The sequence below is a fragment of the Bubalus kerabau genome, chromosome 3 (assembly GCF_029407905.1).
Source record: "Bubalus kerabau isolate K-KA32 ecotype Philippines breed swamp buffalo chromosome 3, PCC_UOA_SB_1v2, whole genome shotgun sequence".
Classification (NCBI taxonomy): domain Eukaryota; kingdom Metazoa; phylum Chordata; class Mammalia; order Artiodactyla; family Bovidae; genus Bubalus; species Bubalus kerabau.
In genome coordinates, this window is record NC_073626.1 from 56,262,620 (window position 1) to 56,334,708 (window position 72,089).

The window sequence follows — 72,089 nt, forward strand, 5'->3', positions numbered from 1 at the left end:
GATTGGGTCAAAAGTTGTGTTTTCAGCAGCTCTCATAAATTAATGAAAAAGGCACACGTACAAACAACAAGGTCAGGGCATAAAGGGTATCAAATACAGAGGGAAGGTCAGTTCCTCAGAATACAGGAAAAGAAGACTCCTTGGAGAAGAAATGATTTCATCTGCTCCTGGAAAGAAGAGAACCTGGAGAATGATGGGAAAGTGTTGGGTTAGAGGACATTTCAGACAAAGGGAAGGCTATAAGTGATATCAGTTCAGTCGCTCAGTCATATCCAACTCTTTGTGACCCCACGAATTGCAGCACGCCAGGCCTCCCTGTCCATCACCAACCCCCAAGTTCACTCAAACTCATGTCCATCGAGTTGGTTATGCCATCCAGCCATCTCATCCTCTGTCATCCCCTTCTCCTCCTGCCCCCAATCCCTCCCAGCTTCAAAGTCTTTTCCAATGAGTTAACTCTTCACATGAGGTGGCCAAAATATTGGAGTTTCAGCTTTAGCATCATTCCTTCCAAAGAACACCCAGGACCGATCTCCTTTAGAATGGACTGGTTGGATCTCCTTGCAGTCCAAGGGACCCTCAAGAGTCTTTTCCAACACCACAGTTCAAAAACATCAATTCTTTGCACTCAGCTTTCTTCAAATCCAACTCTCACATCCATACATGACTACTGGAAAAACCACAGCCTTGACTAGATGGACCTTTGTTGGCAAAGTAATGTCTCTGCTTTTGAATAAGCGATATAGCCCATGTGAAAGCAAGTGGTGAATATTAAATATGAAACCCAAAGTTTCCAGGACAAGGGGGATGCTTCATAGTGCAACACAGGAATCCTTTCCATCAGGAAGGGGTGTCTCAGGTTAGATTCACTCAGGGTGTTCCTTTAACTATAACAAAATTACCAGAGTAAATAACTGCTTACCACTGTTAGAGACAAAATTGTATGCAGAAGTGAGAAAATTCAGGACAGGAAACACCCTGATAAGTCAGGGCTGAGACCTTTTTAAGAGTGGCAAACAGCCAGTTGGGTGGCTTGTCTCTCCAGTTGTGACAAATAGTGGACACAAGGCAGTCTTAATTCTGCAAGACCCTAGGAAGGGCTTGGTCCTTGGCAACACAGGTTATACTCTTGAAAATTACTCCAAACTTAGATCAACTTTATGGCAGGAGACTGTGACTGTATATTTTTAATTTAAACATTACTAGAACTATGTAAAATGTAAATGAAAATTCAGTGCTGAGCTGTGGGAAATTGCAGAACCTGATGATACAAAAGAAAAAGATGCAGAGCAGACTAGACAGTCTTCTCTTAGATACACTTAGATAAGGATTTGCATCAGCTTTTCCATTAGAAGCAGTGGAAAGTATCTGTTCAAACACACTTGATGTCTTTGTCCTTCAAAGTTCTGTTCGAGAAAATCTCACTCAAATTGGATTGACTTTGTTTTCTGGAATAACTGGAAAAGTCCATAGTCAAGGGTTGCATCGTTGTGTCTGGATCAGGCTCCATGATGGGTCAGGATGTCTTTCATCTGCTACCTGCTAGTCTCAGTCTCCTGAGTCTCCTCTGGGGCTCTGTGCTGACATCCCTCACTTGTTATGTCCAGAAGAAAGAGAGTCTCTGTTTCCAAAAGTGCCAGCTGAGGCCCACACATCACTCTTCTTGGCCCTGACTGGGACATGTGCACACCCCAGGAACAAACACTGTGTTAAATGAGGTAGATTAATGGCATCAAGGGGCTTGCTGAAGAAAAATCAGAGTGCTGGGAGGGAAGATGGGTACTGGATGGTCATAGACTCACTCAGGCAATGCACAGCAATCAGGTGACATTTTAAGACCCAACTGTAATCTCACCTCTTTTTGGGAAACCTTGTCTTACTCATTCTGCAGCATTTACCTCTTAATCTGTTACAATTCTCTTTCCACAACCGAATTGGGTGCTCCTTCAGAGTTTGCACCCACTTTTGCAAGGTGCCAGACCAAGAACAGGGTGTGCTGAGGTGAAGGGCATAGATATGGGGTACACACTAGCATACTATATATATGCTAGGGACATGCACTTATTGGTAGTATTTCTGCATTGATTCTTTTTTATCTTTTTTATTTTTTAGAGGTATAATTGATTATAAAATTACATTAGTTTTAGGTATAGATATTAATGGTTCTATATCTGTAGGCATTGATTATTTCGAGGTAAAGATCTAAACACATTACTAATTTTACCAATACTTGTAATATACATATAATTTATTGCAGATCATTGTTTTTCTTGTTCAGTCACTAAGTCATGCTTGACTCCTTATGACCTCATGGACTGCAGCATGCCAGTCTTCACCATCTCCCAGAGTTTGTTCAAACTCATGTCCATTGAGTTGGTGATGCCATCCAACCGTCTCATCTTCTGTTGTCCACTTCTCCTCAATCTTTCCCAGCATCAGAGTCTTTTCCAATGAATTGGCTATTCGAATCATGTGGCCAAAGTATTGTAGCTTCAGCTTCAGCATCAGTCCTTCCAATGAATATTCAGGGTTGAATTCCTTTAGGATTGATTGATTTGATCTTGCAGCCCAAGGGACTTTCAGGAGTCTTCTCCAGCACCACAATTTGAAAGTATCAATTCTTCAATGCTTAGTCTTCTTTATGGTTCAACCCTTTTGTGCCCAGGAGCACCACAGGGGATTGCTTAGTTTCACTAGAAGGACTCACTGATGAGACCCTAAACCAGGTACCTAGGTTAACTTGGACCTTGATGTTCTTGATCTGGTTATCTTGTAATAAGAAACACATAATTAATATGTTAATAATAAACTGAAAAATAAAAGATGAGTCGCACATGTTTAGGGGACTGTGGCCACCCTTGATATTCCTCCTGGGTCTGGAGTTGAGGGCACATTGTTAAAACACTTGTCAATGAAGCCCACTGAGTGCATTCAGATCAGATCAGATAAGTCGCTCAGTCATGTCCGACTCTTTGCAACCTCATGAATTGCAGCATGCCAGGCCTCTCTGTCCATCACCAACTCCCGGAATTCACTCAGACTCATGTCCATCGAGTCAGTGATGCCATCTAGCCATCTCATCCTCTGTCGTCCCCTTCTCCTCTTGCCCCCAATCCCTCCCAGCATCAGAGTCTTTTCCAATGAGTCAACTCTTCGCATGAGGTGGCCAAAGTACTGGAGTTTCAGCTTTAGCATCATTCCTTCCAAAGAAATCCCAGGGCTGATCTCCTTTAGAGTGGACTGGTTGGATCTCCTTGCAGTCCAAGGAACTCTCAAGAGTCTTCTCCAACACCACAGTTCAAAAGCATCTATTCTTCGGCGCTCAGCTTTCTTCACAGTCCAACACGCACATCCATACACGACCACAGGGAAAACCATAGCCTTGACTAGATGAAACTTTGTTGGCAAAGTAGTGTCTCTGCTTTTCAATATGCTATCTAGGTTGGTCATAACTTTTCTTCCGAGGAGTAGGCATCTTTTAATTTCATGTCTGCAGTCACCATCTGCAGTGATTTTGGAGCCCCCAAAAATAAAGTCTGACACTGTTTCTACTGTTCCCCCATCTATTTCCCATGAAGTGATGGGATCAGATGCCTTGATCTTCATTTTCTGAATGTTGAGCTTTAAGCCAACTTTCTCATTCTCCACTTTCACCTTCATCAAGAGGCTTTTTAGTTCCTCTTTACTTTCTGCCATAAGGGTGGTGTCATCTGCAGATCTGAGATTGTTGATATTTCTCCCAGCAATCTTGATTCCAGCTTGTGTTTCTTCCAGTCCAGCGTTTCTCATGATGTACTCTGCATAGAAGTTAAATAAGCAGGGTGACAATATACAGCCTTGATGTACTCCTTTTCCTATTTAGAACCAGTCTGTTGTTCCATGTCCAGTTCTAACTGTTGCCTTCTGACTTGTATACAAATTTCACAAGAGGCAGATCAGGTGGTCTGGTATTCCCATCTCTTTCAGAATTTTCCACAGTTTATTGTGATCCACACAGTCAAAGGCTTTGGCATAGTCAATAAAGCAGAAATAGATGTTTTTCTGGAACTCTCTTGCTTTTTCCATGATCCAGTAGATGTTGGCAATTTGATCTCTGGTTTCTCTGCCTTTTCTAAAACCAGCTTGAACATCAGGAAGTTCACGGTTCACATATTGCTGAAGCCTGGCTTGGAGAATTTTGAGCACTGCTTTACTAGCGTGTGAGATGAGTGCAATTGTGCGGTAGTTTGAGCATTCTTTGGCATTGCCTTTTTTTGGGATTGGAATGAAAATGACATTTTCCAGTCCTATGACCACTGCTGAGTTTTCCAAATTTGCTGGCTTATTGAGTGGAGCACTTTCACAGCATCATCTTTCAGGATTTGGAACAGCTCAACTGGAATTCTATCACCTCCACTAGCTTTGTTAGTAGTGATGCTTTCTAAGGCCCACTTGACTTCACATTCCAGGATGTCTGGCTGTAGGTCAGTGATCACACCATCATGATTATCTGGGTCATGAAGATCTTTTTTGTACAGTTCTTCTGTGTATTCTTGCCATCTCTTCTTAGAATCTTCTGCTTCTGTTAGGTCCATACCATTTCTGTCCTTTATCGAGCCCATCTTTGCATGAAATGTTCCTTTGGTATCTCTGATTTTCTTGAAGAGAGCTCTAGTCTTTCCCATTCTGTTGTTTTCCTCCTTTTGTTTGCCTTGATCGCTGAAGAAGGCTTTTTTATCTCTTCTTGCTATTCTTTGGAACTCTGCATTCAGATGTTTATATCTTTCCTTTTCAATGCACTGAGTGCATTGCTCATGTGAATTATAATCCTTACCCTCTTCAGAACATATGCCCTCCATGTCAGGGCAAGAAGCAAGAAAACATTCTTCATAAAAGTGGAGGAACAGTCACAAAGAGTTCATATCATTTTTTTTTTTTCACGTAAGAGAAACATGATATTAGGAAAATATATTTTCTGATGGAAAATTATATTTCATTCTTTTTTTTTTTCTGTTCAGAGTAAGGGGTCTGGAATAAATTCATGACTCATAAGTATATTTCTTTTCTAGATTTCTAATGAATCATTGAAGTCTGAGGCCCTGGAGGGACTCCACTCTTCCAGTACATGGCTTGGGCTTAGAAATACAAATCTTTGGGCTCAGCTATATGTTCTTTTTCTTAAATAAGCCCAGTTTTGAATGCACACCCCAAGTCAGAATTGAACACAAGTGGGAGTGTGGCTGTTGAAAGTCCTGTGCTCAGACCTTAGTGTGAAAGAAGGAGAGCATTCACTCAGAACAGCACTGCAAGAGAGAACACAGGAGACAGTGTGGGCAGGCAGGTATGGGTAGGGAAGCGCAACATCTGGGTCCTGTGTGAGGACACATTGGCTGCCTGAACTTCTTGGGGCTCCACATGGAAGGCAGAGGGGAGGCCACAAGAATTCCAGAATCAACTCAATGCCTGTCTCCTAGCCTTTCTGGCTGTCTTTGAGCCTCTTAGGTCAAGGTGAGAGTGGAGGAAGACAGCAAACATTAATTGACCAGTCTTGCTCCTGGCTGAGGAGGCTAGAGGCAAGTCTCCAAAAGAAACCAAAAGATCTAAATCAAAACAACATTCTCTGACATCTTGTGTTTATTTATGTATTTAGCTGCACCCCGAGTCTTGTGGGATCTTATTTCCCCAATTAGAGATTAAACCCCGGGCCCGTGGCTTATCCTCTGCAGAGAGGCAGCCAGCCCCCAGCTGTCTTTCCTAGATATTTGGTCATCTTCTCACCAAGTCTTAAGGTGCCCATGATAACGTTCTGCTGTTTGTGAATCTGGCCCCATATAAGGTATTTGGAAATATTCAAAATTCATTAGAAGGACTGCAGACACAACATAATCAGATTCTCTACTTTTATTATTTAATCTCTTATTCTTTTTTCTCTTGTAGTGTTATCTCTTTTTACTTTTTAATTTAACTTTTCTTTGATATTGGAGTATAGATTTCCAATGTTGTGTTAGTTTCAGGAGTACAGCAAAGTGATTCATTTATACATATACATATATCCATTCTTTTTCAGATCTTTTCCCCATTTAGGTTATTATAGAATATTGAATTCCCTATGCTATACAGTAGGTCCTTCTTGATTATTTTATATACATTAGTATGTACATGTTACTAAAGGGGACAAAGGGGAGGAGGGGTAAATTAGGAGGTTGGGATTAACATATATGACTCCCTGCTTTTATATAGAGGATACCCAGAAGCAGAGTAACCACACCTGAGCTCTGGCAGAGCCTGGGTGCAGCTGGTCGGTCTCCAGCTTGGCTTCCCCATTCAACTGAACCCTGCAGTCTCAGGATAGAGTGAGGGCAGGCACAAGGAGGCAGGGAGGGCTAGGATTACAGGTGAGTGTGCCTGCCTCCAGCCAGTGCAGACAGAGAAGGGTGAGGCCCTCAGAGCAGAAGCCCCACCCAGCATTTCACCTGTTACATTCCTGCTCACAGCCGGAGTCTTCTGATCTTTCTGAAACTCAGTACTCTCAGGGAAATATGGTTGCTGGGTAAACATTCTTGACTTTATTTGCTCAAAATTATTTGGGCTTCCCAGATGGCACTTTTTGTCATTTCATGCTTTTCATAGGGTTCTCAAGAAAAGAATACTGAAGTGGTTTGCCATTCCCTTCTCCAGCAAACCAAGTTTTGTCAGAACTCTCCATCATGACCTATCCATCTTGGGTGGCCCTATATGGCATGGCTTATAGTTTAATTGAGTTAGACAAGACTGTGGTCTATGTGGTCAATTTGGTTAGTTTTCTGTGATTGTGGTTTTCATTCTGTCTGCCCTCTGATGGATAAAGATAAGAGGCTTATGGAAGCTTCCTGATGGGAGAGACTGACTGAGGGGGAAACGGTCTTGTTCTGATGGGCGGGGCCATGCTCAGTAAATCTTTAACCCAATTTTCTGTTGATGGCTGAGGCTGTGTTCCCTTCCTGTTGTTTAACCTGAGGCCACACTATGGTGGAGGTAATGAAGATAATAGTGACCTCCTTCAAAAAGTCCCATGCACACTGCCACACTCAGTGCCCCCAACTCTGCAGCATACCACCGTCAACCCACCCCTGTGCCAGAGACTCCTGGACACTCACAAGCAAGTCTGGGTTGGTTTCTTGTGGGGTCACTGCTCCTTTCTCCTATAAAGGAGAGAGTTGGACTACAAAGAAAGCTGAGCACCACAGAACTGATGCTTTTGAACCATGGTATCGGAGAAGACTCTTGAGAGTCTCTTGGACAGCAAGGAGATCCAACCAGTCAATCATAGAGGAAATCAGTCCTGAATATTCACTGAAGCTGAAACTCCAATACTTTGGCCACCTGATGTGAAGAACTGACTCATTTGAAAAGATCTTGATTCTGGGAAAGATTGAAGCCGGGAGGAGAAGGAGATAACAGAGGATGAGATTGTTGGATGGCATCACTGACTTGATGGACATGAGTTTGATTAAGCTCCAGGAGTTGGTGATGGACAGGGAAGCCCGGCATGCTGCAGTCCATGGGGTAGTAAAGAGTTGGACACAACTGAGCAATTGAACTGAACTGAGGTAGTGTTTAGTGGTAAAGAATCTGCCTACCAATGCAAGAAACAAAATGAGATATGAGTTCTTTCCCTGGAGGATGGTAAGATCCCCTGGAGAAGAAAATGGCAACCCACTACAGTATCCTTGCCTGGAAAATCCCATGGAAGGAGGAACCTGGTGGGCTACAGTCCTTAGGTTCACAAAGAGTCAGACATGACTGAGTGACTTAGCATGCATGCTCACCAAGTGCTCTTGAGAAAACAGTGTCACTTCTGGTGCATTTTTAGTGGGAACATGTGCAAATGGAAGAAAGCTGTATCTTCCCTCCAGCACCTATTCTGCCTCTATCCCACAGGTCTGCTTCTTCCCCCAGGCACAAGGACTCAAATTTCCTTTGACTCTTCTTCATTCAGCTTCACCCTCTTCTAGTCACAGTCAATGGTTGGCCTCTTACAAGACCCTACCTTCCCCTCCCCACCCCCCAACTACCTCTTCTCTTCTCTCTTCCATGGTCCAAACTGTATTCTACCTGGATAGAGGATCATCTCCCAAATTTCCCATCTTATTCTGCCTCTCTGTACCCCCTAATGCTCTGGCCAATCTTTATAAGATGTTATTTTGATCATGTCATTTAATCTTCCTTATCAAATATATTTATCAGTTTCTCATTGTCTGAATAATCAAGCCAATCTTCACAGTCTCTCATCTCACACAGAATGTGGTTCTCAGGGTCTGCTGCCTGGAGGCCATATCCTGTGAGGGCAGGAGGTGAGGACCATAGGCCTGCTTCCAGTCTGTTCTGAGACTTCCATGATGTGTGACTGGTGCAGGTCCCTGACCTCTCTAGACTCAGTGCCCTCATCCATAATACCCACTTTACAGACAGCCTGCTATCCTCACAGGGACACTGGAGCTGGAAATGCCTCCTCACATGCAGGTGACCCTTCCACAGCCCTGAGCCTTTTCTCCTCCTGACACAAGTCTCTACTCTGTTCCTGGGTCTTCCCTGCCCTCTAGTCTCACTTGCAAGAACTTCTTAGCATTTGTGCTTTGAAATGTGTCAGGCTGCCTGCCTTTGTCTCATCTTCTCATCTTAAACCTCCTCATTTTCCAAGATCTGATTTCATACTTATGTCTACCTTGGTGACTGCAGGCCAGGCCCCACCCATTGAGGTCATCCTGCAAGCCAGCTCCCTGCCCCACCTTGGGTATTGAGATGTGCTCCCAGCCTCCTGGCTTAGCACTCATGTGGACAACAGCTTTGTCTTGCCTTGCAGAAGCAGGGGCGGTGCCTCATTGTTGAGTAGGGGCCAAGTTATCCCCATGGTGTGAGTGCTCTGAAGGAAAGACTGTTTTGTCTCACTTCATCCTGATGTCTGACATGTTGCCTGGGGCTCAGCCAACCCTCACACAATGCCGAAACTGAGTAGCATGTGGGCCAGGAGGAGTCTGGGGCTTTGCAGACAGCTGATTCCAAACTCCCTCTGCTTCTTCCCGGCTGTAAAGATAATGACAAGCTACTAAGTAGCTCCCTGGGCCCCATTTTTGGCTGGTTTTAAACAATAGGGGACTTTGTTACATTTTTGAGCTGCTGGGAGGAATAGTGACATAACCTTGGAGGTTAGTGACATAACCTTAGTCCCAGACACAATCCTTAACCCTGTGGGACCTGCCTCTACGTAGTCACAGCTGCCTGGGGGTGTGTGGGAAGGATTCTGGGTCCAGATCTGGAATATGGAGAAAGTTGGAATGGTCACTCATGTGCCTGGTACCTGCATGTATCATTTCCTTCTAGAACAACATGCTTTTAACAGAAAAAATGATGTTTGTTGTTCTTCTCCTGAAAGAGTGAAGAGAAGCCTGACAAAGTCTCTGTTAGGCTTTCACTCTTGCTTTGAATCTGGGTCTCCCTGTTCTGTGGCCCTGTTATCCCCAGTGTCAGAACAAATTGTCCAGTTAATCAGATATGGGAAGAAGAGCTAGCGAGGGAACTAGGTCCTGGAGATTGACAAGGAGAGAGAAATTTTTCACTTTGCAACTAGTTGCTTTGGCATTTTGTAGACACAGCCTCGGGCTTTCCCAGTTTTGTAACACACACCAGTCCATTAGAAACGGAATTTTTTGTGTAGTTTATAAAATATTGATTGTCCATCTTCCTTAACATTTTAATTGCATTTCAGAGAGCACTGAGCTGCCGTAAATGTGGGGCAGCCTGGTTTCCATTTGCTCCCAGGGGAACAGGCAATCTGGAGAAGTAAGAATGCAGAAAGCTATCTTATAAATAAACCAGAGGAATTATAGGGAGGACAGCCACACATGGCCTGGTTGGAAAGGAAGCAAGCTAGTTTTGGGGGTACAGGAGAAAAACTGAATCAACTGTCTGGTGTGAAGAGATTCAAGGCATATCTGAGCACATGTGCTCATTCTCCTATACCCCAAACATATCTGGGCTGCCGAATGCTGTTCAGCCACTTTCTGCTGAGCCCCCTGAGTACAGGGTAGGTGGTGAACCTGGGTCGCCAACTCAGTGGTCATCAGGACAGACCAAGCAGAGGGCAGCAGTCACCCCTGGGAATCAGCCATGTGGGCCCCACATGAAGTAGTTGTGGGAAAGAAGCCAGAAGGGCTGACAAGCCTGGGGCTAATGGGGAAGCATAGACACAGCTCCTATTGTGTTGGAAGAATATGTGCTGGTGTCTGGGGAGACATGGGTTTCTTATAGTCTACAGGAGACACCACAATGATGGAGAGCCAAAAGCCTCCTGCATCCTTGGAACTGGCTGTGCTTGCCTGCCCATGGGAGTGCATTCTGTCTTCCCGCTATGTCAGCACCATCTCTGGGTTCTAAAGTCGCCTCCCCTCACCCCCCAATCCTCACCTCTAAAGCAGACTGCGTCAATCCAGTTTTAAACCATAGCAAAATGAGCCTAGGGTTGTAAATTAAAGACAACTAAGCAGAAGTGCTTCCAGGAGCTGCCCGAAGTGTTCAGAAAGCTTCCTCAGCCCCCTCTGGGCCATGTGGTCTCTCCAGGCTTTGAGGGCAGGAATTGTGGGCTCCATTTACTCCACACTTACCATTTTCTGATTATTTATTTTGTGCTGGCATCTTTTATAGCTGTTTAACTTTTTGTGAGTTGCATGTCTCATCTTTCTATCTGTGTTACAAGTGCCTCAAAGTAGTGATTGAACCAGGAGTTTTAGAATCAATATTAGATCTCAATTCCTGAAAGGGGCTTTTATCACTAGGTTTTACTTTGTTGTTGAGGGAACTGGCTTGAGAGATTAAAGGAGTTCCCCGAGGCTACCCAGGATGTAGGGCACGTCTTCTGTACAGATGAACAATTGTCAACATTGGGTTGCACTGCAAACACAGGTGGTGCCTTGCTTCCATCCTCTGCTTAACAAAATTATTGTCATCTTGTAACTGGGAAAAGTTAATTTTGAACTAATGCTGGATCTGCTTCTGTGACTAATTCTCATCCTGCCCATTTCTTGTTACTGTACGCATACATAATGGCCTGCTTCAGGGAGATAACCTGAGCAGCCCACCAGTGAATGACTGTAAGGAAGTGAAACTAACTCATTCCCTTGCCAGTCTAGGGGACATTTGCAAAGATTGAATAGCCTTTTTACTTTATCCTCACCCGTCCCCATCTTTGATCCTATAAAAAACCTGACAACCAGGTGCCTGGTTATTTTGGCTATTTTGAGGTGTTAGCTGACTGTTCTTCTCAGTCAGCTGGCTCCTGAATGAAGTCCCTTCCTGATCCCAACACCTCATCTTGAATTCATTGACTTATCTTGTGGTGGGTAGAGCAAGTTTGGACTCAGTAACAGTAATCCTATTGTACCCAGTAACACTATATTCTTGCATTCAATTTTATATATATTATTACATTCAATAAAGTATTACATATTAAATAAATCTTGCACTTACTAAATAAAGATATTATACCTTGTCTTCTATACTCTTTCACTGTTTTAAATTTTCCACACATATGTAAACTCCATGTTGAACAATATTGAAATAGCTTTAGTTTTGTGTATTGAACTTTGTGCTTTCATTGATTATTTTAAATGTGTTGTCAAAATACAAAGGTATGAAGTACCATATAGGTTAGAGCTGCAAGCTGCCCCTTAGAAGAGTCTGGAGGTCTCTCATCTTATGACAGACACACACAGGGGTTGCTGAGTTGGTGTGTGTTGGGACATACTCTGAATCAACTTCCATGTAGAATACAATGTTTATTTAAGGATAAGTCATAAAAATATGCTTATTTGAGGCTGACATTTATATTATTAAAACTTAGCAGTAACCACAGCAGTTATTTAGGACTTAGACCAACATAAGATATTTAGAGGTGAAGAAATATTAATGACATTCTTCAGAATGGTGATAACAAAAAGCATATCAACTTTTAGTAAGTTTTTTTTATTATTATTGTTGTATAGTCCTCTATTGCTACTCCATTATTCTTACTGGAAATCCCATGGACAGAGTAACCTGGTGGGTTATAGTCCATGGGGTTGCAAAAGAATCTGACACAATTTAGTGACTAAGCAAAAACAACAGCTGACAATGCTAAACCTTTACCTATACTGGAGAAGTCTACCACCACCCCACAATAGTTTGGTGCTGTTGCTATGGGTTTGTGAAAACAACTGTATTTTGCCAGAGACATGGGTATACAAACACTCATGTTTCTCCTGGTTTAGCTGTATCTTCCTATTAGGTTCCTTACAGATGGAAAAAGTGGTTATCAAATGAACAATTGTTACGAGGTTTTGAGCCTAACACCCTAAATGGAATCACAGAGAGTGTGGCTGGGCCTCTGGAGGCTTCCTGTCTAGATCAGAGGGGCTCTAGATCTTAGAGTAAAACCCTCTGAATGAACGCTCTTTCAACTACATAGACATGTGTGACTTTTAACTCTGCTGGCCAGGAGCCTGCTGACCTTTGCAAAGCAGGTCAGCTATTGAGAAGAGTGGAGATCAAAGAGAGGGAGGTGGAGCAGATGCCATGTCTGGAGCTCCATCCTTGGGTCCTCAGGTCCCTGCAGCAGTCCTGCACCCTGACCCCAACCACTAACACTGAAGAGGGAGTCAGGCAGAGAGGGGTAAATCTTTCCAAATGAGAGTTTGGGAAATTTGCATGAAAAATATTTGTACTTAAAGGTGGCAAATGTTGTCACTTCTGTTGTGAAAGTAATCATTTCTTTTAAAACATATTGCTGTTTTCTAAAGAAAAGGAAAACTGGGCACTCTTCTTTCTTCTTCTGGCAGTGCTCAGAGGTTCTCAACAGCAACTGCAGGTTGGATTCACTTTTTGTGGACTCTGAGATAAATTAGATGTCTGAACCAACTCCAGACTAATTACTGTACCAAATGTGTGGACTAAGATATCACCATCTGTATCTTTATTTTTTTTTTATTTTTTATTTTTCCTATCTCATTCTTTTTTTTTAATTATATTTTCTTTTTAAACTTTACATAATTGTATTAGTTTTGCCAAATATCAAAATGAATCCGCCACAGGTATACATGTGTTCCCCATCCTGAACCCTCCTCCCTCCTCCCTCCCCATTCCATCCCTCTGGGTCGTCCCAGTGCACCAGCCCCAAGCATCCAGTATTGTGCATAGAACCTGGACTGGCAACCCGTTTCATACATGATATTTTACATGTTTCAATGCCATTCTCCCAAATCTTCCCACCCTCTCCCTCTCTCAGAGAGTCCATAAGACTGTTCTATACATCAGTGTCTCTTTTGCTGTCTCGTACACAGGGTTATTGTTACCATCTTTCTAAATTCCATATATATGCGTTAGTATACTGTATTGGTGTTTTTCTTTCTGGCTTACTTCACTCTGTATAATAGGCTCCAGTTTCATTCACCTCATTAGAACTGATTCAGAGGGAGGAGCCAAGATGGCGGAGGAGTAGGACGGGGAGAACACTTTCTCCCCCACAAATTCATCAAAAGAGCATTTAAACGTCGAGTAAATTCCACAAAACAACTTCTGAATGCCGGCAGAGGACATCAGGCACCCAGAAAAGCAGCCCAACTCTTCGAAAGGAGGTAGGAAAAAATATAAAGGACAAAAAAAGAGACAAAAGAGGGAGGGACGGAGTTCCGTCCCGGGAAGGGAGTCTTAAAAAGAGAGAAGTTTCCAAACACCAGGAAACCCTCTCACTGCCGAATCTGTGCCGAGCTTTGGAAGCACAGAGGGCAACATAAAAGGGAGGGGGAAAAAAAATAAACAATTAAAAATCGCGGATTGTGAGCCCTACGGTAACTCCCCCAGCGGAGAAGCAGCGCAGACGCCTGCCCACGGCATTAGCAAGCGGGGGCTGGGCAGGGAAGTGCGGCGCGGGCTGTGTCCCTTAGAGTAAGAATCGGGCCGAATGTCCTGAGCGCTATCTGAGCGAAATAATTTGGGCTAGCAAACCAGACTGTGGGATATCTACCACGCGAAAAGCCAGCCCTAACCTAAGACACCGCCAGGCCCGCGCACAGAACAAAGGACTGAACAGAGATAGCCGGCTGCAGACCTTCCCCCTCCGGTGACAGGCAGCCAGAGCCGGAAGGGGGACATCGCAGCCCCAGAGAGACACTATCTATAAAACTGTAAGCAGGCTTCTTTGCTAACTAAAACTTCTTGGGGGTCTGGACGGTCAACATCTGCCTGAGAAGGTGCACCGGTTTTACACCCAGATAACCGAGTGGCGGGGAGGCGATAAGTCGCAGCATTGGCACCCGCCAAACACATCACCTGAGCTGCTCGGATCTGGGAAGAACACAAAACGCAGGCCCAACCGAGTCTGCGCCTCTGAGGACTACCCGAGTGCCTGAACCTGAGCGGCTTGGACCTGGGAGCTCAGCCCAGGGCCGGCCTCTGATTGTTCCCGGCGGAACAACCTAGAGCCCAAGCAGTGTGGGCAGGGAGGCTACACGCGCCGTGAGCGGGGGCAGACCCAGTGTGGCTGAGGCACTGCGAGCGCACGCCAGTGTTATCTGTTTGCAGCATCCCTCCCTCCCTCCCCACAGCGCGGCTGAACAAGTGAGCCTAAATTAAAAAAAAAAAAAAAAAAAATAGTGTCCTCAACCGTCCCCTTTGTGTCAGGGCGGGAACCAGACACTGAAGAGACCAGCAAACAGAAGAAGCTATAACAGAGGGAAACGCCTTGGAAGCTACAGGCCATAGATTAAAACCCTGTGGTTACTACGGATTACATAGGAAGGGGCCTATAGATCTTGAGAAATATAAGTCGGACTAAGGAATTGCCAAAAATGAACTGAACCCACAATACTCACAACAAAACCAGAGAAAGACCTAGATATATTTTTACTATTTTTACGATCAATCTTTCTTTTTTTTTTTTAATTAAAAAAAATTTTTTTAAGTCCTCTATTGTCCTTTAATTTTCACTTTTATAACTATTACTTTGCAAAAAAAAAAAAAAAGACCCTATTTTTTTTTTTTTTCTTCTTCAGCAAACTTCATATATATATTTTATAATTTTTTGACCGTGGTTTTTTTTTTTTTCTTTTTTCTTTTTCTTCTTTTCTTTAACATTGTATTTTTGAAATTCCAAACTCTACTCTAGATTTTTAATTTTAGCCTTTTGATATATGTTATCAATTTTGTACCTATAGTATTTTTCATAATTTCTGTGACTTTTTTTTCCCTCTGTTTCTTTCTCTTCTTTTATATAACATCGTATATCTGCAATTCCAAACTCTACTCAAGATTTTTAATTTATGCTTTTTGGTATTTGATATCAATTTTGTACCTGCATTTTCTTTATAATTTTTGCGACATTGTTTTTGTTGGTTTGTTTGTTTTCTCTCTTTATTTTTCTTCTTCTTCTTCTTTTTTTTTTTTTTTAACGTTGTATTTTTGAAATTCCAAACTCTACTCTAGATTTTTAATTTTTGCTTTTTGGTATTAGTTATCAATTTTGTACCTGTAGTTTCTTTATTACTTTCACGACCTTGTTTGTTTTTCTTTGTTCGTTTTTTCTCTCTTTCTTTTCCTTCTTCTTTTCATTAACATCGCATATTTGAAATTCCAAACTCTACTCTAGATTTCTAATTTTTGTTTTTATGTATTTGTTACCAATTCTATACCTTTAAGAACCCAATCTTCAGGACCCATTTTTCACTAGTGTACGAGATTACTGGCTTGACTGCTCTCTCTCCCTTTGGACTCTCCATTTTCTCCACCAGGTCACCTCTATCTCCTCCCTAACCCCTCTCTACTCTACCCAACTCTGTGAATTTCTGTGTGTTCCAGACGGTGGAGAACACTTAAGGAACTGATTACTGGCTGGATCTGTCTCCCTCCTTTTCATTTCCCCCTTTTATACTTCTGGCCACCTCTGTCTCCTGCCTCCTTCTTCTCTTCCCTGTATAACTCCGTGAACATCTCTGAGCGGTCCAGTTGTGGAGTGCACATAAGGAAGTGACTACTGGCTAGCCCACTCTCTCCACTATTGATTCCACCTCATCTCATTTGGGTCACCTCTAACTCCCTCCTCCCTCTTCTCTTCATGTAACGCTGTGAACCTCTCTGAGTGACCCTCACAGTAGAGAAACTTTTCATCTTTAATGTAGATGTTTTATCAGTGGTGCTGTATAGAAGGAGAAGTTTTGAAACTACTGTAAAATTAAGACCGATAACTGGAAGTAGGAGGCTTAAGTCCAAACCCTGACTCCAGGGAACTCCTGACTCCAAGGAACATTAATTGACAGGAGCTCATCAAACGCCTCCATACCGACACTGAAACCAAGCACCACACAAGGGCCAACAAGTTCCAGGGAAAGACATAACAAACAAATTCTCCAGCAACAAAGGAACACAGCCCTGAACTTCAAGATACAGGCTGCCCAAAGTCACCCCAAAACCATAGACATCTCATAACTCATTACTGGACATTTCATTACACTCCAGAGAGAAGAAATACAGCTCCATCCACCAGAACATCGACACAAGCTTCCCTAACCAGGAAACCTTGACAAGCCACCTGTACAAACCCACACACAGTGAGGAAACGCCACAATAAAGAGAACTCCACAAACTGCCAGAATACAGAAAGGATACCCCAAACTCAGCAATTTAAACAAGATGAAGAGACAGAGGAATACCCAGCAGATAAAGGAACAGGATAAATGCCCACCAAACCAAACAAAAGAGGAAGAGATAGGGAATCTACCTGATAAAGAATTCCGAATAATTATAGTGAAATTGATCCAAAATCTTGAAATTAAAATGGAATCACAGATAAATAGCCTGGAGGCAAGGATTGAGAAGATGCAAGAAAGGTTTAACAAGGACTTAGAAGAAATAAAAAAGAGTCAATATATAATGAATAATGCAATAAGTGAAATTAAAAACACTCTGGAGGCAACAAATAGTAGAATAACAGAGGCAGAAGATAGGATTAGTGAATTAGAAGATAGAATGGTAGAAATAAATGAATCAGAGAGGATAAAAGAAAAACGAATTAAAAGAAATGAGGACAATCTCAGAGACCTCCAGGACAATATTAAACGCTACAACATTCGAATCATAGGGATCCCAGAAGAAGAAGACAAAAAGAAAGACCATGAGAAAATACTTGAGGAGATAATAGTTGAAAACTTCCCTAAAATGGGGAAGGAAATAATCACCCAAGTCCAAGAAACCCAGAGAGTCCCAAACAGGATAAACCCAAGGCGAAACACCCCAAGACACATAGTAATCAAATTAACAAAGATCAAACACAAAGAACAAATATTAAAAGCAGCAAGGGAAAAACAACAAATAACACACAAGGGAATTCCCATAAGGATAACAGCTGATCTTTCAATAGAAACTCTTCAAGCAAGGAGGGAATGGCAAGACATACTTAAAGTGATGAAAGAAAATAACCTACAGCCCAGATTATTGTACCCAGCAAGGATCTCATTCAAGTATGAAGGAGAAATCAAAAGCTTTTCAGACAAGCAAAAGCTGAGAGAATTTTGCACCACCAAACCAGCTCTCCAACAAATACTAAAGGATATTCTCTAGACAGGAAACACAAAAATTGTGTATAAATTCGAACCCAAAACAATAAAGTAAATGGCAACGGGGTCATACTTATCAGTAATTACCTTAAACGTAAATGGGTTGAATGCCCCAACCAAAAGACAAAGACTGGCTGAATGGATACAAAAACAAGACCCCTGCATATGTTGTCTACAAGAGACCCACCTCAAAACAGGGGACACATACAGACTGAAAGTGAAGGGCTGGAAAAAGATTTTCCATGCGAATAGGGACCAAAAGAAAGCAGGAGTAGCAATACTCATATCAGATAAAATAGACTTTAAAACAAAGACTGTGAAAAGAGACAAAGATGGTCTCTACATAATGATCAAAGGATCAATCCAAGAAGAAGATATAACAATTATAAATATATATGCACCCAACACGGGAGCACCGCAGTATGTAAGACAAATGCTAACAAGTATGAAAGAAGAAATTAACAATAACACAATAATAGTGGGAGACTTTAATACCCCACTCACACCTATGGATAGATCAACTAAACAGAAAATTAACAAGGAAACACAAACTTGAAACGATACAATAGACCAGTTAGACCTAATTGATATCTATAGGACATTTCATCCCAAAACAATGAATTTCACCTTCTTCTCAAGCGCACATGGAACCTTCTCCAGGATAGATCACATCCTGGGCCATAAAGCTAGCCTTGGTAAATTCAAAAAAATAGAAATCATTCCAAGCATCTTTTCTGACCACAATGCAGTAAGATTAGATCTCAATTACAGGAGAAAAACTATTAAAAAATCCAACATATGGAGGCTGAACAACACACTGCTGAATAACCAACAAATCACAGAAGAAATCAAAAAAGAAATCAAAATTTGCATAGAAACGAATGAAAATGAAAACACAACAACCCAAAACCTGTGGGACACGGTAAAAGCAGTCCTAAGGGGAAAGTTCATAGCAATACAGGCACACCTCAAGAAACAAGAAAAAAGTCAAATAAATAACCTAACTCTACACCTAAAGCAACTAGAAAAGGAAGAAATGAAGAACCCCAGGGTTAGTAGAAGGAAAGAAATCTTAAAAATTAGAGCAGAAATAAATGCAAAAGAAACAAAAGAGACCATAGCAAAAATCAACAAAACCAAAAGCTGGTTCTTTGAAAGGATAAATAAAATTGACAAACCATTAGCCAGACTCATCAAGAAACAAAGGGAGAAAAATCAAATCAATAAAATTAGAAATGAAAATGGAGAGATCACAACAGACAACACAGAAATACAAAGGATCATAAGAGACTACTATCAATAATTATATGCCAATAAAATGGACAACGAGGAAGAAATGGACAAATTCTTAGAAAAGTACAACTTTCCAAAACTCGATCAGGAAGAAATAGAAAATCTTAACAGACCCATCACAAGCACGGAAATTGAAACTGTAATAAAAAATCTTCCAGCAAACAAAAGCCCAGGTCCAGACAGCTTCACAGCTGAATTCTACCAAAAATTTAGAGAAGAGCTAACACCTATCCTGCTCAAACTCTTCCAGAAAATTGCAGAGGATGGTAAACTTCCAAACTCATTCTATGAGGCCACCATCACCCTAATACCAAAACCTGACAAAGATCCCACAAAAAAAGAAAACTACAGGCCAATATCACTGATGAACATAGATGCAAAAATCCTTAACAAAATTCTAGCAATCAGAATCCAACAACACATTAAAAAGATCATACACCATGTCCAAATGGGCTTTATCCCAGGGATGCAAGGATTCTTCAATATCCGCAAATCAATCAATGTAATACACCACATTAACAAATTGAAAAATAAAAACCATATGATTATCTCAATAGATGCAGAGAAAGCCTTTGACAAAATTCAACATCCATTTATGATCAAAACTCTCCAGAAAGCAGGAATAGAAGGAACATACCTCAACATAATCAAAGCTATATATGACAAACCCACAGCAAACATTATCCTCAATGGTGAAAAATTGAAAGCATTTCCTCTAAAGTCAGGAACAAGACAAGGGTGCCCACTTTCACCATTACTATTCAACATAGTTTTGGAAGTTTTGGCCACAGCAATCAGAACAGAAAAAGAAATAAAAGGAATCCAAATTGGAAAAGAAGAAGTAAAGCTCTCACTGTTTGCAGATGACATGATCCTCTACATAGAAAACCCTAAAGACTCCACCAGAAAATTACTAGAACTAATCAATGACTATAGTAAAGTTGCAGGATATAAAATCAACACACAGAAATCCCTTGCATTCCTATACACTAATAATGAGAAAACAGAAAGAGAAATTAAGGAAACAATTCCATTCACCATTGCAACGGAAAGAATAAAATACTTAGGAATATATCTACCTAAAGAATCTAAAGACCTATATATAGAAAACTATAAAACACTGGTGAAAGAAATCAAAGAGGACACTAACAGATGGAGAAATATACCATGTTCATGGATTGGAAGAATCAATGTAGTGAAAATGAGTATACTACCCAAAGCAATCTATAGATTCAATGCAATCCCTATCAAGCTACCAACAGCATTCTTCACAGAGCTAGAACAAATAATTTCACAATTTGTATGGAAAAACAAAAAACCTTGAATAGCCAAAGCGATCTTGAGAAAGAAGAATGGAACTGGAGGAATCAACCTACCTGACTTCAGGCTCTACTACAAAGCCACAGTTATCAAGACAGTATGGTACTGGCACAAAGACAGAAATATAGATCAATGGAACAAAATAGAAAGCCCAAAGATAAATCCACGCACATATGGACACCTTATCTTCGACAAAGGAGGCAAGAATATACAATGGATTAAAGACAATCTCTTTAACAAATGGTGCTGGGAACTCTGGTCAACCACTTGTAAAAGAAAGAAACTAGAACACTTTCTAACACCATACACAAAAATAAACTCAAAATGGATTAAAGATCTCAACGTAAGACCAGAAACTATAAAACTCCTAGAGGAGAACATAGGCAAAACACTCTCTGACATACATCACAGCAGGATCCTCTATGACCCACCTCCCAGAATATTGGAAATAAAAGCAAAAATAAACAAATGGGACCTAATTAACCTTAAAAGCTTCTGCACATCAAAGGAAACTATTAGCAAGGTGAAAAGACAGCCTTCAGAATGGGAGAAGATAATAGCAAATGAAGCAACTGACAAACAACTAATCTCGAGGATATACAAGCAACTCCTACAGCTCAACTCCAGAAAAATAAATGACCCAATCAAAAAATGGGCCAAAGAACTAAATAGACATTTCTCCAAAGAAGACATACAGATGGCTAACAAACACATGAAAAGATGCTCAACATCACTCATTATCAGAGAAATGCAAATCAAAACCACTATGAGGTACCATTTCACACCAGTCAGAATGGCTGCGATCCAAAAGTCTACAAGTAATAAATGCTGGAGAGGGTGTGGAGAAAAGGGAACCCTCTTACACTGTTGGTGGGAATGCAAACTAGTACAGCCACTATGGAGAACAGTGTGGAGATTCCTTAAAAAACTTGAAATAGACATGCCTTATGATCCAGCAATCCCACTGCTGGGCATACACACTGAGGAAACCAGAAGGGAAAGAGACACGAGTACCCCAATGTTCATCGCAGCACTGTTTATAATAGCCAGGACATGGAAGCAACCTAGATGTCCATCAGCAGATGAATGGATAAGAAAGCTGTGGTACATATACACAATGGAGTATTATTCAGCCATTAAAAAGAATACATTTGAATCAGTTCTAATGAGGTGGATGAAACTGGAGCCTATTATACAGAGTGAAGTAAGCCAGAAAGAAAAACACCAATACAGTATACTAACGCATATATATGGAATTTAGAAAGATGGTAACAATAACCCTGTGTACGAGACAGCAAAAGAGACACTGATGTATAGAACAGTCTTATGGACTCTGTGGGAGAGGGAGAGGGTGGGAAGATTTGGGAGAATGGCATTGAAACATGTAAAATATCATGTATGAAATGAGTTGCCAGTCCAGGTTCGATGCACGATACTGGATGCTTGGGACTGGTGCACTGGGACGACCCAGAGGGATGGAATGGGGAGGGAGGAGGGAGGAGGGTTCAGGATGGGGAACACATGTGTACCTGTGGCAGATTCATTTTGATATTTGGCAAATCTAATACAGTTATGTTAAGTTTAAAAATAAAAAAAAAAAAAAAAAAAGAACTGATTCAAATGTATTCTTTTTAATGGCCGAGTAATACTCCATTGTGTATATGTACCACTGCTTTCTCATCCATTCATCTGCTGATGGACATCTAGGTTGCTTCCATGTCCTGGCTATTATAAACAGTGCTGCGATGAACATTGGGGTACACGTGTCTCTTTCCCTTCTGGTTTCCTCAGTGTGTATGCCCAGAAGTGGGATTGCTGGATCATAAGGCAGGTCTATTTCCAGTTTTTTAAGGAATCTCCACACTGTTCTCCATAGTGGCTGTACTAGTTTGCATTCCCACCAACAGTGGAAGAGGGTTCCTTTTTCTCCACACCCTCTCCAGCATTTATTACTTGTAGACTTTTGGATCGCAGCCATTCTGACTGGTGTGAAATGGTACCTCATAGTGGTTTTGATTTGCATTTCTTTGATAATGAATGATGTTGAGCATCTTTTCAGATGTTTGTTAGCCATCTGTATGTTTTCTTTGGAGAAATGTCTGTTTAGTTCTTTGGCCCATTTTTTGATTGGGTCATTTATTTTTCTGGAGTTGAGCTGTAGGAGTTGCTTGTGTATTCTCGAGATTAGTTGTTTGTCAGTTGCTTCATTTGCTATTATCTTCTCCTATTCTGAAGGCTGTCTTTTCACCTTGCTAATAGTTTCCTTTGATGTGCAGAAGCTTTTAAGGTTAATTAGGTCCCATTTGTTTATTTTTGCTTTTATTTCCAATATTCTGGGAGGTGGGTCATAGAGGATCCTGCTGTGATGTATGTCGGAGAGTGTTTTGCCTATGTTCTCCTCTAAGAGTTTTATAGTTTCTGGTCTTACATTGAGCTCTTTAATCCATTTTGAGTTTATTTTTGTGTATGGTGTTAGAAAGTGTTCTAGTTTCATTCTTTTACAAGTGGTTGACCAGATTTCCCAGCACCACTTGTCAAAGAGATTGTCTTTAATCCATTGTATATTCTTGCCTCCTTTGTCAAAGATAAGGTGTCCATAGGTGCGTGGATTTATCTCTGGGCTTTCTATTTTGTTCCATTGATCTATATTTCTGTCTTTGTGCCAGTACCATACTGTCTTGATAACTGTGGCTTTGTAGTAGAGCCTGAAGTCAGGTAGGTTGATTCCTCCAGTTCCATTCTTCTTTCTCAAGATCGCTTTGGCTATTTGAGGTTTTTTGTATTTCCATACAAATTGTGAAATTGAATTCTACCAAAAATTTAGAGAAGAGCTAACACCTATCCTGCTCAAACTCTTCCAGAAAATTGCAGAGGATGGTAAACTTCCAAACTCATTCTATGAGGCCACCATCACCCTAATACCAAAACCTGACAAAGATCCCACAAAAAAAGAAAACTACAGGCCAATATCACTGATGAATATAGATGCAAAAATCCTTAACAAAATTCTAGCAATCAGAATCCAACAACACATTAAAAAGATCATACACCATGACCAAATGGGCTTTATCCCAGGGATGCAAGGATTCTTCAATATCCGCAAATCAATCAATGTAATACATCACATTAACAAATTGAAAAATAAAAACCATATGATTATCTCAATAGATGCAGAGAAAGCCTTTGACAAAATTCAACATCCATTTATGATCAAAACTCTCCAGAAAGCAGGAATAGAAGGAACATACCTCAACATAATCAAAGCTATATATGACAAACCCACAGCAAACATTATCCTCAATGGTGAAAAATCGAAAGCATTTCCTCTAAAGTCAGGAACAAGACAAGGGTGCCCACTTTCACCATTACTATTCAACATAGTTTTGGAAGTTTTGGCCACAGCAATCAGAACAGAAAAAGAAATAAAAGGAATCCAAATTGGAAAAGAAGAATAAAACTCTCACTGTTTGCAGATGACATGATCCTCTACATAGAAAACCCTAAAGACTCCACCAGAAAATTACTAGAACTAATCAATGACTATAGTAAAGTTGCAGGATATAAAATCAACACACAGAAATCCCTTGCATTCCTATACACTAATAATGAGAAAACAGAAAGAGAAATTAAGGAAACAATTCCATTCACCATTGCAATGGAAAGAATAAAATACTTAGGAATATATCTACCTAAAGAAACTAAAGACCTATATATAGAAAACTATAAAACACTGGTGAAAGAAATCAAAGAGGACACTAACAGATGGAGAAATATACCATGTTCATGGATTGGAAGGATCAATATAGTGAAAATGAGTATACTACCCAAAGCAATCTATAGATTCAATGCAATCCCTATCAAGCTACCAACAGCATTCTTCACAGAGCTAGACCATCTATATCTTTAAAGTGCTCCTCAGGTGGTTTCAGTGTGTACTCTGGCTGACCATGACTGAAATACCCAATAGGAAGTTATCTGATAAATCAGACAGTTTCTTTGGAGCCATTCCTGACAATGCCACCCAACAGATTCATGTGGCTGGTCATTGAGGTGCTGAATATGTGAGCTGTGTGCACAAGGTAAATAATAAATGTTCCATGTACAAAACTGTCAACCGCATTACTGCTTAGAGGCAAAGGAATGAATAGATGAAAGAAATTTCAGATAATTTTAAAAAGTCTGAGGCTGTGATGAAGCACAGATAACTCAACACCACTATGGGGGCATTGGCTTGGACCATGCCCTTGATCATGATATTGTTTAGCTGAGTAGAGAAAACCTCTTGCAATTACAGGGGCAGTATCTTTTTTGGCAAATATATGGAAGTGAAGATCATACAAGGAACTCTTTTTCCAGACTCTTTATTCTTGTGTTGCAGAATGTTGCTGATTCTAAATGAACCTGCTCTATTCTTTAATTCTCTGTTGAGATCATGCACAATAATTCTTTTTTATTCCTTTGGATAATCACAAAGTTTCACCATTTTTTAAAATGATCTCTTTAAAATTCCTTAGAGTTACCAGGAGCCAAAGTGATCTGAGTATTCCACTTTAGAAGGACTTGCTTTGTTACCTTCTATGAAGTATTGCAGGATCTCCCCTCTCTTGGGAAGTTGGAGAAAGGTTTATGCAATTTAACCAAAGAACCTGCTGAAGCTGCTCTCAGCTTTTCCTGGCCCATGTTATTTTATGTTACTTTTGCCATTTATCACTAAAAAAGTGCTGTTGTAGCCACGCGTTCCAGGAAACAAACTCACTTAGAAGGACAATGCAGATAGTGGAGTGCAGTTCATTACACTGATGGGCCCAAGGCAGAGTCTCCTCTTAGCCAAAGAGCCCAACCAGTTTTGGTGAAAACCTTATATACCCTAAGCATACATGCCCAAACCTACCTCCCCAAATTCCCTGAAACTAGTCTGAACAAAGGAAAAAGAAAGACAATCAAAGTCAACCCGTGATTCATATGCCTTAAACCTAGGTAGTTAACAGTAGACAACTATCAATAGGCTTTGTGGTCGTTCCCCAATAAGCATAATAGAATGTATGATTCTATTCGGTCACACAGATAATTAGGGTATTCTTTTAGGTGATGGAGAGTCCTGGGGCTTTTCCTTCCGGGGGCCTGGTTTTCCAGTTGGTATGTCGTTTCCATAGATACTGGGCATATAGCTCAAAGTCCACAGTCCTGCCCAAGATGGAGTCCTGCTTTCAAGATAGAGCCTGTTCTGTTTCCTCCTTCAGTGCAACAGATGTTCCACTAATGCCTGAGGTGGCTTTCTTTGGCACATTAATTTGCAATTCAGCAGGATGCTTGTAACAAAGGCCTCTTGTGTCCTTAAGCTATGATCAAACAAGACTATGACAAGTGGCAGGTTGCTCTGTCCTGTCACTAGGAAAGAGCCAAAGAGCTTTCCTGGTTGAGATTGGAATTTGAAAATAACAGACAGGTCAAGGCATAAGGGTCTTCACTGAGTTCTTCTCACCACCATCTTGTAAGAGATAGTAATACACAAAGCATTCATGGCTTTATTTCTTCAACAAGCCAAAGAAAAACTGAGAGACTTAATCATGGTAATAACCACCAGAAGCTCTATTTGTGTGATCAGAGCAACAACTCTAACACATCTATCAGAAAAAAAGATTTCCTCATGGCAGCACTAATTCTGTTCCAAACAAGAAGCCGCTCATCTCTGTTGAACTGGGTTCCACATACAAGCAGTGACATCAGAAGATACCACTTGCCAGAACTGATTATTCTATATTCTAAAATAAAAAGCACTCACAGGGACTTTCCTGGTGGTCCAATGATTAAGAATCCACACTTCCACTGCAAGGGACATGGTTTCCATCCCTGGTCAGGGAACTAAGATTCTGCATGGCACAAGGTGTGGCCAGAAAAAAAAAAAAAATATATATATATATATATACACACACACACACACACACACACACACAATAAAGAGCACTCGCAAACTATCCATAGCCTGCCACCTGAGGAAAACATGGCACACGGAGGTAACACACACAAGCAAGAGGTGCACTAGCCCTTAGGCACGTGTGAGGGCATGGTGCTGGCCTTTAGTTGGGCTGCCATAGGTCTGTGTGAATACTGCTTTTCCCTCCTAAAGGGTACTGGCATGCTCAGACCCCTGGAAAAGATGGATTTCACTCTGGGAGATATTGCCTCAGAGGCTAAGAGAAAGGGTGAGGTTGGAAGCTGGGGAGAAGTGAAAGTAGGGATCCAGTTGACGGGCCCAGGAATTTGAAACTGTGGGGATGAAAGCAGACTAGAACAGAACTGCATTCCATCAGATCCAGGAAAGAGAAATTTCACATGGACCATTAAGTGGAAGGTGCCAGCCGTTTCGGTGTGCATGTCTGGACAGAATTCTATTCTGGAGGAAACTCACTTCCCTCCGTGGCTGGCAGCCAATGTGAGTGATGTCACCAGTTGGTTGGCAATGAGGTGACAGTGTAAATCAGCTGCAAAGGAGTGCGGACAAGCTTGGGCCAAGGACTGACTGGCGGAGAGGCTGGCAGGGAGAGCTCTCACCCAGGGAGGGAGAGGAGCTGAGTCCTCTGAAACAGATGGTGGATGGGGCCCGAGGCAACAGATTTCAACAGAACAGTATAGCGATATAGCTTCATTTTCAGGACCACTCTGTGAAGAGATGGTTCTGGCGAACAGGTCTACCTCCCAACAGGTCCTCTTGCCTCCTGGGGTGTTTTCAAAGGAAGACAAATCTTGAGTTCTGGCGCCAAAGTGCTGTAAGAAAAATTTGGTCTCATTCCTCTCAGTCCTATTCTCTGTGTCATCCAAGTGATTAAATGCTGTTTTACAAACCTGACCTTGGCACCAGAGCTCCCCATGGTGCAACTCTTGCTCACCTCCAGTCTTCTCTGCCAGCTATCCACCCATTGCAGGAAGGCAGTTCATAACAACAAGCTAGATTTCTTCCTACTTCTGCAGGTCCACAGGAGCCTCCCACCCCCACCCTTACCCCTTGCCCAGCCAACTCCTATCCATTTATTCCTTGACTTCTGCCAAGGAAGTTTTCCCTGACACACTTCCCATGGCTGCTGCTCCCAGAGCCCCTTGTGTGAACTTGAAGGCTTCCATCTTAGAATTCTGGTTCCCTTTTTTCTTACCTTCCAGACTATGAGATTTCCAAAGTGAAGGGCAAATTCTGACTAATTTTAATAATTTTCTTTTTAAGAAATTTTAGCACTTTTTAAGCACTTATTAAGTTCATTGATGTTTAAGTATTTCCTTATTTGTGGTCAAATTTAAGCTATTTTATTTTGGCTTTTTTTTTTTTTTTTTCCATTTACAGTGTGTGAAGTCACTAAAGAAAGACTCAAAAGCCACTCATTGATCAGAGATCTAATGACAAGGCATTAAATTATGAAATATACCGATTGTGGCCAGTTATAAATACCAGCAGGAAAAGTCAGAGCATTCTCTCAGGAACTGTCATTCCTTCATCTTCTGATTCTTAGTTCTACTTAGGGGAAGTTAGATGATACTCTTGCAGGCTTTGGAAAGTGTTTGTGATGCAAACACAGCTCTTGTAGTCTTCTGTGCCAGAGGCGCAACTGAGCTGATCAAGGAGATCCAGCAAAGTGTTCAGGGATCTATAAATCAGGCTCTAGAAGCCAGCTTCTCCAGTTCAGAGGCATTAAAAGAAAGAAGAGAGGGATGCTTTGTTTTTCATCATTGCATTCCTAGACTTGGCTTATAGTCAGACTCAGAGGGTAGCTAAGATTTACACTATAATTTATTGCTGCATACCATAACCTTGGCATTGTATTCCAGGCTTGGGGAATTGACTCTTTCCTAAACTACAAGTTTCAGGGTTCCTGCAGGGATTCTGGCCCTCTCCCTACACATGGACTAGAAAGTTGCCCACCCAAATCTTGTTAGCAATTATGTGGAAGGAAGGGGCACTTTAATACTCAATGACTTCATCTTTGGCACTGGTCACCTAATTACAGAACCTGTCACTATTACTTAGTGGGAGATATGTTTTCATCTCATTTATCTCAACCATAAGGATAAGGACAGGGAATGTGTCTTATTCATTATTACATTCTCTTCCATTAGCAGAGGGTAGATGTCTAAGAAATGAAAACTATATGAATGAATGAAGTTAGGTCAACCTCAATGATTTTTCAGGGATTTAATGCATATTGATTACAGTTAAATGGTTAACAACTATCGGATAAATAAAGTATAAAGGGCTTTGCAAATACCATATTCATAGCAGAAGGGGAGGGAAGAGGCATTGTTATCTCCTTCTACAGATGAGGATGATCTAAGGGTACATATAATAGGACACAATGAAGCTGTCCTTTGTGTCCAAGCCAGGTCTACCTATGTGATCATTTTCCTCCTCAAAGCCATGCTGATCCCCAGAGAAAACAGTCAGATTGCATACACACATGCACAGCACATATTCCTAAGGCACATCACAATGTGTTGTGTTTCATTAGTCTTGCTAGGTGGTGAGTTCTTTTTAAACACAGACCTTCTTCTATAGTTCCTAGATAGTCCAGGGTTGGCTCTGGTTGGGTGGGATGTTAGAAGGACTCTTGGAGCCCCCAAGAGGAGGGATTGTGAGGCCTGAAACTGTGGTTGGAAAGGGGCACTGAAGGATGGGGCAGGAGAGGTACATTATACATTCTCAAGCTGCAAGCATTATTCTTGTACAATGTGCATTATTTTTTATTTAACATGGGTATAGGGTGCATATTTTATCACAAAGCACTACTCTAGGGAACTAGCTATTAATAAAATTGTTCCTGAGTAAGAGATATTCTACGAGTATTATTTCCAGATATCACTTAATTCTTCTTGACTGATATTATCACAATTTAAAAGCAAAAGATTCTGAGGTTGATCCAGGTTGAGCATCTTGTCAAGGTATCATAGAAAGAAACAAATAGAGTACATTTAAACCTGAGTCTTTCTAAAGTTCAAGCTCTAAACATATCTGCAATTTATGAAAAAAAAAAAAACTTTAATGGATATGTGTTCTGACTAAATGCACAAAAGTTAGTACATCTGATGTGATGGCACAATAAAAATAAGACAAGGTGTAAGTGAACTACGAGAGCTAATCAGTGATAAGTATAAGACCAGTGAAACTTGCCACAGGACAGAGAGCTGTTTGGGTGGTCAGCATAGTGTGAAGAGGAAGCCTGAGTGTCTGTGCACTGAGTCTACTGGGTACCTTGTTAGCCTTCAGAAATGACACAGGGCCAACTCAGAAGCAGCTCTCTAAAGACATCCCCCTATCTGATGTGGGCTAGATAAAGACAGGGCTGCTTTGAAGGTGTCCTGGGGCTGGAATGTGCCATGGGTAGGGCTCCATGGACCTGAAGCTGTGAGAAATGGAAGTAGCAAGTGGATACCAGAGAATCTCATGGAAAAGTCACAGTGTAAAGTCTTCCTTTCAAAGTACTGTATATAGAGAGAGCCAAGAAATAGAGCCAAATGAGAAGCAAAGAGTCTTTGGCTGAGAAGGGAAATTAAGGGGTAAAAAGCAATGTAGAAAATTTCTGGACACTATGTTGAGAATATTTATAAATTTTACACAAAATCAATGAGTAGACTTTCTGGGGAAAGTTCTTTAGATATAGAAGTGTTGACCATTTGTGGCTTGGCAGGATAGGCAGGTATGAGCTCCCTAATATAGAAAGCAGTGAGGCCTTTGGTAGTTTTAGGGAACCTCTGTACCATGATACTCAGAGGCATTATTGATGGTGAGTGGCTCCAGTCACCAGGTAGATGAGCATCTTATACAGGCATGCTGCAGTTCTGGTAAGTGCCACCTCATAGAGCATGACACCTGGGGAATGTAGCCTCTGCATTTAAATCACCCACATAAAAAGTTTGCATTCCAAGTCTTATCTGTGTTCTTCTCTTATAACAACAACAATTAACATGAATTTTTTTATCCCATGGACAGAGGAGTCTGGTGGGCTACAGTCCATGGGGTTGCAAAGAGTTGGACATGACTGAGAGACTAAAAAGCAATAGAAATTATGAACAGTAGAATGGAATCAAACTGCCACCTGAGCCCAGGATCATACACAAGTTTCCAGGGAGGGGATTTGTGTGGATGTCTGTGTGTGTGTGTGTGACAGAGAGAGAGAAAAAATATTAAAAAAAATATTATTATCACTATATGAAGTGAATCAACACAGAGCAATCTCTAAGATGATATTTAAAAGAAATAAACCTAAGGTTCTCCAGGATCCATCAAGATGATATCCTAAGTGAAAATGTTGAAACATTTTATCAGTTTTCCACTAAGATAACTCAACTAATGTAAAAGGAAAAATTCTATATCACAGTGAGTAGCCATAAAAAATTTAACACTGATGTATAAAATCTCAGAGTTCATCTTAACTCTCAGTATGAATGAAGCAGGGCTCTCCTGTGTGAATATTTGCACAATCAAACAACCCAGGAAAACTATAATTCTCAAATTACAGCAACAGTGTGAGAATTTACTGCAAATGATTTCCTGTAAAATAAAGATAGCATAATACCAATACACTAAATTCTCCAATCATAAGACATAGAGTGGCTGCATGGATACAAAAACAAAACCCATCTATATGCTGCCCACATGAGATTCACTTTAGATGGAGAATACACACAGACTAAAAGTGAAGGTATGGAAAAAAATATCCCATGCAAGTGGAGACCAAAAGAAAGCTCGAGTAGCCATACTTATATCAGACAAAATAGACTTTAAAATGACTGTAATGAGAAACAAACAGAAGCATTCTACAAAAATTAAGGGGTCACTCCAATAAAGCAATATAATATTTGCAAACATTTATGCATCCAACATAAGAACTTCTAAATATATAAAGCAAATATTAACAGACCTAAAGGGAGAAACTGACAGCAACAATAATAGTAGAGGACTTTAATATCCTGCTTACATCAATAGGTAAATTATCTGGACAGAAATAACAATAAAGAAACATGACCCTTAAATGACATAATAGAACATATGACCTTAATACACATATGCACATACAGACAAACACAGATACACACACAGGACATTCACCCAAAAGCAACAGAATATATGTTCTTCTCAAATATATGTAGAGACTAAACAACATGCTGGTGAGCAACCAATTGGTCAAAGAAGAAATCAGAAAAGAAATTTTAAAAATACCTCAGGACAAACAAAATGGAAATGTACCAAAATACCTCAGGAGAAACAAAATGGAAATGTACCAACATTTGTGGGATGTAACAAAAGAAATTGTAAGAGGAAAATTCATAGCAATAAATGCTTATGTTATGCATCAGTGATGGGAATATAGAACAGTGAACTGGCTTTGTAAACAGTTTGGCAGTCCTCCAAAACTAAACTGATAATTAGTCTATGGTCCAGCACTTGTGATACTAGAATTATACTAAAAATAACATAATAAAATGCATAAAGACTTATACATTGTGCCATTATTCATGGTAGCCTCAAATAAAGATGACCCAAATGTGCATCAATAGATGGGCAGATAAAATGTGGTGTATCCATACAATGGAAAATTGTTCAGTCATTAAAAAATGAAGTACTGATACATACTAGAACATGAATTAACTTTGAAAACATTGAGCTAAATGAAAAATAACAGATACATTAACCACATATTATACAATTTCACTTCCATGAAACATCCATAATAGAAAATCTACAGAAACCAAAAGTTGTTGCTGATTGTCAAGAGATAGGGTAAGGGGAAAATGGGGAGTTATAGTTAATATATATGAGGCTTCATTTTGTAATGGAGTGGTGAAAATATTCTGGAATTAGGTATTGGTGATGGTCAGTCAACCTTGTAAATACACTAGAAAGCACTTAATTTTATACTTATAACACTTGAATTTTTGATGCATTTTGATATGTTAATTATATCTCAAAATGAAAAACCAAATAGGAGATAAAATGGACAAGCAAAGATAACTCAGAAAAAAAGACTTCAAAATATTAGGTAAGAAATTATCCCAGTTAACACAGAATATGCATAAATGGTGTAAACCACCAGTAGAACTCATGGAGATTTCATTGTAGAATAAGAAACTGTGTGGAGACATAAGATTATGGGGTGTTCTGCTGCTACTGAAAAATCCAGGGGTTACTAGTGGTTGTTCCCATAGAATAGAGAGGAACCTATTCTAAGGACTGATCTGAGAACAAGCAGTGAAACTGTGAGAATGTAGCCTGTGCTCTGATTTTCTCAAATACACTTTAAAATATTTCCAGAAGTGCAAGATGAACCAGTATGAACTAACACAATATTGTAAAGTTTAAAAATAAAATAAAATTAAAAAAAAGAAAAACAGTCAAAAGAGAATCCAAACTTAGCAAAATAGGAACAATAGGATTAATAAAAGAGAAGGTTCTGATATAAAGGATGAAACATTAAAGGGGAACTATGGAGATGACCACATAGACAGAATATTTGAAAACTGGAAAAACTTCCCTGTCCCATCCCTCTGATGAGACATGAACTCCATCTAAAAGTGAAGAAACCACCTCATTTTTGGCAAGCAATACTAAATGACAAATGAACTTCATGTAGTGATATTATCAAACAAATGATTAAAATGATAAAAGTTAATAACTGAATTATAATTTAATAGATAATGAAGGCATACCTTAAAATTATGGTTCAGAGTAGATAAACCATGATCTAATACAAAAAAAGGTAAAATTTTAAAAAATATGAAGAGCAGAAAAAAATGCCAAAGATGAGATGTAGAAAATTTTATAATTTTAATTACTAAACAAATCAAGTATATGAAGAAGAGCAGACATGCTAAAAATTGTAAATATATATATATATATATATATATACACACACACATACATGCATACTAATGAAGAATGAATTAGAAGGAAATGAATAGGTGATAAAGAATGTATAATAAAAGAATTAGAGGAATAAGACAATGAAAAAATTAAGAAAAATAAAATTTTAAGTTAGAGAAAATGATAGATGTAGAAGACAAAAGAATATACCATCTATATTTATATCCATAGCCAGTATTCCCAAAGGAAAAAAGAAGTAAACATAAACCAAAACTATAATTCAAGAAATATTCTATATATGAAATGACATCAGATACTTATTGAAATGCCACACTGTGTAACTGTGAAAATCAAGGCATAAAAATTAATCCTGAGATGTATTTCAATAAAGTTGTAAGACCTTAAATATGTAGAAAAAACTTTTTTGGAAAAGGATGAAAATATTCAATTTACAAGGAAAAAATTAGGTAATTATCGTGCTTCTTGAAAGTAAGATTTCATAACAGAAAACAATAAAGAAACATACCTAAGATGCCAAGGAATGAAAAGAAGAATCAAGACTGTCATATTTGGTCAAACTGACACACAACTATAAAAGCTAAAAGTAAACAGGCATGTTATTTTCAGGAGTGCATAGGATTTCTTTTCTTTCCCAGGTGGCACTAGTGGTAAAAAACTTGCCTGTCAATGCAAGAGACAAGAAATAGAGGTTTGATACCTAGATTGGGAAGATTTCCCTGAGGAAGGCATGGCGACCAACTTCAGTATTCTTGCCTGGAGAATCCCATGGACAGAGGAGCTTGGCACACTACAGTCTGCATGCACACAAGGAATCAGAAGAATAAGGCTTAGCCAACCAGGAAATCAGGTGAAAGTTTGGATTAAAGTGTGATATTGAATATTAAATATATTTAATTTTAGATCTAAAGCTCAATGATGGTGATAAAGTCAAGAGTAAGGATATCACTTTATAATAATAGAGAAGAGAAAAAGAATATGGCATGGGGATTATAGTTCACTTCATTATTTATCATACAAAGAGAATAGTAGACAGTACCCAGGGAAACACAGGAGCTCAAGATACTATATGCAAAAAAATAAATTTCTTGTTACAGTCACATTAAAGTACAGTTAAGGCCAAGTAGAGCTCTTATACAGGATATAAATAACTACAAATCAGCAAACAGAATAGAGACAAACTCATTGAAAAATAGTCAAAATTCTATAAAGACATTATAAAAGAAGACATATAATACATAAAGAGCATATATACAAATTAAAACAATGATTTAATACCATTACACACATACCAGAGGGGCTGAAATGCAAAAGATAATTGACAAGCATTAGAAGAAAGAACATTTGAAGAAATCATAATTGAAAACTGCCCAAATTTCATGAGACACATAAATCTATATACCCAAGAAGCTAAATGAATTTCAAGTAAGATAAACTAGAACAGATTCACAGAAACATTATCATGAAACTGTCTGTTATGGACTGAGTTGAGTCCCCCTTGCCCAACTGGTATGTGAAAACCCTAACCCCTAAAATTGGAGAATGTGACTATAATTGGGGATAGGGCCCTGAAAGATGATTAAACTAAAATGAGGCTGTTCGGGTAGGCCCTGATCTAATCTAACTGGTATCCTTATAAGAGGAGTAGATTTGAATGCATAGAGAAGTAACAGGGATGTGCACACAGAGGAAGGACCCTGTGAGGACACAGTGAGAAGGTGGCCATCTGCAAGGTAAAGCAAGAGGCTTCAGGAGAAGCCAACCATGCTGACATCTTGATCTTGGACTTCTAGCTTCGAGACTGTGAGAAACTAAATTTCGGTTGTATAAACCACCAAGCCTGTTTTGTTATATCAGTCCTCACAATTGACACACTATTTAGAGCCAAAGACCAAGATAGAATCTTGAAGATAGAAAAATAAAAATAAGAAAAACAAACAAAAAAATTCATACAAGGGATTTTCAAAAATTAACTGCTGATTTCTCTGTAGAAATCAGGAAGGCCAGATAACAAGTTTAAAGTACTGAAAGAAAAAATAGAAAAGTCAAATGAGAATTCTATACACAACAAAACTATCCTTCAAAAATGAGGCAGAAATTAAATCATTCCAGTTAAAGAAAAATGGGGAGAGTTCATCACCAGAAGAACTGTCCTACAAGAAATGATTCAGAGAATCCTTCACACTGAAGTGAATGACCACTAGATAGTAACTTGTATCTACATGAAGAAATAAGACCACCAGAAAGTTAACTGCACTTGTAAATATAAAAGACACTATGCATATGTTTTTGTTTTTATCAATTTTCTGCTATAATTATTATAATTCAAACAACTGTGGCATAAAGCAATAATGAGCTTAGAGAGAAAAAGGGGGCGGATATTTCAAGATAAAAAGGTCAATAAATCAGGTAAACATAAAAAAATTACAATCATATATGAATATGAATTCATGAAACATGAGCTGATAGAAAGATGTGAAAGAAGAAATTTATAATTCAACAACAAAGTTGGAGACTTAAATATCCCACATTGAATAATGGATATAACAACTTAAACAGAAAATAGACAATGAAGTAGAATATTTGAATAAAACTATAAAACAACTAGACCTAACACAATTTTATAGAACTTTCACCTCAAAACAGCAGAGTACATATTCTTCTTAAGCTTGCATGGAACATTCTCTAGGATAGACCATATGCTAGGTTGTAAAATAAACCTGAGTAAATTTTAAAATAATTGTACTCATATAAAGACTATTCTTTGACCACATTGGAATTAAATCACATATAAATAACAGAAAGCAATTTGGAAAATTCACAGAAATATAGGGAAATATGAAAATTAAATACCACACTTCTAAAATAACTAATGGATTAGAGCAAGAAAATTACAAAATAGTTTGAGATGAATGAAAACAAGTAAAACACATACATAAATTTAGGGGATGCAGCTAAAGCAGCACTTAGAAGGAATACTATGAACAATTTTGTGACAATAGTTTAAATTACCTTCATGAAGTGGACACTTTCCTTGAAAGGCATCAACTCCAAACTCTGAATCAAAAACAAACAGAAAACCTGAATGTCTATAACAAGCAAAGAGATTGAAATAGTGACCAAAAATCCCTTGCAAAGGAAATCCCATAGCTATAGTTTCACAGATGAATTCTACTGAAGTTTTAAAGCAGAAATAATACTAATTAACCACAGATGTTTTCCAAAATAGAAGAATATTTTTCAAATTACTCTATGAAGCCAATATTACCCAAACACCAAAACTGAATAAAGACCTCTAAAGAAAAGAAATTACAGACGAGAGTTTCTAATGAAGATAAATGCAGAAATCTTCAATAAAATACTAGTAAATTGAAAATAACAATACATAAAAAAGATTATATATCATGAGTAAGTATAATTTATTCCAGAAATGCAAGGTTTATTTAACATAGCAAGATTGATCAATCAAATATACCATATTCATAGAATAAAGGACAGAAACATAAAAAGCATCTCAATAGACACAGAAAAGGTATTTGACAAATTCCATTATCCCATGATTAACAAAACAAAATCAAAACTGAAACTCAGCAAATTATAAGGGAGCCTAGTGAAAGAAATCCATAAAAACTCATTAACTAACATCGTTTTGATGGTGAGGAATGCTTTCCCCTTCAGATCAGGAAAAAGACAAGGATGGCTCTTCTGGGTTTTTTTTTTTTTTTTAATATTTTATTGGGAATTTTAGTCATAACAATTAGGGAAGAAAATTAATAAATGACATTTACATTGGAAAGGAAGGAGTAAAACTATCTATATTCACAGAACACATGATTTCATGTATACATAAAACCATAAGTGAAAGTGAAAGTCATTCAGTCTTGTCCAACTCTATGTGACCCAGTGGATTATACAGTCCATGTAATTCTCCAGGCCAGAATCCTGGAGTGGGTAGCCTTTACCTTCTCCAGGGGATCATCCCAATCCAGGGATCGTACCCAGATCTCCCACAGTGCAAGCAGATTCTTTACCACCTGAGCCACCAGGGAAACCCCAAAATACTGGAGTAGGTAGCCTATTCCTTCTGGAGCATATCTTCCTGACTCAGGAATTGAACCAAGGTTTCATGCATTGCAGGCAGATTATTTACCAGCTGAGCTACCAGGGAAGCCCATATAAAACCATAAGGAATGCACAAAATACTAGAACTAATAAGGAAGTCCAGCAAGGTTGCAGGATAGGATCAATATGCAGAAAACAGTTGTATTCTATATACTAAAAGTAAACAATCTTAAAATTAAGTTAAGAAAACTATTTCACTTATATTTTTATCATAATGAATAAATAATTAGGAGTGGATTTAACAAAAATTGCAAGAGTTTTACACTCAGAAGTACAAAGCATCATTTAAGCAATTAAAAATCTGAATAAATGGAAAGACTTTCAGTGTTCATAGATAAGAAATTTGATATTGTTAACTTGGAAATACTTCGAAAACTGATATACAGATTCAGTTCAATTCAAAAGTTTTTGTTGTTTATAGAAGCTAACAAATTAATCCTAAAATTCATGTAGAAATACAAAGGATCCAGGATTATATGATCTTGGATAGATAAACTTGGAGGACCCACATTTTCTGATTTTAGAACCAACAGTAAATCTATAATTATTGCAACACTGTATTACTGGCATAAGGCTGGAAACAAATATCTGTGGAGTATAAACGAGAATTTGGAAATAAATACTTAAATGTATAGTCAATTACTTTTCTGTAAGAATGCCAATACATTTCTGGGGGGAAAATAGGCTTTGCAACAAATGGTGCTGGGACAACTGCAAACCACATGCAAAGAGAGAATCTGAAGCTCTACTCACATGTACAGAAAACTTAACACAAATTAATCAAAGACCTAAAGAAGAGAGTGCTATAAAACTTTTAGAATAAAACATAGGATTGCACCTTTATGTACTTCGATTTGGCATTTAAACTTAGATATAATACTAAAGCAAAAGTAGATTAGAAAAATGAAACTTAATCAAAAATTAAAAGTTGTTGTGCTTCAATGAGTGCTATCAAGATTCTAATAAAATAGCAAAAATAATAGGGAAAAAAATCAACAAATCATTTACCTGATCAGAGACTTCTATTCAGAATCAATAAAGAATTCTTTAACTTAAACAATAATTTACTGCTAATGATTAGTAGCAAACCAAGACACCTACCACTGGAGAAGAGAATGGCAAACCACTTCAGCATTATTACCTTGAGAACCCCATGAACAGTATGAAAAGGTACAAAGATATGACACTGAAAGATAAACTCCCCAGGTCAATAGGTGCACAGTATGCTATTGGAGAAGAGCAGAGAACTAGCTACAGAAGGAATGAAGAGCCTGAACCAAACCAGAAATGATGCCCACTTGTGGATGTGTCTGGTGGTGAAAGTTCAATGCTGTAAAGAACAATACTGCATACGAACCTGGAATGCTAGGTCCATGAATCAAGGTAAATTGGAAGCGGTCAAATGGGAGATAGCAAGAGTGAACATCGACAATTTAGGAATCAGTGAACTAAAATGGACAAGAATGGGTGAATTCAATTCAGATGACCTTTATATCTACTACTGTGGGCAAGAATCTCTTAGAAGAAATGGAGTAGCCCTCTTAGTCAACAAAAGATCCCAAAATGCAGTACATTGGTGCAATCTCAAAAATGACAGAATGATCTGTTAGTTTCCAAGGCAAACCATTCAATATCACAGTAATCCAAGTCTATGCCCCAAGCACTAATGCCAAAGAAGCTGAAGTTGAATGGTTCTATGAAGACCTACAAGACCTTCTAGAACTAACAGCAAAAAAAAAAAAAAAAAAAAAGAAGAAGAAGAAGAAGAAGAAGAACAAAATGTCCTTTTCATCATAATGGATGGGAATGAAAAAGTAGGAAGTCCAGAGATACCTGGAGTAACAAGTAGCTTTGGCCTTGGAGTACAAAATGAAGCTGGGAAAAGGCTAATAGAGTTTTGCTAAGAGAATGCCCTGGTCATAGCAAACACCCTCTTCTAACAACACAAGAGAAGACTCTACACATGGACATCACCAGATGGTCAACACTGAAATCAGATTGATTATATTATTTGCAGCTGAATATGGAAACTCTATACAGTCAGACAAAATAAGACTGGGTGGGAGCTGACTGTGGCTGAATCATGAATTAATTATTGCAAAATTCAGACTTAAATTGAAGAAAGTAGGGAAAACCACTAGACCATTCAGGCAGTTCATTCACTCAGTCGTGTATGACTCTTTGTGATCCCATGGACTGCAGCATACCAGGCTTCCCTGTCCATCACCAACTCATGGAGCTTACTCAAACTCATGTCCATCAAGTTGGTGATGCCATCCAACCATCTCATCCTCTGTCATCCCTTTCTTCTCCCACCTCCAATCTTTCCCAGCATCAGAATCTTTACTAATGAGTCAGTTCTTTGTATCAGGTGGCCAAAGTATTGGAGCTTCAGCTTCAGCATTAGTCCTTCCAACGAATATTCAGAAATTATTTCCTTTAGGATTGACTGGTTTGATCTCCTTGCAGTCCAAAGGACCATTCAGGTATGACCTAAATCAAATAACTTACAATTATAAAGTGGAAGCAACAAATAGACTCAGGGGATTAGAACTGATAGACAGACTGCCTGAAGAACTATGGATGAAGGTTTGTAACATTGTACAGGGGGTGGTGATCAAAACCATCCAGAAGACAAAGAAATGCAAAAGGGTGTTTAAGGAGGCCTTACAAACAGCTGAGAAAAGAAGAGAAATGAAAGGCAAAGGAGCAAAGGAAAGATACACCTATCTGAATGCAGAGTTCTAAAGAATAGCAAGGAGAGATAAGAAAGCCTTCCTAACTGAACAGTGCAAGGAAATAGAGGAAAACAACAGAATGGGAAGACTAGAGATCTCATTAAGAAGATTACAGATACCAAGGGAACATTTCATGCAAGGATGGGCACAATAAAGGACAGAAATATCATGTTCCTAATTGTAACAGAGCATATTAAGAAGAGGTGGCAAGAATAAACAGAAGAAGTATACAAGTATACATCATGGTCTACCATGATGGTAGACCAGCTAGACCCAGACATCTTGGAGTGCAAAGTCATGTGGGCCTTAGGAAGCATCACTATAACCAAAGCTAGAGGAGGTGATAGAATTCCAGTTGAGCTATTTCAAATCCTAAAAGATTGTGCTGCTCAAGTGCTGCACTCAATATGCCAGCAAATTTGGAGAATGTAACAGTGGCCACAGGTCTGGAAAATGTCCATTTCATTCTAATCCCAAAGAAAGGCAATGCCAAAAATGCTCAAATTACTGCACAATTGCACTCATTTCACATGCTAGCAAAGTAATGCTCAAAATCCTCCAAGCTAGGTTTCAAGAGTATGTGGACTGAGAGCTTCCAGATGTACAAACTGGATTTAAAAAATGCAGAGGAACCAGAGATTAAATTGCCAACATCCATTAGATCATTAAAAAAAAAAAAACAAAAAAAAAAAACACCAGAGGGTTCCAGAAAAACATCTACGTCTACTTCATTGACTACACTAACACCTTTTAATGTGTGTATCACAACAAACTGTGGAAAATTCTTAAAGAGATGGGAATACCAGACTACTTTACCTGCCTCCTGAGAAGCCTATATGGAGGTCAAGAAGCATCAGTTAGAACTGAACATGGAACAATGGACTGGTTCCAAATTGGGAAAAGAGTACTGACGTATACTGTCACCCTGTTTATTTAACTTATATGCAGAGTATATCATGCAAAATGATGGGCTGGATGAAGCAAAAGTCGGAATCAAAACTTCTGGGAGAAATATCAATAACCTCAGATATGCAGATGACACCACCTTTATGGCAGAAAGCAAAGAGGAACTAAAGAGCCTCTTGATGAAAGTGAAAGAGGAGAGTGAAAAACCTGGCTTAAAACTCAACATTCTGAAAACTAAGATCATGGTATCCCGTCTCACCACTTCATATCAAATAGATGAGGAAAAAATGGAAACAGTGACAGAGTTTATTTTCTTGGGCTCCAAAAGCATTACAGATGGTGACTGCAGCTGCGAAATTAAGACACTTGCTCCTTGAAAGAAAAGCTATGACACACCTAAACAGCATGTTAAAAAGTGGAGACATTACTTTGTCAAATGGTCCATATAGTCAAAGCTATGGTTTTTCCAGTAGTCATGTATGGATGTGAGGTTGTGAACCATAAAGAAGACTGAGCACAGAAGAATTGACGCTTTTGAACTGTGTAGTTGGAGAAGATCCTTGAGAGTCCCTTGAACTATAAGAAGATCAAACAAATCAATCCCATAGGAAATCAATCCTGAATATTCATTGGAGGGACCCACACTGAGGCCGAAGCTCCAATACTTTGGCCACCTGATACAAAGAGCTGACTCATTGGGAAAGACCCTGATGCTGGAAAAGATTGAAGGCATCAGGAAAAGGGGACAACAAAGAATGAGATGGTTGTATAGTATTACAAACTCAATGGGCACTAGTTTGAGCAAGCTCCAAGGACCTGGTGAAGGACAGGGAAGCTTGGTGTGCTGCTGTTCATAGGGTCACAAAGAGTCAGACATGACTAAATGACTGAATAACAACAAAAACATCTACCATGCAGATGACAAAAACAGGCCTTAGAGTGGATGTACAGGTTTGCTAGAAAGCCAAAGTCTTCTGGTGAGCCTGGCCATGGCACAGATCAAGGCCAAAGGAATGAATCAGAGGTGAGTTTACATGGGTTTATATTCCCTAGATTAAGTTATTATAGCCAACTCTAGGCCATTTCCATCAGTTATTTATATAATCAGCACTTTTTACTTAATTTTTCTTTAAATATAATTTTTTAAAATATCATTAAAATGGGGAGATTTGAATACATATTTCTCCAAAATAGGAATACAAATGAGCAGTAAGCAAATGAAAAGATGATAAACATCATTAGCTATTAGATACATACAAACAAAACCATATTAAGCTTCCATTCACATGTGGTAAGGTGGCTAAAACTAAAAAGGTATAAAATGACAAATCTTGGTGAGGATGTGTAAAAATTAGGAACCTAATTCATAGCTTTTGGGAATATAAAATAGTACATCTATTTTGGAAAATAGTGGTAGTTCTTCAAAATATTAAAAACTGAGTTATCACATGACTGAGCAATTCAACTAAAAGCCTACAACCACAGAAAATCTTTTACACAACTGTTTCTAGTGAGAATATTTAGTAAAGCCCCAAATAGAAATAACCAAAATGCCTGTCAACCAATTAATGGATAAATAAAATGAGACATATCCATGATAAAAGTTTTGATCAACCCAGTTTCATTTGGAAAGGGTTTTCCTACATCACCAAACAATGCTCTGATATCAGATGGATGTCCTACCGTTCAGCTCAATTCTTACACCATGTACATGGAGGTAGCATCAGATCCCACAAGTTAAAGGCTCAGTCCCACAAGATTGCCCTGTGCTTCTAATGTGTGTGAATTTCACTCAGTCATGCCTGACTCTTTGAGACCCCATGAACTGTAGCCTTCCAGGCTCCTCTGTCCATGGGATTCTTCAGGCAAGAATAAAGGAGTGGTTTGCCATTTCCTTTTCCAGGGGATCTTCCCAACCCAGAGATCAAACCCAGGTCTCTTGCATTCAAGGCATATACTTTACCCTCTGAGCCACCAGGGAAGCCCTAATAGAATCCTTCTAATACCAACCACAAAAAAAGGTGTCACCTGTGTGACTGACTGAGCAGCTATAGACTGGAGATTTCAACTACTCTCTCCTTGGGTTTGATTAATTTGCTGGAGTGGCTTACAGAACTCAGAGAAATATTTTACTCAGTAGATCACTGATTTATTATGAAATGATATAACTCAGGAACAGCCAGATGGAAGAGACGCAGAAAGCAAGGTTTGAGGAAATGGCTTGGAGCTCCCATGGTTTCTTAGAGCACACTATTCTCCCCAAATCTCCATGCATTCACCAACCCAGAAGCTCTCTGAGTTCAATCCTTTTATAATTTTTTTGGAGGCTTTATTAAATAGGCACACTTGGTTAAATTATTGGCCACTAAGGCTTAAACTCAGTCCCTATTCTTAGTTGCTCTAAGAATAAAAAGCCACCGCATTAATGTAACAAAAAACACATTTGGATTTTAGTAGTTCTGTGTTGTAAAGGGGATGTAGGACAATATATGTTTCCTATTTTAAATCACAATATCACATATACAAAGAAACTGTCAAGGAAAAGAAATGAAGCACTGATACATACTCTGACATGGATGAACCTTGTAAATAAACATAAGTGAAAGAAGTCAGTCATAACATACCACATATTATATGATTCCATTTTTATGCATTGTCTGTAATAGACAATTCTAGGAAAAGATAAAGCAGATTAATGGTTTTCCTGGACTGGAGAGAAAGATTTAGGGAGTATTTTCTAAAAGTCTCAGAGTTTTATTACCTCAAAAGGAAATGAAAATATTCTAACATTAAATAGTCGTAAAGGTTGCACAACTCTTTGTGTATACTAAACAACCATAAATTGTGTAATTTAAAATGGAGAATTTTTGATGTGTGAATACAGATGTCATTTAAAAAAAAAACAGATTGCCTATTTTTGGAATTTAAATTCAGTTTAAAACACTGAAAAATTAAAAAAAAAAAATCATGATCTGAAGTCAGGTCAAGAGGTCCAAGGGCTTCCCAGGTGACTCATGTAAAGAATCTGCCTACCAATGTAGGAGAAGCAGGAGACACAGATTGAATTGCGTTAAGAAGATCCACTGGAGAAAGAAATGGCAACCCACTCCAGTATTCTTGCCTGGAAAATCCCATTACAGAGGAGTCTAGCAGTCTACAGTCCATGGGGTAGCAAAGAGTCAGACATGACTGAACACATAAGCATGCCAGAAGTCCAATGATCACTTATTTGTATCCATCAGTAGATGACCATGCTTGTGGTCCACATCTCAGAAGCAGGCTTCCCCTTATGTGCCACTCACACCCCCAGGCTCTAAGGTCTACAAAGTCAGGGACTCTATATGGATATTTTTTGTATTTGTGATCCTGTATTTAACACTACGATGGTGCCAGGCATGCAGAGATTGGTCATATATATTCATTAAATAATTGTCTTTTCTCCCACTTACTCATCCCACCTATACACATATACAAAGTATTATATAAGTACTAATCTTTGTATATCACATATACAAAGGAATTGTCAAGGAAAAGAAATGAAGCACTGATACATGCTCTGACATGGATGAACCTTGTAAACAAACATTAGTGAAAGAAGCCAGTCATAAAAAACCACATGTTATATGATTCCATTTGTATGCATTGTCTGTAATAGACAATTCTAGGAAAAAATAAAGTAGATTAATGCAGATTAATAAAATAGATTAAAGTAGATTTTCCTGGATTAGTAGTAAGCAATCCTTCTCCAGTGGATCTTCTCAATGCAATCCAATCTGTGTCTCCTGCTTCTCCTACATTGGTAGGCAGATTCCTTACCTATGAGTCCCCTGGAAAGCCCTTGGACATCTTGACCTAACTTCAAATCATTATTTTTTTTTTTAATATTTCAGTGTTTTTAATTGAATTTAAATTCCAAAAGTAGACAACCTATTTTTTAAAATGACGTCTGTATTCACATGCCAAAAATTTTCCATTTTAAATTATACAATTTATGGTTGTTTAGTATACTCAGAGAGTTGTGCAACCTTTACCACTATTTCAGGTTAGAATATTTTCATCACCTTTTGAGATAATAAAACTCAGAGCCCTTTCCTGGATTAGTAATAACCCAAGCTATTTACCAAGCAGGAGAGAGAGAGAGAGAGAGAAACTAGGTCACAACGTGCAAACCAGAGATGGTTTGGAATCCAAAGTCCTTTGGTGAGTCTCAGACAAAGGTATCAGAAATGAGTCAGAGATGAATTTACTCAGGGCTTTTGGTCCTGAGATTTCAGCAACCCACTCCAGTATTCTTGCCTGGAAAATCCAAGGGACAGAGGAGCCTGAGCTGCTGTCTATGGGGTCACACAGAGTCGGACATGACTGAAAGGATTTAGCAGCAGCAGCCACATTTAGGCCACTTCCATTATCAACACTTATTATTTAATTTTACTTTAAATATACATTTAAATGATGTTGCTCTTCTCAATGAAAAGGGAACTTGCTTTTCCCTGCCCCCGCCCCCTGGCATCAATTGGTACAATCAAATGGTACTTATCCATCCTCCCTAGGTAGAAGAAATTTAACATCAGTAGAAAAACCTTTTAAAATCTGTTTTATTTTTGCATCAATCAAGTGTCCATTTTATACTACACTGCAATGTTTTAAATCTCTTTAATTCTTGGACCATATCAAACTGGGAGAAATTACAAAACTGACTCATTCAAGATATCAACAGATATATTAATCCTGTTTTATCAATTCACAATGCAAATAAAAAACAATAGATTTTTTTTTTCCCTCAATAAAGTGGTGTTTTCAACAGAGGGCTGTGGTTCAGTTCAGTTCATTTCAGTTGCTCAGTCATGTCCAACTCTCTGTGACCCAATGGACTGTAGCACGCCAGGCTTCCCTGTTCTTCACCATCTGGAGCATGGTCAAACTTGTGTCCATCAAGTCAGTGATGCCATCCAACCATCTCATCCTCTGTGGTCCTCTTCTCCTCCTGCCTTCAATCTTTCCCAGCATCAGGGTCTTTTCCGATGAGTCCGTTCTTCATATCAGGTGACCAAAGTATTGGAGCTTCACTTTCAGAATCAGTCTTTCCAATTAATATTCAGGACTGATTCCTTTAGGATTGACTGGTTTGATGTCCTTGCAGTCCTTGAGAGTCCAAAGACTCTCAAGAGTCTTCTTGAACACCACAGTTCAAAAGCATCAGTTCTTTGGCATTCAGCTTTCTTTATAGTCCAACTCTCACATCTATACATTACTGCTGGAAAAGCCATAGCTTTGACGATATGGACCTTTCTTGACAAAACAATGTCTCTGAGTTTTAATATGCTGTCTAGGCTGATCATTGCTTTTCTTCCAAGGAGCAAATATCTTTTAATTTTGTGGCTGCAGTTAACATTTGCAGTGATTTTGGAGCCCAAGAAAATAGTCTGTTACTGTTTCCCCATCTATTTGCCATGAAGTGATGGGACTGAATGCCATGATCTTCATTTTTGAATGTTGAGGTTTAAGCCAGCTTTTTCATTCTCCTCTTTCACTTTCATCAAGAGGTTCTTTATTTCCTCTTAGCTTTCTGCCATAAGGGTGGTGTCATCTGCATCTCTGAGGTTATTGATATTTCTCCCAGCAATCTTGATTCCAGCTTGTGCTTCCTCCAGCCCAGCATTTCTCATGATGTACTCTGTATATAAGTTAAATAGGCAGGGTGACAATATACAGCCTTGATGTACTCCTTTCCCAATTTGGAACCAGTCTGTTTTTCCATTTCCAGTTGTAACTGTTGCTTCTTCACCTGCGTACAAGCTTTTCAGGAGACAGGTTAAGTGGTTTGGTATTCCTGTTTCTTTAAGAATTTTCCACAATTTGTTGTGATCCACACAGTCAAAGGCTTTGTTTTCAACAGAAGACTGTGGTTACTTACTAAATTAAAGAAAATGCAAGAAGGATGAAAATGCAGTGTTGGTCAAGAACAAAAGTAAGATCAAGCAAAATGAGAGGCCAGAGAGGTTGTTCTAGGCCTAGAGTTTACAGGAATTTTGGAATGGAGATCATTGACTTTGTGCCTCTTTGAACCTCCAGTGTCCTGAGTCCACACTGAGAGATGTTTACCTGGGTGTGCTTGGTGACCTCCCACACTGCCACTTTGGCTATTACATATGATGCCAAATTTCTTCCTTCACCATATTCTAATTCAGTCCCAATTCCGGAGTTCCTGTTTTTCCAAGACACCTCTGGATGACAGTTAGCTACTGGGTTGATTCAGGAAAGCCATCATCTTTTAGAAGAGAACTCCATCACCTCTGATCGGCAGGTGACAGTGGATTGCAGTACTTGATGTCAACAGGGCTTACGCCACACCTGGAAAGTGGAATGTGATTAATCACCACTGTCTGCAATGAACGCTGGGATGGAGAGAATGCTACATGTTTGTCATCTGTGATGCCTCCCAGTGCTCTCGTTTAAAGCTAAACTCACTTTACACAGGCAGGCGCCCCTCACATACTCCACAGCAGTCACAGTGGTACTTGTGGCTGTTCAGACTGCATTGTCTTTCAGGAGTCCATCAGTTCAGTTCAGTTCAGTTGCTCAGTCATGTCCGACTCTTTGCGACCCTGTGAATCACAGCACGCCAGGCCTCCCTGTCCATCACCAACTCCTGGAGTTCACTCAGACTCACGTCCATTGAGTCAATGATGCCATCCAGCCATCTCATCCTCTGTCGTCCCCTTCTCTTCCTGCCCCCAATCCCTCCCAGCATCAGAGTCTTTTCCAATGAGTCAACTCTTCGCATGAGGTGGCCAAAGTACTGGAGTTTCAGCTTTAGCATCATTCCTTCCAAAGAAATCCCAGGGCTAATCTCCTTCAGAATGGACTGGTTGGATCTCCTTGCAGTCCAAAGGACTCTAAAGAGTCTTCTCCAACACCACAGTTCAAAACCATCAATTCTTCGGCTCTCAGCTTTCTTCACAGTCCAACTCTCACATCCTTACATGACCACTGGAAAAACCACAGCCTTGACTAGATGGACATTTGTTGACAAAGTAATGTCTCTGCTTTTCAATGTGCTATCTAGGTTGGTCATAACTTTCCTTCCAAGGAGTAAGCGTCTTTTAATTTCATGGCTGCAGTCACCATCTGCAGTGATTTTGGAGCCCAAAAAAACAAAGTCTGACACTGTTCCCACTGTTTCCCCATCTATTTCCCATGAAGTGATGGGACCCGATGCCATGATCTTCGTTTTCTGAATGTTGAGTTTTAAGCCAACTTTTTCACTCTCCTCTTTCACCTTCATCAAGAGGCTTTTCAGTTCCTCTTCACTTTCTTCCATAAGGGTGATGTCATCTGCATATCTGAGGTTATTGACATTTCTCCCAGCAATCTTGATTCCAGCTTGGGCTTCTTCCAGCCCAGCATTTCTCATGATGTACTCTGCATATCGGAGTCCATACTGTTCCTCAAAGATAGCAAACACATTCAGACCCCAAGATTTTGCCCCTGCTCATCCTCCTGCCTGTCTTTCCTTGTTCAAATATTAATTTCCAGTGAGATCTTCCCTGAAAACTTTTGTAAAACTGTATCACCTCTCTTCTCCCATGCTTATTCCTTCTCCATGGAACTTGCCATCAACTGATCCACCATATTACGCACTGATGTTAATGGTCTGTCTTCCTACCCAGTGCACTGACATTTTGGGGATGTGGTGGTTTGTCTGATTTCTGTGCTGTTTTCCCAGTGCTAGAGTACTGTCTAGCACAGAGTGGTCCCACACTATTTACCTGTTGAATAAAATAGTGAATTGACTATTAAACTAGCTTTCTCCCTCTTCTCCCATGGTGTCCCCACATTTTACATTTTTCTTAATTTTTGGCTTTAATTTCTGTTCTTTTTCTGTGCCGTTGTGTTTCCTTTCCTTTTTGTTTTTCTGACTTCTTGAATTTTATCTATGTCTGTTACATCAGGCACATTAATTGAAGTTTTAGCACATTTGTGAGGAGTGCTGAGAGGGTGTTTTAGAGCACGCTCTCTATGGAAATTTATCTGATGTTGTTCTCACAATCAGACTGAAGTTATGAGTTTTGGAAAGGAAGACCACAGAGGCATATCATATTCCAACTGTCTATCCTAAGAGCTTGATTTATCACTATTGATGTTAAACTTGATCACAGGGCTGAGGGATTGTTCATTAGCTTTCTTTACTGTAAAATTACTCTTCTCCACACCCCTTTCTGTACTGAACTCTCTGATAGAAAGTCACTCTGCACAACCCACATTTAAGGGGACAGTGACACTCCACATAATTGAGAGGGGAGCGTTACATACATTGTTTGGGGATTTCTTCTGCACAGGAGATTAGACTCTCCTGCTTTATGTTTATTCAGTAATGTGGTTAAATGAGTATGGACTGGTGTTTGTTTATTTTTCACTTTGGTCTAAAATAATATACTACTTTATTTATTGAGTTACTCAGATTGTTCCAGCTTTGGCCACTTGGAGTTCTTTCAGTTGAGTCCTGTGTCCCATTGACTTTCTTCACTAATATGAGCTTGTATTTTTTTTTTTTTTCTTTTTTTTTTTTTTTTCCCTTTTTCTGCTTACTTTCTTAGTCTGATTCTACAAGCTGAGAGGGCCTAGTGCCAACCATACATACCCCATTAGTGTGAATACAACTAGTATTTGCATCTTCACTGTAGATCTTCTATCAAAGAAATCAGAACTCTCTGGAGAAATGATGGATTTCACAACTGGCCTGGAGCAGCTTGTAGAATCAGACTAAGAAAGAACTCCAAGTGGCCAAAGCTGGAACAATCTGAGTAACTCAAGTGAAAATGTGTGCATATACTATCCATTGTATGCATACATATCTAAAGATGTTTTAGTATGAGTCTACTTGTACCTATATCAAGTGAAATGTGAACTGATACTGACACATTCAAATACAATATAGTATCACACTGATCATCCTGAAACAAGAGGGAAAGGGCGGACCAAAAGCTTCTGAAAGAATGACACAGCTCAAGTATACAGCATAAGCTAATTAGAATCAAATGGGTAAAAGATGGGAGACAAGTCAACTTTGACTAGAACTTGACCCTCAGTCAGCCGGCTAAATGACACTCCAGAGTCACCATGACAGTTCCAAGGCAATATCAAAAGACCATCTCTACCCCTTCCCCTAAACATTTGGATTAATCATCCCACTCACTAGCCTATAAAATTATCCAGCCCATAAAAGCTAACCATGGCATATTTTGAGGCTGCCAGATTTTCCATCTGCAATGGTTCACACTCTGTCTGTGAAATGTGTTTTTCTCTAAATAAATCCACTTCTTACCTATCTCTTTGTCTCTTATTGAATTCTTTCTGTGATGAGACATTAAGAAACCGAGCTTCATTAGGTCCTAAAACCAAGTATCATGGGTTTTGGCTGGGTTCGAGTCCCAGTTATGTGGGTTAGAGTATTAAACTAGGTTTTGGCTGTGTTCATGTCACAGTCACATGGGTTAGAGTCCCAAACTTGGCTTTGAATAGGTTTGAGTCCAAATTTGAGGAAAATGATTTCAATTCTAGCCTCTTGCTTATTTGCAATCTTCTACTCCCAAAGTAAGAAATCCTCTCACAGTCTGTCAATCATTTATGTCAACTCTAGCACACATGATAAAATGACTCTTCTCCCAATTTCAGATGTGGAGTTGCTCCATCACCATCAAGATGTTCTGGACTTCAACTGGGTATCCTGCAATCAACTAATTCTGATACTATCTACCTGTGGAGAACCTCAGTTCCCATGTGTTAAGGACTCAGTCCTACAAGATTGTCCCTCTAAAGTGTTAGAGCTGTTACTGAGTCCAAGTGTGTTCTGCTCAACACATGATAGGCCAATAAATCCAGGAGATGAGGTGTAGAGGCAATGGATACAACTTTATTTGGAAAGCCAGTTGACAGAGAAGATGGCAGACTAACATCTTAAAATAACCATCTTGTTAGAGTCTGGAAGCCAAGTTCTTTTACAGGGCCAGAGAGAGGGGCAATGAGAAACTAAAGTCAAAGGCAAAATAGAGAGGGAGAGGCAGTGGGGAAGTAAAGTGAAAAGGTTTTCAGTCTTATGAAACATCTCTGTGAAGGGTAAACCTTTGGAAGAGGTGTGTTAATCTCTTCTTTCTTACAGTCATTAACAGGTCTGTGCTTAGTTGCTCAGTCGTGTCTGACTTTGCAACCTCATGGATTGTAGCCTGTCAGTCTCTTCTGTCCCTGGGAATTTTCCAGGCAAGAATACTGGAGTAGGTTGCCATGCCCTCTTCCAGGGAATCTTCCCAATCCAGGGATTGAACTCAGGTCTCCTGCATTGCAGGCGGATTCTTTACCAGCTGAGCTACCAGGGAAGCCCCTTTCACAGGTAGGCAGGGCCAGATTATCTATGAGCTGAACAAAGGAACTTTAGTTTACAGTCAGGCAGAGGGGTTGGGTGCAGAGTGTATAATTATAATACAAAAGCAATGAAAAGCAAGGGAAAAAAAACCCCCCAAAAAACAGTTTCCAACATGGAGCCAGAACTGGCTTCTTCTCTGCAAAAGAGCTGCTCACAGAACACAGAGAAACATTTTACTTATAGATCAATAGCTTGCTAATAAAAGAACATAATTCAGGAATAGCCAGATGAAAGGTGCTGTCTTCTAAGAGAGTGCACTTTTCTTCTGTGAGGACATCAAAATTGCAACTAGCTGCTGAACAATCATCTACAGGAGGATGTTGGAACCCACTAAAAAAAGATAACCTACATTCAAGGACAAAGGAAAAGCCACAAGACTGTAGAGAGGGTGGCAATCATGTTAAAATAAAATCCTATACCCACCAGAGACTCCTGGAGGACACAAACAAAATCTTGAGCACACCAGGAACCAGGGGAACGGAGCAGTGACTCCTACAAGAGACTGAGCCATATCTGCCTATGACTGTTTGAGGGTCTCCTGCAGAGGCATCAGTAAGCATGGGCCTGCCATGGGGACAGGGACACTGGTACCAACAGTCCAGGGAGGTGCAGCATATTGGTATAAGTCCTCTTGGAGGAGGTCACCATTATCCCTACCATAGAGCTGCCAAGTGGGCAATCTGCAAACTGGAGAACAGTTATACTGAAGAAGCTCTTGCACTGTTGTAAGGTTCTAGGTGCCACATTTGACTTCTCAACTTGGGAATCCAGCAAAAAGACTGGGAATCCACAGGTAATTTGACTTTGAAGGTCAGCAGGATTTGATTACAGAACTTCTACAAGACCAGGTGAAACAGAAACACTAGGAAGGCACAAACAAAACTTTATGCACACCAGGACACAGGGGAAAGGAGGGTGACTCACAAAAGACTGAGCCAGACTTGCCTGTGAGTGTTTGATGGTCTTCTGTAGATGCATGGGTCAACAGTGGCCTGCTTAAGGGTCAGGAGCTTTGGCAGCAGCAGTAATGAGAGGTCCATGATGGCATAACTCCTTTCAGAGGTCACCTTTCACCCTACTATAGAATCTGCATACTCCAGGACTGGGCAGCCACAGGCCAGTCAACTAACAAAGAGTCAGTACAGCTGCACCCAACAACAGAAAACTGGATTAAAGATTTACCAAGCATAGCCCTGCTCACCAGAGCAGGATGCAGTCTACTCCACAGCCAGCCCCTCCCATCAAGAAGCTGGCACAAGCCTCTTATAAGAACCAAGGAATATAATTGCATTATCTCCAGAACAAAAACTACCATCACAGAAAACTAACCAAAATAATCGCATGGATCACAGTCTTGTGTAATTCAATGAAACTATGAACCATGCCATGCAGGGCCACCCAAGGCAGATGAGTCATGATGGAGAGTTCTGACAAAAGGTCAGAAGAAATAGAATGGAGAAGAAATGGCAAACCTATTCAGTATTCTTGCCTTGAGAACCCCATGAACAGTATAAAAATGCTCCAATATGCTATTGAGAAAGAGCAGAGAAATATTGCCAGAAAGAATGAAGAGGCTGGACTAAAGCAGAAATGAAAATCTATTGTGGATGTGTCTGGTGGCAAAAGTACAATCTGATGATATAAAGAACAATACTGCATAGGAACCCTGAATGTTAGGTCTGAGAATCAAGGTAAATTGGATGTGGCAAGAATGAACGTTTGCATTTTAGGAATCGGTGAACTAAAATGGATGGGAATGGGTGAATTTAATTCAGATGACCATTGTATTTACTACTGTGGGCAACAATCTCTTAGAAGAAATGGAGTAGCCCTCATAGTCAACAAAGAGTCCAAAGTGAAGTACTTGGGCACAATCCAAAAATGCCAGCAGTTCAGTCACTCAGTCATGTCTGACTCTTTGTGACCCCATGGACTGCAGCATGCCAGGTTTCCCTGTCCGTCACCAACTCTTGGAGCTTGCTCAAACTCATGTCCATCGAGTCGGTGAAAGTACATCATGTGAAATGCCAGGCTGGATGAAATTCAAGCTGGAATCAAGATGGCTATAAGCAATATCAGCAACCTCAGATATGCAGATAATACCATCCTAATGGCAGAAAATGAAAAGGAGCTAAAGAGCCCCTTGATGACGGTGAAAGAGGGGAGTGGAAAAGCTAGTTTAAAACTCGACATTCAAAAAAATAAGTTTTCAAATTTGTGACCATGAAACTGTTCATGCTGTTGTTTTATTAATTGCTGTTGTGTCTGACTTTTTTGTGACCCCCATGTACTGTAGCCTGCCAGGCTCTTCTGTCTATGGGATTTCCTGGGCAAGAATATTGGAGTGGGTTGCCATTTCCTTCTCCAGGAGATATTCCTGACCCAGGGATCAAGTTCATATCTCCTGCATTGGCAGGTGGATTCTTTACCAATGAGCCCCCTGAGAATCCCAAAATTGTTCATCAGTTCAGTTCAGTTTAGTCACTCAATTGTGTCCGACTCTTTGCAACCCCATGAATTGCAGCACGCCAGGCCTCCCTGTCCATCACTAACTCCCAGAGTTCACTCAGACTCACGTCCATCGAGTCAGTGATGCCATATCATCCTCTGTCGTCCCCTTCTCCTCCTGCCCCCAATCCCTCCCAGAATCAGGGTCTTTTCCAATGAGTCAATTCTTTGCATGAGGTGGCCAAAGTACTGAAGTTTCAGCTTTAGCATCATTCCTTCCAAAGAACACCCAGGACTGATCTCCTTCAGAATGGACTGGTTGGATCTCCTTGCAGTACAAGGGACTCTCAAGAGTCTTCTCCAACACCACAGTTCAGAAGTATCAATTCTTCAGTGCTCAGCTTTCTTCACAGTCCAACTCTTGCATCCATACATGACTACTGGAAAAACCGTAGCCTTGACTAGACGGACCTTTGTTGGCAAAGTAATGTCTCTGCTTTTGAATATGCTATCTAGGTTGGTCATAACTTTTCTTCCAAGTATTCTTCATAGTATTCCCTTTTTATCCATTTAGTGCCCATGGAATCAGTGATGATTGAATCCTCTTTCATTCCTGATACTAGTAACTTATGTCTTATCTCTTTTTCTCTTGATTAGATAAGCAAGAGAATTTTCAATGTTATTGTTCTTTTTTTAAAAAAACCTAGGGGTTGGTTTTGTTGCTTTTCTATTTGTTATTGTTGCTTTATTTCCAATTTCATTCATTTTTCTTCTAGTTTTAATTATTTTCTTTCTTCTGAATGTTGAAATTTAATTTCCTTATTGTTTCCTTAATATCTTGAAGTAGAAGCTCAGGTAATTGATATTAGGTTTTTTATTTTCTAATGTCAGAGAGAAAGAAAATTTCAGCTACCCTTCCAGGTACTTCTGGCTGGTCTAAGAACTAAATTGGCATAAATAATATTTATATAATATGTATTCTTGGAAGAAATTCAAAATAAGTGAGTAACTCACCAAAATGATTGAAAGCTTTGCCTTAAATGCCATCTTCAAGTGAAGACAAAGAGGATGTTTGGTGCAGGGGTTTGTGACTTCTGAAGGGGAGGAAGGTAATTCACATGGAGATGGAAAAACAAATGCTTGATAAACAAACCTCTGCAGGGCCATCAGAGACAATTAGACACAGAGAAGAATTTTAACAAACAGACTTTGCTAGATTCCTTTCTGTTTATAAATCTAGCTTATCCTCTGGTTACCTATGGTAATAGCTCTCTTCCTGGTACAGGCCCTCTAATACATTCTTTAAACAGGAGGAAGGTCAAAAAGTTTCTTCCTGAGTCTTTTGGGCCTTGTCTGTTTCAGCTCAAAATAATCCACATGTCATAGAGACATTTTAAAGTGGCAAGTTTTTCTCACTTACACTAATATAATGAACTTAATGGCATAAATATTCCTTTCAATATTGTTCTAGCTGCCCTTCCTCCCATTCTGATGAGTTGCATTTTTGTTTTGTTTAAAATATTTTAAAATTTCTCTCAAATGTGTGTTATTTAATCTCCAAGTATTAGGGTAGTTTCCAGCTTTCTTTTTGCTATTGACTTCTAATTTATTTTCATTGTCATCTAAGGATATACTCTGTATGGTTTTGAAACAGGAGGAAATTGAGCAGGGCACCTTTAAAAGAGTGGTATAGCCATAGGACTATGGTGGCATAGTGACAAAGCATGGTTAGAAGTAGCTAGGTCTAAGATGAGTTTCCCAGGTAGCATTGATGATAAAGAACTTGCCTGCCAATGCAGGAGATGTAACAGACGTGGGTTCGATCCCTGGGTTATGAAGACCCCTATAGGAGGGCATGGTAACCCACTCCAGTATTCTTGCCTGGAGAATCCCATAGACAGAGGACCCTGGAGGTCTGTAGTCCATGGGGTCACAAAGAATCAGACACAACTGAAGTGACTTCTCATGCACATATCTAAGATGGTGAAAGAGTTGATTTCCAGTAGACCTTGACCCTCATTATACATTCATTATAATACATTAGCTAAATGACATATCCAGAAGGACCCATGATTGTTTTGAGACTGACCATAATAGGTCAAATAGTGGGTGTGGCCCAATTCCTGGAAATCCCCCAAATAATTGACATAATCCTCCCACTTAAATTATCCTATGAAATTACCCAACCCAGGAAAACTATTCATGCCATATTCCAGAGCCTCTCACTTTCTGAGATGGCCCCTGCTCTGTCTGTGGAGTCTATTTCTCTCTAAATAAAGCAAGTTCTTACCTATTACTTCATCTCCAAATTCTCTCATGACAAGGAAAGAACCTAAAATTCTCTGGAAACAATTTCTATTATTTTAAATTTGGGCGTTTTTTGTGATCCAGCATGTGGTCTATGTTGGGGCTTTCCAGGGTGGCACTAGTAGTAAAGAACCTGCCTGCCAATGCAGGAGATGTGGGTACTATCCCTGGCTAAGGAAGATCCCCTGGAGAGGGGCATGGCAGCCCACTCCAGTATTTTTGACTGGAAAATCCCATGGACAGAGGAACTTGGTGAGCTACAGTCCATAGGATCACAAAGAGTCAGACATGACTGAAGTGACTTAGCATGCATGGTCTACCTTGTTGAACTTTCCATGTTAGCTTGACAAAAATGTGCATTTTGCTGTTGATATATGACCTAGTCTATAAGGGTCAATTAGATTGTGTCAGTTAGTGTTGCTCATCTATATCCTTACAGTTTTTTTTTTTTTCTTATTTTTGTCTGCTTTTGTGTGTATTAATGAGAGACATGTTGAAACAACCAGCTAAAACAGAGGATTTGTCTGATTTTCCTTTCACTTCTGTTAGTAATTTTTCACATATTTTTATGTTCTTTTGTTAAATACATACACATTTAGGATCACTGTTTTGTTTTTCTTAGAAAACTGGTTCTTTGTAATTAAGCAATGTCCCTCTTTAATCCTGATAATTTTCCTTGTTCTGAAGTCTGCTTTGTCTAAACAATAGAGCTACTACAGCTCTTTCTTGATTAAATGTTAGCAAGGCAAATGTTATTTTTAACCTGAATCTCTGGATTTAAAATTGGATTCTTATACTAACATATAGTTGGGTTTATTTTTTTAATCCACTCTGAATTTCTCTATGTTTCAATTGGTATATTTATATCATTTACAGTTTAAGTGACTAATGATGTAGCTAGATCAATGTCTCCCTTCTTGTAACTATTTTCTATTCACTACATTTGCTCTTTGTTTCTTTTCCCCTCCTTTTCTGCCTTCTTCTGTTTTGGGCATTTTATATGACTTCACTTTGTCTCCTGGCAAATGTCATTTATACTTTAAAAATAACAATTTTCTTGGAGTTTACTCTGTAAATTCTTAACTAACCTCAGAAAGCCTTCAAATAGTAAAAGACTATACCATTAAATGTGTAGTATAGTTGTCTTATAGTTACAATTTTCCCCTTCCATCCCCTGGGACATTGCTGTGATTCATTTTACTTATTCATGTGCTAAATTATCCAGTATGTTATCACTATTCTTGCTTTAATCAATCAGTTATCTTTTAGATCAGTTAAGATTAAAAAGTGAAAGTGAAGTCGCTCAGTCATGTCCGACTCTTTGTGACCCCATGGACTGTAGCCTATCAGGCTCCTCTGTCCATGGGATTTTCCAGGCAAGAGTGCTGGAGTGGATTGCCATTTCCTTCTTCAAGGGATCTTCCCGACCCAGGAATCGAAGCGGGTCTCCTGCATTGCAGGCAGACACTTTACCATCTGAGCCACCAGGGAAGCCCCAAAGATTAAAAAACAATGAATATTTATTTTATCTTCATTTATTCCTTCTCTGATGCTCTTCCTTACTTTATGTAGATTCAAGTTTCTGTTCTACATAATTTTTTCTTTTTGAAAAGCTTATTTAACTTTTTTTCTTTCAGAAAACATCTGCTAAGAATTCTTCCATTTATTGTTTGAGAAAATCTTTAAACCTCGCAGTCTCTAGCTGACAGTGACTATAGTGGCCAACTAATCTATCTTTACCCAATGTTAATGACTAAAAATTGTAGGTGTCTTTTACTACAAGGAAGGGTAACTTTAAAGACTGACACATCAGTTCAAGGGGAAAATAATTAATTCAAGATGTTGCAAAATAGGTATGGGGAAAGATTTTCGTAGTTGCTATGTATAGGTAGTAGCTTCCCTGGTGGCTCAGTGGTAAAGAACCCACCTGCCAATGCAGGAGATGTAGTTTCCTTCTCATCCCCCGGAGAAGGAAATGGCTACCCACTCCAGTATTCTGCCTGGGAATTTCATGGTCAGAGGAGACTGGTAGGCTACAGTCCATGAGATCTCAAAGAGTCAGATGTGACTTAAGGACTAAACAGCAATGGATAGGTAGCTTATTTCTTTCTCTTTCTTGAGATATGGTTCATACTGAGTCCAGCAACTAAATGGGAATATCAACCACTTCCCCATACCAGACCACAGCTAAAAATATTTACAAAAGGCAAAAAATATTCTTGATCAGTTCCAAAACAAAGTGGAAAAGACTTACTTTTTCTGACAAGCAGTCTTGTTTGCATCTCTCTAAATCCAACAAAAGTGAAAGTGAAAGTAGCTCGGTTATGTTTGACTCTTTGCGACCCCATGGACTATAGAGTCCATGGAATTCTCTAGGTTGGAATACTAGAGTGGGTAGCCTTCTCTTCTCCAGAGGATCTTCCCAACCCAGGGATTGAACCCAGGTCTCCTGCATTGCTAGAGGATTCTTCACCAGCTGAGCCACAAGGGAAGCCCTAATACCATGGAAATTATACAATAAGCAATGAGATGATACAAAAGAATGAAGAAAGTAAAAAATTAGGGACAAATGACTTGCAGAACCAATAACTGAGTTAAATTAGGTCATAAGGCATAAGATAATCATACAACATCTGAATTTGTTTCTGTTTTGTAAATAAATTTTTTAAACATTTTTTTTAGGATACCACATATAAGTGATATCATACACTATTTCTCATTCTCTGTCTGACTCCATTCACTCAGTATAACAATCACTAGGTCCTTCAGTGTTGCTACAAATGACATTATTTTATTTTTTAAAGGATGGGTAATATTCTATTGCATGTATGCATCACATCTTCTTTATTCATTCCTCTGCTGATGGACATGTAAGTTGCTTCCATGTCTTGGCTATTGTAAAGCAGACTGCGATGGAATTAGGGTGCATATATTCTCTTAGATAATGTTTTTCTGTGGATATATATGAACTTATGGTTTTCAAGGAGAAGTGTAGGGGAGGAGGGGTCGTCAGGGAGTTTGAGATGACATGTATCCACTACTATTTTTCATATGGATAACCAACAAAGATCTACTGTATAGCACAGGGAAATCTCAATATTATGTAACAAACTAAATGGGGAAAGAATTACAAAAAGAATAGATATATGTATATGCATAATTGAATCACTTTGCTGTATACCTGAAACTAAAATGACATTATTAATCAATTATACTCCAATACAAAATTAAAAAAAAGTTTAAAATGATAAACACAAAAAATCAATTGCATTTCTATACACTGATGAACAAATGGAATGAACAAGTGGAAACCTATTTAGAAATTCAATACTTGCTTAAAAAATGAACTAGAAGTATAAATATGATGAAACATGCACAGATCTATCTGATAAAAATTACAAATTGCTAATGAAAAAAATCAAGGAAGACCTAAATGTTTCATGAAATGCAGTGTTCCAGGAGTGGATGGCTTGACATAGTAAAGAAGTCAATGCTTCCTAAACTGAAATGTAGGTTTAATAAAATTAATATTGAAATTTCAGCAAGGTGTTTCTTGTAGACAAACATGTTCTAAAAGTTATAAGAAAGGGAAATACTCTAGAATAGCTAGAACAAGTTTCAAAAGCATAAACATGGAGAAATCACTCTTTCTCACATTAAGACTTGGTATACAATTGCAGTGATCGAGGTGTTGTGGTATTAGCAAAGGGATATTCAGGGATCAACAGAAAACCCAGAAACAGATCAACACAAATATGCCCTATTAATTTTCAACAAAGGAGCTAAAGGAAATCAATTGAAGAGAAACAGCCTTTCAATAAATATTCAACAGTGGTTGGATATTCATAAGCATAAAAGTGAATCTTGGCTTCACACTTTACATTAAAATTAACTCAAAATGGATCATCAATTTTAAATGTGAAATATAAAACTGTAAAACTTCTAGAATAAAACTATGAAAACTATTAGACATGAACCATTTGTATTATACTTAAAAAGAAAAATTGATAAATTGAACTTTATGAAAATTAAAAACTTTTCCTCTGTGAAGTATTCTGTTGAGTATAAAAATGTGAACTACAGCTTGAGAAATATTTGCCAATTATTCATGTGATAAAAGACTCAAAACTCAGCAATAAAACCCAAGGGATTCAAAAGAAAATGGGCAAAGAAATGCAGACAATTCACTGAAGAAGTACATTATATAAATGTCATAAAAGTAAATGAAAAGATGTTTAACATCATTATTAGTTAGATACCTGTGGTGGATTCATTTTGATATTTGGCAAAACTAATACAATTTTGTAAAGTTTAAAAATAAAATAAAATAAAAAAAAATAAAAGCTAAAATAACATTTCAAAAACAAAACAAAACAAAACAAAACAAAACCCATGAGAGATATTACATACCCATCAGAATAAAATAAAATAAAATAAAATAAAAATGATTACTATGTGCTTGTGAAGATACCCAAGAAACTGGATCTCTCATACATTAATGTTAAGGATGTAATATAGTACAACTGTTCTGGAAAATAGCTCAACAGTTCCTTCTCAATGTAAAGATGAAATTTACATACAACCCAGCAATTGCCTCTTGGGCATATATCCTAAAGGAATTAAAAATTATTTCCAGGCAGATATTTATAAACAAATGCTTACATCAGGTGTATTTGTAAATAGAGTTAATTGGAAACCACCTAAATGTCCTGCATGGATAAATAAATTTGTATATCCATAGCATGGATTAGGAGAAGGCAGTGGCACCTGACTCCAGTACTCTTGCCTGGAAAATTCCATGGACGGAGGAGCCTGGTAGGCTGCAGTCCATGGGGTCACTGAGTCGGACACAACTGAGCGAGTTCACTTTGACTTCTCACTTTCAGGCATTGGAGAAGGAAATGGCAACCCACTCCAGTATTCTTGCCTGGGGAATCCCAGGGACGGGGGAGCCTCGTGGGCTGCCGTCTCTGGGGTCGCACAGAGTCGGACACGACTGAAGTGACTTAGCAGCAGCAGCAGCATGGATTATCCCTATTAATAAATATAAACAAATTATTTATATACATATGATATGGGTGGACCTCATGGAAGTTGTGCTGAATGAAAAAAAAACTGAAGATAACTCAAACTGTAGGATGTCTTATAGAAATAATGCATGAAATAACAAACCTGCAGATATGAAAAACAAAGTGACTGTCAGGGTAGGTGAGGCTATAGAGGATATCTGAGTGGATACTGTAGTAATTTGACAGGTAAGCATGTAGATAATGGTGATGATTCCACAAAGCTACATGTGTTAAAATTACACACAGTCACACACATATACATACACACAAATTAGTTCAGTTCAGTCGCTCAGTTGTGTCCAACTCTTGGTGACCCCATGGACTGCAGCACTCCAAGCTTCCATGTCCATCACCAACTCCTGGAGCCTATGAAATCACGTCCATTGACTGGGTGATGCCATCCAACCATCTCATCCTCTGTCGTCCCCTTCTCCTCCTGCCTTCAATCTTTCCCAGCATCAGGGTCTTTTCCAACGAATGAGTCAGTTCTTTACATCTGGTGGCCAAAGTATTGGAGTTTCAGCTTTAGCATCATTCCTTCCAAAGAATATTCAGGATTGATTTTCTTTAGGAGGCACTGGTTGCATCATCTCCTTGCTCTCCAAGGATTCTCAAGAGTCTTCTCTAACACCACTTTTCAAAATCACCAACTCGTCAGCACTCAGCTTTCTTTATAGTCAACTCTCACATCCATAGATAACTACTGGAAAACCATAGCTTTGACTAGAGGGACTTTGTTGGCAAAGTAATCTCTGCTTTTTAAAATGAGATTTAGATATTTCATAGCTTTTCTTCCAAAGAGCAAGCATCTTTTAATTTCATAGCCACAATTACCATCAGCAGTGATGTTGGAGCTCAAAAAAATAAAGTCTATCACTATTTCCATTGTTTCCCCATCTATTTGCCACAGAGTGATGGGACCAAATGCCATGATCTTAGTTTTTTGAATGTTGAGTTTTCAGTCAACATTTTCACTCTCCTCTTTCACTGTCACCAAGAGGCTTTTTAGTTCCTCTTCACTTTCTGCCATAACGGTGGTGTCATCTGTATATCTGAGGTTATTGATATTTCTCCCAGCAATCTTGATTACAGCTTGTGCTTCTTCCAGCCAGCATTTCTCATGACGTACTCTGCATATAAGTTAAATAAGCAGGGTGACAATATACATCCTTGATATACTCCTTTCCTGACTTGAAACCAGTCTGTTGTTCCGTGTCCAGTTATAACTGTTGCTTCATGACTTGCATACAGATTTCTCAGGAGGCAGGTCAGGTGGTCTGGTATTCCCATCTCTTGAAGACTTTTCCACAGTTTGTTGTCATCCACACAGTCAAAGGCTTTGGCATAGTCAATAAAACAGAAATAGATGTTTTTCTGGAACTCTCTTGCTTTTTGATGATCCAGCGGATGTTTGGCAATTTGATCTCTGGTTCCTCTGCCTTTTCTAAATCCAGCTTGAACATCTGGAAGTTCACAGTTCACGTATTGTTGAAGCCTGGCATGGAGAATTTTGAGCATTACTTTGCTAGAGTGTGAGATGTGTGCAACTTTGTCATAGATTGAACATTCTTTGGTATTGCCTTTCTTTGGGATTGGAATGAAAACTGACCTTTTCCATACCTGTGGTCACTGCTGAGTTTTCCAAATTTGCTCGAATATTGAATGAAGCACTTTCACAGCATCATCTTTTAGGATTTGAATTAGTTTAACTGGAGTTCCATCACCTCCACTAGCTTTGTTCATAGTGATGCTTCCTAAGGCCCACTTGACTAATTTACTGTCACATTATAAACCTGTCTACTAAAACACTCCCTTTTGGATCCTGAACACCAAGCCAAGAGACACAAGTCCTTATCCACTTATTTTACATTCTTCTCAAGGAACACATTCTCCCAGAATATATACTAATGTTTTAACTTTTGGCTCAATATCCATTATATATATTCCCCCATCCAATCCCTTGGGACAGTATCTCCAAGAAGTAAGTTCTAAAATTTTGAGAACTCTTCACTTAATGCTCACTTCACTTTCATTGTCCACAGAGTTCTGACTGAGATTATATCTACAATCTCCTTGGTGTTTTAACTTGGTCCAGTCCACATAAATTTTAGGACTTTTGGGAATATTTCTGAAAGCGTCTGTTTTAATGCCCCACCCTTATGTGCTCAACCCCCCATTTAGCCACTAATTACTGGCTCCTTAATTTCTCCAAGTCTCAGTATACTTACTAACAAAGTGACATGGTCATACTTATCCAGTGGAATGAATTAAATGAGATCATGGATATAGAGCATTCAGTACCATGCTTGAAAAGTCATGCCACATGTGTTCAAATGAAAATGCTTTCAGCCTTACCATCTCTCTTCTAATAAACAATATTCTCTGAGTAGAGTTAACAACAATAGAAATAGAGGAAATAGAGAAATATATATGGGATAGAATCTTTTGAATAGCTCATCAGTAAATTTGAACTTTATCAAGTAGCAAACAGAAAACTCTTTTGAATAGAAGAGGGATTAGAGAAGCCCATATGAATATGAAACTGCAGGATAACAGATAGAGTGACTTCTGTGTTTTAGATACCTCAGTTTTGGGTATATTATCTTAGTACTCAAAACAATTAAAGAGATGAGCATGCACACGTCTGTGTGTGTGTGTGTGTGTGTGTGTGTGTGATGTCATATTACTTTGCTTACATCCTCATAGTTAGTGTTTCACTGTCTATTTCTGTGTAACAAACTGCTCTAAAACTCAGAGTCTAAGAATAATGAGCATTTACTATGCCGCCCAAGTCAATGAGGTGGCTCGGTGGTTCCCCTGGTCTCTTGTGTCTATGCTCAGTGGCAGATTGAGCAGACATGTCTGCTACTCTTGGCTGGGCTCACTCATGTATCTGGTTCAGAATGACTCAGCTGGGACAAGTTGGTCTTCTCTGTGAAACTGTTCTGTGTAAATGTCTCACCTCCCATCTATCTCGTTGGATTTGGAAGAATTCTGTTATTATTGATTAATACAATGGCAGAGAAGCAAGAAAGAAATGAAATACATAAGCACTTTGTCAAGAATTTCTTGTGTCAGTCTTGATACCATCGCTTCCTTTGTCAAAGCAAGTTACATGGTTTAGCTTGTAATCAGAGATTATAAAATTACATAAACAAACATGCAGATACCAGAAGACCATTAATGAGATCAACCAAGTACAATTATTAAAAGGAGAAACTGAAACCCTCTGAACCCCAGATCTATAGATAATATCCTCATACAACACAGATTCTCTGTACATAGTTCTTTACATTCTGAAATGAATGGTTGTGTGCTAAGTCACTTCAGTTATATCTGACTCTTTGTGACCCTATGACTATAGCCTGCCAGGCTCCTCTGTCCATGGGGTTCTCCTGGACAGGACACTGCAGTTGGTTGCCATTTCCTCCTCCAGGAGATCTTCCTGACCCAGGGATCAAACCTGCATCTTTCACATCTCCTGCATTGGCAAGCAAGAGCTGTACCACTAGCACCACCTGGGAAGCAAAATGGATGTTTCAGTGCTAACAAAACAAGTAATCGATGGCCATTGAAATTCCACCCAGAGCCTGGGCTGCTTAGAGGAATCAGAAACCCAACTCTGACAGGCTGACAAGAAGGACACTTGCTTACCTTCCCCCTGAGTCTTGATACAGCAATACAACTCTAGAAACCTAGTCATAATTTCATTTATTGTCTTACTTCCCTGAGACACATTACAATAGTCTCACATGTCTAGAACACATCTACATCTTAAAGACCATCTGAGCAGTCTGAAACACAACTCAGACTGAAGCCCACTCTTGGATTTCACAAGATGGCAGCTGGAAGCAAATGACATTAACTGAATTCCTTTAGATGGATTAAAAGAAATCTTGTCTCTCAGGTAGGTAAAAATTAATGAGACATTCAGGATGCTTTTAGTCTATGTAGCAATGGTGGGGTTTCTCTGGAGACTGTAGTATTTAAAGTTAAATTTTATTACTAAACCTTGTAGAGGATCTGCAAATTATATTTGCTTAATTCCACAGCTGTGAAATGTCAGCCGCTTGATGTCTTTGAATATTGGCTTCAGCTGACTTTGAAAACTTGGAGGATCTTGCTTCCTTTTCTCCAGTGTTTAACTTTTCAACCAATAAGTGGCAATGGAACAAACACCCCTGATAATACAAGCCAGGTCTGATACAGAAGCTGTTCTTTTTAGAATTCTTGGAGCTTAATTTCCAGGCAGCCTTTCCCCAGAGCAGTTTGATTTGCATGTGAACTTTTGTTTCTGTAATTAAAAAATAAATAAATAAATAAATAAAGTGACTTAAGATTTGATAGAAGGTCTGTTCCTCAGTGAGGATGAAATGTTGTCCAGTTTTCTTAATTCACAGTTAACAAACTTTTATGAAGCTCAGAGTCTGAAGCAGACATTCTGATACCTGGAAGGATTTGGAAATGAATAGAATATGTCCCAATCTGGGCATAACCATTTTATGCGATCTGGATGTCAGATTCTTTTAGAGATTAGAGATTGGGGTGTTGAAGAGACAAAATAAAAAGGCCATTAATCTTGCAAATATCTCCTAGAATGGATAGCCTCAGGCAGGGGATGGGTTAATTTCTTCCTTCCTGCCATCTACATGTGGACAGGGTTCTGAACAAACGCACTTTATTTTAACAGGCAGAGGGGCAGGATTCTCTGATGAAGGTCATTATGTATGATTATAATAATAAAAGCAATGAAAATCAAGTCAAAGAAACTGAAGTCAGAATTGGCTTTTCTCCCTACCACTTCTGAGGCCTCACTCCCAGGGACAGGCCAGGTGAGTCATGAGTGGATGTGAAAAGGTGAACCCACCAGCTCTTGACAGAGCTCCTGGGAGCCAGACCAGGTCCCCAGACTGCCTTACTTGTGCTTTGCAGAAATGCCCTCCTCTACTGTCCACCTAGTTCATAACTTCCCACTTCTCCTTGGAGATCTGGCCCAGGTGTCAGCTTCCTTGGCAGACTGATCCCATTGTCCTCCCTTGAGGGTAGGCAACTCCCTCCCAAAGTTTAGAGAGCTTTTAAAACCCTTTTCATCACAGACTCCAGCACAAGGCCAGGCTGTAATGAGGAAGCAGCCAAGAGGCTCTTCTCATGTTTGTAGTTAAGGGTCTGGTATAAAACATGTCATTGGTGATGAAAAGTGTATGAAAATTCAGTCACGGAGCAATTCATAGTTTTTGCTTTCTTCTCCTTTCCTAAACTCTAGACAGGGTCCACATTGCACCTATTATTTCATCCTTATTTCTAATATAGAAACTGGCCCAGACTAGGGCCTGATAAATGCAAATAAAGACATTAATAAGTTAATTAATAATGAAAATATATTCTCCACAATTATATTGTTAGAGTAGTTCCCTTTGGGTTCAAAGATTCTTTTCTTCTAAGGAAAGCTTTCACGCTTTATAAGATGCCTTCAGAATCTCTGCAGGCAGTAGAGATGAGAGGAACATCTCCAGCTACAGGTGAAAATTTTCTGAGCTCCTCCAGGGGGTCAGAGTTCTGGACTCCACAGCTTTTTCTCTCTTTCTAAAACTAGCATGTGGTGTTGTCCCTTTCTGTGTTTGGGGCTGTGTCTTCCACAGACAGCTCTCAGCAGCAAGCAGAGCCCAGTATGTCTTGGTAACTGACTCCCACTGGGGCTCTACACTGTGCACCTCAGCCAGCTCTGTGTCAGGCAGGGCAAGCTCACACCTGTGTCAGCAGGCTGGCACTGCAATCTGTGAGGCTCCATGTTGTGAGGAGCATTAATTCTCTTCTTCCCTTGTGGACAAACACAGCACCGTGATGTCTAACTAAGAAAAGTTTGATACTTAAAAAATATATATTCATTTCTCTGAGATGGAAGCAACACAGAGAAGCAAATCTCCCTTCTATAACCTCTTCTGCCTCACTTGCGTGCATGCTAAATTGTTTGTCATGTTTGACTCTTTGTAACCCCATGGATTGTAGCCCATATGGCTTCTCTGTCCGTGGGATTCTCCAGGGAAGAATACTGGAGTGGGTTGCCATGCCTTCCTCCAGGGGATCTTCCCAACCCAGGGATCGAACTTGCATCTTTTACATCTTCTGCATTGGTAGGTGTATTCTTTACCACTAGAGTCACCTGGGAAGTCCCTTCTGCCTCACAACTTTTGTCAAACTAAAAATTAGAAAAAAAGACAGAAACAGAGTCTGATATTGTAGTCTTTACCAGTAGTTCTGCCTCTGGGGGTTGTGGACCACTTAGCCTGCCTGTGCTAAGGCTGCTTACCGGGTGTTAAAGTGGTTTGGGGTGTGATGTGAGTGAGCTCAAGTCTATGCCTGTGGAAGTCTGATATTTAATTGGTGTACAAGGCAGCAAGTACTTTAAAGTCCAGTTTGTCCTAAACCCACAGCCCAGGGAAGGTGTTCCAAGAGAGCGGCTGCCAGTGCCCTGTCCAAACTCCACCCACCTCCCAGTGTACCTGGGTCCCCTGCACTGGGTCAGTGAGGGGAACACAGAGAATCAAAACTAACTGCATGGGAAAAGCACGATAAACTCCAGAGCTGATAGAAAGTGCTCAGATATGAGCCCTCCCACCTCTCCTGGCTGGGGGCAGCAATATGAGCTTCCTTCTGCATGTAAGGGGCTGCACCCTCTGTAGGGCCCTGCAAATCCTCCTGGCATAGAACCACCATGAAATATATCCTGAGCCCCTATTCTCACTGAAGAGGCACAGCAACCCTCTGGGGGGTGAGTCCCCTTCTAGCCCAGGGATCTGGCTCAACAGCATGCACAGTATACAGACCCCCACTCCCTCCAGAGCGGGCACTTGAGGAAGACACTCCAAGCATCCAAAGAGATGGAACCTCAAGAAATGTGCGAGGTTAGTACCTAAACTATTGCTTCATGACAACATTTATGATGTATGGAGTTCTCTGTATGGGGCTAGGCCCCAGACTCACTTTCAGTGATTTAGTTATCTTAGCCCCACAGGGCAGGTGATTCTAGCTCTGTTTTAGAACTAATAAGCTAAGATTAAGAAATGCTCTGTGATTTGCCTAAGGTTATTCAGCCAACAATAGGACCAAAGCACAGTTGGGGCTGAGCCTGCCTCCTCTGAAGCTGCGTTCTTTCCTACAATGCTCCCCAGTGACCTCAAATGGGCTTCTGCCTGCCTGCTGTGAGGTGAGGCTGGACACGTGATCTAGGGGATGTGAGGGAGTAATGTGTTTTCATTATTTGTTTCCACTGTTAACACTGGACACACACTTTCTCTTAAGCAAAGACAGAAAATGGTTCCTTTAGTCTACATAGCAGCTTATAAAATACTTGAGGAAAGTCAATTTTGCTGAACTTGTGAATCAAAGAATAAAAGATGGCACTATGCTTTTTAAATGTGGGTGCAGATGAACAGGATAACAGAGTGCAAAGGGCAAATCTCCACAAACTCAATGAGGACCCAATGACACAAATCCTTGCATCTTAAGTGAAAAGAGCACATAGACATCCAATGTGTTGTCACCAAATGAATACCATCCAAACCAGGCCATATCAGCCTTGCTGAGAATATATATCTCCTATCAGCTTCCTTCTAAGTCCTTGGTGGGTGTGGGAGGAAGAGACCATGTGTCTGATCCAGCTCTTAGGAGTGACGGGCACCCAGTCGGTATGGCAGGAGAATAAGCTGTGGTCAGAGTTCCCTCTGCTCACTCCAACCTCTCTCTAGCTCCTGATATTTACAATATTTCATGAGCTACAACGATCTCTTCAATGAGATGAACTATTGCTAATTATCTATGACACAAATGTTATTTTCACTTATAAGAGGCAGTGCCCATTGTGTTCCACTTTGTATTAGTCAGCTTGGGCTGCAGTAACAAACACACACATTGTTTAAGGAGGCTTAAAAAATGGACTTTTATTTTTCACATTTCTTGTTATTTGTTTCTCAGTTGCTAAGTCATGTCCAACTCTATGCCACCCCATGGACTGCAGAATGCCAGGCTTTCTTGTCCTTCACAGTCTCCTGAAATTTGCTCAAACTCATGTCCATTGAGTCCATGATGCCATCCAACCATCGCATTCTCTGTCCTGCCTTTCTCCTCTTGCCCTCAGTCTTTCCCAACATCAGGGTCTTTTCCAGTGAGTTAGCTCTTTGCATCAGGTGCCCAAAGTATTGGAGATTCAGCTTCAGCATCAGTCCTTCCAATAAATATTCAGGATTGATTTCCTTTAGGATTGAGTGATTTGATCTCCTTACAGTCCAAAGAATTCTCAAGAGTCTTCTCCGACACCACAGTTCAAAAGCATCAATTCTTTGGTGCTCAGCCTTCTTTATGGTCCAACTATCACATTCACACATGACCAATGGAAAAACTAGCTTTGACCATAGAAACCTTTGTTGGCAAATGATGTCTCTGCTTTTTAATATGCTGTCTAGATTGGTCATAACTTTTATTCCAAGCAGTAAACATCTTTTAATTTCATGGATAAAGTCATCATCTGCAATGATTTGGAGCCGAAGAAAATAAAATCTGCACTATTTCCATTTTTTCTTCATCTATTTGCCATGAAGCGATGGCACTAGATGCCATGATCTTAGTTTTTTGAAACTCACAATCCTGGAGGCTAGGAAAGCCAAAATCAGGGAGCTGGCAGATTTGGTTTCTGATGAAGGATCTTTTCTTGGTTTATGGATGGCTGCCTTTTCACGGTGCCCTGACACAGTGAGAGGCGAGACAGAGAGGAGAGAAGGCAGAAGGAAGAAGAGGGAAGAGGAAGAAAAGAGAGGAGAACATGTTGAGAGAAGAGAGGAGGGGTGTAGGATGTAAGGTGAGATCTCTGGTGTTACTTGTTTCAAGGACACCAATCCTATCAGATCAGGGCCTCACCTTTATGATCTCATTTAGCCTTAATTGCCTTCTTAGAGGTCCTATCTCCAAATACAGCCATACTTTAAGTTATCGCTTCTGCAAACGAACTTCATAGGGATACATTGAGTCCACAACACCCTCTTAGGGGCATAGAGTCTGGAGTTCCATGGTTTTCTTTCTTTATTTTTTTTAGTTTCCTTAATTAGATCTTTATTATAGAAAAAATCCATCCCAGTACCCTCCTCCATATTGCACGGGCCACAGACTTCTCTGCCACTGAGTAACTGTATTGTAAATGCTCTCAGCTAAGACGACTCACACTGCATGGTGAGATGAGGGTGCTTTGCAGGGTTTGTTGCTCTGCTGAAGCCTCACTTTCTGCCAATTACTTTCAGTTTGCACCTATCATGACTGAGAAACTGTTCATAAGTATAGCACTAGACCTACCACAAAGAAACAAAAAGAAAAGCAGAAGAAGATGTTAAAGTGTAAATCTGACAGTAACTCTAGGTAACTATGGGAACGGTTGAGAAAGCAAAGGAAAAAGATCAACAGGAAATTACAGATTAGTGGAATGACTTAGACATTTTTAAGAACATTAATAAAGCTTGCTGCAGCCCAGGAACACTAACCAAGAAATAGAGGGATGGCAGATGACAGCAGTCATAACCAGGAGCATATCAATTGTTCATGGGCAAAGCTCCACCATATGTGCACAGCTGACTTTGCATCTCCTTAGGAATGAGGCCATATGAACCACTTAGAGCCTGATTTAAGTAGCACTTCTTTATCCAGAAATGCATCCTTCATGCAAAACAGCAGTACACATACAATACTTTCATTTCTATTATTTTATTTTCCTTTATCAAATTGTGTCTTAAAATCTAAATGTATTCTAGATGAAATACTGCTTTGAACATGGTTCAGTTCAGTTCAGTCGCTCAGTCATGTCTGACTGTTTGTGACCCCATGAATCGCAGCACACCAGGCCTCCCTGTCCATCGCCAGCTCCTGGAGTTCACTCAGACTCACGTCCATCGAGTCAGTGATGTCATCCAGCCATCTCATCCTTTGTCGTCCCCTTCTCCTCCTTCCCCCAATCCCTCCCAGCATCAGAGTCTTCATGGTTTTCTTTAAATTCCACTTCTGCCCATTAAACCTAGGGGACCTTGGTCAAGTTACTGAACTTCTCTAGTCTTAGTTTCTCGTCTTCAAAACAGGGATACTAGTACTTCTACTTTTGGGATTGTTATGAGGATTAAGCTACACAATTTATGGAAGTGTTTGGAATGGACATGGTGTATGGGTAAGCTATTACTGCTGCTGCTACTGCTAAATCGCTTCAGTCATGTCCGACTCTGTGCAACCCTGTAGACGGCAGCTCACCAGGCTCCCCCGTCCCTGGGATTCTCCAGGCAAGAACACTGAAGTGGGTTGCCATTTCCTTCTCCAATGCATGAAAGTGAAAAGTGAAAGTGAAGTCGCTCAGTTGTGTCCGACTCTTAGTGACCCCATGGACTGCAGCCTACCAGGCTCCTCTGTCCATGGGATTTTCCAGGCAAGAGTACTGGAGTGGGGTACCATTGCCTTCTCTGAAGCTATTACTAGTATTCTTTTTTTTTTTTTTAATTTTTATTTTTTAACTTTACAATATTGTATTGGTTTTGCCATATATCAACATGAATCTGCCACAGGTATACACCTGTTCCTCATCCTGAACCCTCTTCCATCCCTGCATCATCCCTCCAGGTCGTTCCAGTGCACCAGCCCCAAGCATCCAGCATCATGCATCGAACCTGGACTGGCGAGTCGTTTCACATATAATATTATACATGTTTCAATGCCATTCTCCCAAATCATCCCACCCTCTCCCTCTCCCACAGAGTCCGAAAGACTGTTCTATACATCAGTTAAAACTGCATTTTATAAAATACTCTAAAATCTTACTATTGTATTTACTCACCTACTGAAGAATGAAAAAAATCAAAGTGTTAGTTGTTCATGTGTGTCTGAGTCTTCGTGACCCCGTGTAGCCTGCCAGGCTCCTCTGTCCATGGAATTCTCCAGGCAAGAACACTGGAGTGTGGAACCACTCTGTTCTTTAGGAGATCTTTCTGACCT